Source organism: Bos grunniens, chromosome 3, assembly GCF_055505025.1.
Source record: "Bos grunniens cultivar Pamir isolate PY7600 chromosome 3, Bosgru_T2T1.0, whole genome shotgun sequence".
NCBI classification, from domain to species: Eukaryota; Metazoa; Chordata; class Mammalia; order Artiodactyla; family Bovidae; genus Bos; species Bos grunniens.
Window position 1 is genome coordinate 103,536,454 of NC_141167.1, and position 72,089 is coordinate 103,608,542.

The following is a 72,089-nucleotide window of genomic DNA, read 5'->3' on the forward strand; positions in this document are numbered from 1 at the left end:
GATTTTATCTTCATGAGAACCTGGTAAAGTAAGTATTTTCACTCCCATCTTCATATGTGGAAACTAAAGTTCAGAGTAATAAACAGCTAATAAAGTGCTAAGTACTTTACACCAATTATCTCACTTAATTCATACAATACTCCTATGAGTTTTCTAATTCTTCCTTTTCTTCTTTCTTCTTCCTCTTCCTCCTCCTCTTCCTCACTCTCCTCCTTCTTATTTTTCTTCTTTCCATTTTATAGATCTGAGGCTCATGCAGGTTAAGGAGCTTTAACCCCATTAGCAAATAGTAGAGTTAAGATTCAACCCTAAATCTATCTAATAACTTCTATCTTAAATGCTTACCAGTTTATAAACAAGTGAAATGACCCAGGGTTATTTCACTTTCCTTCAATTTTGCCAAAGAAACTTAAGAGGAAAAATAAAATAATAAAAGGAAACTTACACTTGGAGTGACACTGTGGCTATAAGGAATGATGGAGAACTGTAGAAAATAAAAGTACATGCCCTATTTTGCAGGGGGGAGGGGAGTTGTTAATCGGGTTGATGAAAGGTAGGCTCATCTGTGCTGGATCTTTTGACTTTAGAAGAAAAGCTGAATGTCTGCAATCTTAAGTAAAATCTATTTCTAAATGCTAATGATTACTAATTATCTAAGTGAAAACTATGGTTGCACAAAATGAAATGTTACCCCATCTTGACTGCATCTGGCTCACAGCATTATTCCTGTTCTGCACTGTGCTGTTTTCAAGGACCACTCCAAATAGCATTAGCTGCACACCTGCTGTGAAACCATCAGGTTGCCAACTCAAGACTGGGACACAGCAGGCAACTATCAGTCCAGATATGCCTGTTGCTTATGATCAGCATGTACTCTTAGTAGATGTTCAATGCTTTGAATATCATTCTTGTCTGGATGCTTCTGTATAAAATAACTGCCTCAATGCTCACCATCACTCAGGAAAATTGATTTAATTATCTGTATTTTGCAGATGAGTAAATTAATATTCAGGTTGGTTACAAAGGTCACAGTTGCACATAGCCAACCTGGGATATAAGACTTAGCTCTAACACAATATTCTCTTCATCCTGTAAAGTTTCCTCTATCTTTTAGGTGATTTTAATTATCTTTTAAAGAAAGGCATTGCCAAAGAATGTTCAAACTACCACACAATTGCACTCATCTCACATGCTAGCAAAGTAATGCTCAATATTCTCCAAGCCAGGCTTCAACAGTACATGAACTGTGAACTTCCAGATGTTCAAGCTGGATTTAGAAAAGGCAGAGGAACCAGAGATCAAATTGCCAACATCCGCTGGATCATTGAAAAAGCAAGAGAGTTCCAGAAAAACATCTATTTCTGCTTTATTGACTATGCCAAAGCCTTTGACTGTGTCAAATTCCACCACAAATTCTGGAAAATTCTTAAAGAGATGGGAATATCAGACCACCTGACCTGCCTCCTGAGAAATCTGTATGCAGGTCAAGAAGCCACAGTTAGAACTGGACATGGAGCAACAGACTGGTTCCAAATTGGGAGAGGAGTACGTCAAGGCTGTCTATTGTCACCCTGCTTATTTAACTTATATGCAGAGTACATCATGAGAAATGCTGGGCTGGATGAAGCACAAGCTGGAATCAAGATTGCTGGAAGAAATATCAATAACCTCAGATATGCAGATGACACCACCCTTATGGCAGAAAGTGAAGAAGAGCTAAAGAGCCTCTTGATGAAAGTGAAAGTGGAGAGTGAAAAAGTTGGCTTAAAGCTCAACATTCAGAAAACTAAGATCATGGCATCTGGTCCCATCACTTCATGGCAAATAGATGGGGAAACAGTGGAAACAGTGTCAGACTTTATTTTTTTGTGCTCCAAAATCACTGCAGATGGGGACTGCAGCCATGAAATTCAAAAACACTTGCTCCTTGGAAGAAAAGTTACGACCAACCTAGACAAAATATTAAAAAGCAGAGACATTACTTTTCCAACAAAGGTCCGTCTAGTCAAAGCTCTGGTTTCTCCAGTAGTCATGTATTGATGTGAGAGTTGGACCATAAAGAAAGCCGAGTGCCAAAGAATTGATGCTTTTGAACTGTGGTGTTGGAGAAGACTCTTGAGAGTCCCTCGGACTGCAAGGAGAGAAATCAGTCCTGAATATTCACTGGAAGGACTGATGCTGAAGCTGAAACTCCAAAACTTTGGCCACCTGACACAAAGAACTGACTCATTGGAAAAGACCCTGAAGCTGGGAAAGACTGAGGGCAGGAGGAAAAGCAGATGACAGAGGATGAGACGGTTGGATGGCATCACTGACTCAATGGACGTGAGTTTGAGTAAGCTCCAGGAATTGGTGATGGACAGGGAAGCCTGGTATGCTGCAGTCCACAGGGTCAAAAAGAGTTGGACACAACTGAATGACTGAACTGAAGTGAATTATCTGTTATTTAATTTAAAGAGGGATTTTTCCTGTTTTCTCTACCTGGTTAGAATCTGAGACAAGAAGGAATGCAGGGGCCTGGAATCATCTTTCAAGAGAAAAGATATCTTTGCCACACCTCATCATCCCCTTAACCAGGTCTTCTAGGGATGGAGAAAAAACTGACAGTGTGAAGAAGGAGTAAGAAAACAAGGAACTGCTCCTTCATAGTTCAGAGGCTTCAACACTAAGGTGAGACACTCCCACATTCTACAGGTGACTGCAAGGACAAGCCCACAGGGAGGTGACTGGCTGCTGGAATTGGGTGATGCCAGGCAGATGCCAACCAGTTGTCTCATGGTCTAAGCCAGGCCCAGAAGCCTTTATATACAGTCCTGTCTCCATATTCCTCACCCTGAATGACTGCTTGCCTGTGAGGACGGTGAGTTTAGGGGTTGGGTCTTGGGATTGGGGTCTGGATGATGCCCACAGGGTTCCCAGATTCACAGGGATGAGGCACAGTGAGGGCAGATCCTGGGACCAGAAAAAGAGAGGCACTCCTTCAGAGGGGAACAATCTGAAGGGCTTTTAGAGGATGGAGGAAGAATATCTACGGAGTTGGGGTGAAAAGCTGGGACAATGAAGTCAGTGTATTTGCCTTGGATAACCATGGACTTATCCATAGGTACCATTTTCTTGCATCAGGACCTCTTTCTCTGGAAAAGATGAATTATTAATTTACATCTTGTGAACAGACATGTGTGTAAGAGGGTTACCTTCCTCAAGGACATGTATACTTAGACAGGCTGTATGAATAGACAATGGAAGGCTTTGCTCTTCATTAGAAGTATTTCAGTATCTCAGGAGCTTATGGAGATGTGTTTTGATGGATGGACTAACTGTCAAAACAGTCTCCGTGCTGTGCTGGTCACTGGGCTGATGCCCGTGAACAGGCAGATTTGAGGAGGACAGAGGAGTGGGGATGGGGCCTCAGTTTCTCTCTGGCTAAGTGTGCTGTTGGGGAGCATCAGCACCCCACCCATCGTGTTTGTAACACTCTGCTATTTAGAGCTTTATGTGTGCCTGAATGTCAGTCTTGTGATTTAGGAAACTTGCACTTTCTGGGTTACCCCATTTTAGGTAACTGTGCCTTGCCTCTCAGAAGGGCTGGGGAGAAAATATTTCTGAAACTAGCAGACTGTCCCAGTTGAAGTGACTGACATCAGGAATCTGCCTAGGCAAGTTTCCAAGACGGTCCTGAGCCTTTCCAAGGTTGGTGTATTTGGTATGTGCGTGTTTTGCATACATCCATGAGGGCTTGTTTAAGTAAATTCACCTAAAAAGATTGAATAGAGAGAAACAAACATTTTATGTTGGGTTTGAGCTGTCTGGTGAGTGGCTGGATCCTTTAATCTACAGTGGATACTTTCTTTGCATGCAGATAGTGCCTGAGTGCATAGTCACACACTTGTGTCTCACTTTTTGCAACCCTATAGACTGTAGCCTGCCAGGCTTCTTTGTCCATGGGAGTTTCCAGGCAAGAAGAATACTGGAGTGGGTTCAAACCTGGGTCCCCTGCACTGAAGGCAGTTTCTTTACCGCTGAGCTACCTGGGAAGTCCTGAGGGCTTGCTCCCATATATGCCCTTTTGCATGTTTGCACATATGTGAAAGTTGCCAGTGTGAGTGCTTGAGGGCATCCAAGCTTCTGTGGGTGTGGAGTTCCCACTTTGGGCCTTGGAAGGAAGGTTTCTCTCTACTTCATATAAAGCTCCCTACTATCTCTTGGGACTTGATGAAGTGAGGGAATTCCCTTGTCATCAGCGCCCTCTTGTGCTGGACACTGGAATGCCCATTTGCTGTTCTTTGAAGCTCCCTCAGATTAGGTCTTTTGGCAGATTCAAGGCAGGTCTTGTGGGCAATGGTGACTAATCTTGGGTCCAGCTCACTCTGTAAGGACTCTTGGGTACAAGTTGAAGGTAGGGAGGAAAGTCCAGGAAAGAAGCAGGGTGTCTTCCCCTTGGTCCTGGTCACCATTCCCCAACAACTTTCACTCTCCTGATCTTGGTCTTTCTACCCTCAGGTTCTGCTTACCTGCCTGCATCAGAACCATGTGTGACCAGCAGCAGATTCAGTGTTACCAGCCACACCCCCAGTATTGTGTGACATGTTCCCCCTGCTACATCTCCCAAACCCCTTGTGCCAACAGCCAGGTGGTGGTCCAAGCCCCCTGTGAGATGCAAATTGTGGAGTGCCCTGCACCATGCCCAGTTCAAGTTTCCCAGGTAAAATGCCAGGCTCCATGTCAGTCTAAAACTACAGAGGTGAAGGGCCAAGCTCCACGCGAGTCTAAGACCATCCAGGTGAAGGGCAAAGCTCCATGCGAGTCTAAGACCACCCAGGTGAAGGGCAAAGCTTCATGCGAGTCTAAGACCACACAGGTGAAAGGTCAGGCTCCAAGCCAGCCTCAGTTTACATGTGTTCAATGCCAGGTTCCATGCCAGTCTGAGGTTTCCTATGTGCAGTGTGAAGGCCCATGCCCTGTGCAGACCTGCTATGTAGAATGTGCTCCAGTTTGTTATACAGAAACTTGTTATGTGGAATGCCCAGGCCAGAGCTATGTACCCTGCCCGGCACCTCAGCCTGTCCAGACCTATGTAACAGGTCCCCTGGTGTGCCAGCCTCAGGGAAGATTCTCCACCCAGTGCCAGTATCAGGGCTCCTACAGCGGCTGCGACCCCCAGCGCCAGTCCCGGGCTTCATTTAGCACCTGGGCGCCCCAGTGCCAGACCCGGGGCTCTTATGGGAGCTTTCCTGCACAGAGTCGCTCTCGGAGCACCAGCAGGTGCCTCCCTCCTCGCCAGCTGCAGCCTTCTTACCGCAGCTGCTCCCCACCACGACGTTCCGAGCCCTACTACAGCAGTAGCTGCCTGCCGTCAAGATGTTCTCTGGGCTCCTATAACTATTGTACCCCACCCCGCCGCTCTGAGCCCATCTATAACAGTGACTGTTCTCGGCGTCCCACTTTGGGCTGCTCTCAGAGATGTGGACCCAAGTGCCGAATAGAGATTTCCTCCCCTCGCTGCCCCAGGCAGGTTCCCCCGCAGAAGTGTCCTGTTCAGATTCCTCCCATCAGACGCTGCTCTGAGAGTTGTGCCCCACGACCCTCCTGGGGTACCTCCTGCCCGGATCTGAGATCACGTGCAGAGCCGTGTCCACTCCCAAGCTTCCATCCTCCACGGCGTTTGGACCAATGTCCAGAGCCATCACTGCGGCGAAGTCCACCTCCTGCTCCATGCCCACGTCCACTTCCGGCTCCACGTATGTGTTCACGTCCAGAGCGGTGCGTAAGTCCAGAGTTCCGTCCCTGCTCTCCACCACGGCGACTTTCGGAACCCTGTTTGTATCCAGAACCACGTCCAGTGCCATATCCAGCCCCGCGTCATCCTCGCCCAGTGCAGTGCGATCTTTCAGCACCGCGTCCATGTCCGCAGCCCTATGAGCGCCAAGAATCTTTTCCACTTCTGGAGCCAATTCCACTTCCGGAGCCAATTCCGCTTCCATCGCCCTGCCCAAGCCCAGAGCCATGTGTGGAGCCCCGACCAAATCCATGCACAGGAGACCTAGGCTGTCATGAGTCCAGTCCACACCGCCTGGACACTGAGGCCCCCATCTGTGGCCCAGCTGGTTACAACTGGTGGCAAGACAGTGAGCCTAGATGTAGACCTTGCGATGTAGGCCTTCCAGAATCACAGGGTCTTGGTGGTTGTGGAGACCAAGGAGGCGTCAGTGTTGGAGTGAAAGGTGGAACTCGTGGTGGAGTAAAGGGTGCCTACTTTTAAAGAAAGCACGGCTGAGATAGCCTTACCTTTTGCCCTGAAAATGTTGATCCTCCATTCCCAGCAGCCACAATTTCCAACATTTTCTGGTTTGTATCACTTTCAAGACTTTCAGAGGCTCCCTGCTGCAGAAATGATGTCCAAACTCCTTTGCATGCCATCTCAGGATCCAGACCTGGGTCAGAGACACCTCTTTAGCCTCACATCTAACGCTTCCCCAAACACATCCTCCCGTTCTAGCCAGACCAGTCTGGCCACCATGGCACATCTTGGGTGTTTCCCAAGACATCCCCTTGGGGTCCCTGCCCCCAAGCGTCTGCTCACTCTTTCCCTACTACCTGGACCACTTCTCTGCTACTCCCAGTATCTAAAAATCCAACCTGTATTTCAAGACCTATTCCTTGGAGCCTTTTGTATTTGTTCCTCTCTGCAGGACCCTGGACTGATTTCCTAGAACTCATTGAATCATCCACACCATCCATTTGGCAACTGCTTTGGAACATCTCTTGAATTGTTATTTCACTTTTCAGGTGTGTCTGTCTCTACCTGCCCAGCTAGGTTGTAAACTCCCATTGGAGTGGAGTCAAAGTATCCCCAAAGTCCTGTGCTTCTCCTGGGGCAGACAGCTCCTCAGCAAGGCTTCTGGGTTTGCAGCTTGAGCTATGGTCTGTCCTGATGTGCAACCACAGGACTGGAGACAAGAGGAAACCATGTAACAATAAAGACGATGATACCCTCACAGCCTAAGTCCTGCATAATGCCTGTGTTCTTACTCCTTCCTGACTCTCTGGGATGAGTTTTTTTTTTTTTCTTCTTCTTCTTCTTTCATTTATTTTACTTATGGTCTGAGCTTTCTTTAGCTTAGACTGAGTGGGCTGCCTTGTCAGTTTTCTGTCTACCATCAGTGTCCCTGGCCCCTGCTGGGAACGGGTGGATGAAGGGGATGAGGAATAAGGGAACAAGGAGGTTAACTCTTGCTCCTCTATTTAGAGGTAAAGGTCTCAGGCCAGGGTTGGGTAGGTCACTCAACTCTGGGGCCTTAGTCATAGCCATGTGACCTCTGTGGAGTCAGGGAGGGGAGGAGGGAGTCTGGGATAGGCTCTCTGGGGTCCTTTGCACAGGATACACTCTTGTTTGGTTCAGAATAAATGATTAGCTTTTTTTTTTTTGATACAATAGAAAAGGATACATCTGAGGCTGAGTTTGCACTCCTTGATTGCTCTCAAATCCCATTAGGCATGGGTGGTTTTGTGTATATGAAGGTAGGGCTTAGAGAGACAGAAAAAGGGGCGATGCTTCTGCCTCCCTGCAGATGAGATGGATACCACAGAGGATGCTGGGAAATGATGCTGGGATGGGCTTCCCTAGAGAAGAGAGTGCCCTGAGGCCCCTTGGTCTTAGAAGATGAAAAAGTCTCCTCTTAGGAGGACAGCAGGGGTGGCTTTGGCTTAGGCAATAGTGCCCTCCTCCACACAAGCCACAACACCAAAAGACCCCATAGCTCTAGCTCAATAGTCTGAAACCACAGATCCAGGGCCTGGCTCTTCAGATGTCTTCCCCTCACCCAAGGGATCCAGTCTCTCAGTGTCAATGATGAATACCCAAGAGACCATGTAGTGAAACCCTGTGTTGTACAAAAGAAAACCAAGGCTTTTATGTGAAATCCACTCATTCATTTTTTAATTGACAAATATTCATTGCTTATCTGCTAGGAAGGTACTCATAAAAGGGAGAGACATAATGCTTATTTGCTGTCACAGCTTAGCACACTGATTCTCAGGGTGGTACCCAGAACAGTAGCATCAGCCTCACCTAGGACCTTGTTAAAAATGCATATGTATCACTCCAGAGCTATTGAAGCAGAAAATCTGAGAGTGAGGCCAAGAAAACTGTTTTAACCAAGCCTCCAGGTATTTATTTTACTTTCTTTCCCAGATATTTCTGATACCCAATAATGTTTGGTCATTATTGATTTAGTGAAATGCCTCATGCAGGTAGAAAATGAATATGTTTATGAATGTGCATGTGTATGTGTATATATTCTCTAATTTCTACAACAGTCCATCACAAAGACATTATCAACTTGCTGTTTGACAGAGGTGGAAACCTAATCCCACAGGATTTATCTGACTTGCCTAGTTGGGCAGCCAGATGTCATTTACAATCTATACCCTTTCCTGTTACACATGGTCCCATCCATCTTGGTCACAACCTCTTCCATAGATCTTTCCTGTATCACCTAAGTCATTTTTCCAACAACATTTTGGAGTTGTCTCACAGGTTTTTCTCCACTTTCGCCTTGCTTCTTCTCTGAAAATCCAGGCTCCTTTAGAACTGCACTTGCTCTGTGGCCTAGGCCCCAGAGGTCTGGCTGGGCCTGAATGGCTCCCATAGGCATCTGAAGGTTTCCATCACCCAGGCCTTTGAGTTGGAGTGAAGAGAGCAGGACAGGGAGAGGCTGGGAAGCCTCAGATGGCAATTTTCATTGGATCTTGCCCCTGTTTTCACAAACACACTACTGACAGGAACCCCCTTGACTGGGGGGAGGTGGGGAATAGACCCCCACCCCACAACCCAGGTACAGAAGAAACTCAGACTGGCTAAGAGGGAAGGGCTTTCACTTCTAAGAAACGGCTCCCTCTGCAGGTGCAGGAGAAGGTCATGATGCAGGCTCTTGATTACAGTGTCCCACTACCTGTCCTATCCTCAGAGGACACACTCTGGTCCCCAGGATAACTGGGCCTGGATATGCAAAGGGACTGGAAGATGGTAGAATATAGGGGTCTCTGGGTGAGTCAGTCTGGGGTTGAGCCAGGGAACCCCTGACAGCCTGGTGCCCCCTGGCAGACCGAGGCTGTGATGCCATCTCCCAGTAGCCAGAGGGGCTCAAGGTCCAACACTCCTCTCCCCCAACACTGGTATGAACTGGCCTCAGTGGTCCTCCACTTCCTCTGACAGAATGCCCTGCCTTGAGCACCCAGGCAGGCCCATAGTGAAGAGTCACAGCCCATCTATAGCACTCAGAGAAAAGGGGTATTCAGGAGGATGTGTGTTTACATGTCCTTTTGGGGGCTTTACATGTTTCTCAGTATGTCCGTTTGACTGTTGTTTCTGTCTGTGTGCTTTAGAAGCTCAGGGCTTTTATTTTTATTTTTTAAAATATAAACTTATTTATTTTAATTGGAGACTAATTACTTTACAATATTTTATTGGTTTTGCCATACATCAGCGTGAATCCACCACGGGTGTACATGTGTTCCCCATCCTGAGCCCCCCTCCCACCTCCCTCCCCGTACCATCCCTCTGGGTAATCCCAGTGCACCAGCCCCAAGCATCCTGTATCCTTCATTGAACCTGGACTGGCAATTCATTTCATATATGATATTATACATGTTTCAATGCCATTCTCCCAAATCACCCCACCCTCTCCCTCTCCCACAGAGTCCAAAAGACTGTTCTATACATCTGTGTCTCTTTTGCTGTCTCACATACAGGGTTATTGTTACCATCTTTCTAAATTCCATATATATGCATTAGTATACTGTATTGGTGTTTTTCTTTCTGGCTTACTTCACTCTGTATAATAGGCTCCAGTTTCATCCACCTCATTAGAACTGATTCAAATGTATTCTTTTTAATGGCTGAGTAATACTCCAGTGTGTATATGTACCACAGCTTTCTTATCCATTCAGCTGCTGATAAAACTCCTAGAGAAGAACATAGGAAAAACACTCTCCAACATAAATCACAGCAGGATCCTCTATGACCCACCTCCCAGAATATTGGGAATAAAAGCAAAAATAAACAAATGGGACCTAATTAAACTTAAAAGCTTCTGCACAACAAAGGAAACTATAAGCAAGGTGAAAAGACAGCCTTCAGAATGGGAGAAAATAATAGCAAATGAAGCAACTGACAAAGAACTAATCTCAAAAATATACAAGCAACTCCTGCAGCTTAATTCCAGAAAAATAAACAACCCAATCAAAAAATGGGCCAAAGAAGCTCAGGGCTTTTAAAATGCATTTGGCAGTGGGGACTGGGAACTCAGAAGCAAGGTTTGGGATACCCTGCAGTCCTTCAACGCTGGCTTTGGATGGTCTTGCATGGTCATCTCCTCACTCCCCACTCTCCATTTCTTTGCTGACGACCTGCCTCCCAGATCTCACTCTCTTCTCCTTCTACATCAACCATTTGAACAAAACTTAAAGTGTCCCCTGGACCAGGGCTGAACATTCCAGAGGAAAAAGAAAATCATTCATAAAATGCTTTAAAGGGGTTCAAAGACCTGTGAAAGACTCCGCTTGAATTCCACACTAACCTGAGGCAACCCACTTGTTGGACAGTATCATTTCCATTTAGCAGTTTGATGGACTATTGCTAGAAATGCCACTGCTCTAGCCAAGTCACAAGCAATGTGAGGCAAGGGTCAGCCAAACATCTGTGCCTGTAATCCAGTCATGCTGCATCAGAATGAGGGCCCAGTTTCCAGAGATGAGGGCTAAGTAGTCCAGGGGAATGTAAGAAATTGGGTCTAAGGCTCAGGTCTCATTCCTTGGAATCCTGCTTCTATCTCTCTGCAGTTCTCCTTTCTTTCCCTTCTTCTAAGCCTCCTTTCTTATTGCAAAATTCAGACTTAAATTGAAGAAAGTAGGGAAAACTACTAGACCATTCAGGTATGACCTAAGTCAAATCCCTTATGATTATACAGTGGAAGCGGCAGACAGATTCAAGGGATTAGATATGATAGACAGAGTCCCTGAAGAGCTATGGACAGATGTTTGTGACATTGTAGAGGAGGCAGTGCTCAAGACCACCCCCAAGAAAAAGAAATGCAAAAAGGCAAAATGGTTGTCTGAGGAAGCCTTACAAATAGCTGAGAAAAGAAGAGAAGCTAAAGGTAAAGGAGAAAAGGAAAGATATACCCATTTGAATGCAGAGTTCCAAAGAATAGCAAGGAGAGATGAGAAAGCCTTCCTCAGTGATCAATGCAAAGAAATAGAGGAAACAATAGAATGGGAAAGACTAGAGATCTCTTCAAGAAAATAAAAGATACCATGGGAACATTTCATGCAAAGATGGGCACAATAAAGAACAGAAACTGTATGGACCTAACAGAAGCAAAAGATATCAAGAAGAGGTGGCAAGAATACACAGAACTGTACAAAAGAGATCTTCATGACCCAGATCACCACGATGGTGTGATCACTCACCTAAAGCCAGACATCCTGGAATACGAAGTCAAGTGGGCCTTAAGAAGCATCAAAATGGACAAAACCAGTGGAGGTGATGGAATTCCAGCTGAGCTGTTTCAAATCCTAATAGATGATGCTGTGAAAGTGGTGCACTCAATATGCCAGCAAATTTGGACAACAGTGGCCACAGGACTGGAAAAGGTCAGTTTTCATTCCAATCCCAAAGAAAGGCAATGCCAAAGAGTGCTCAAACTACCACACAATTGAACTCATCTTACATACTAGCAAAGTAATGCTCAAAACTCTGCAAGCCAGGCTTCAACAGTACATGAACCATGAAATTACAGGTGTTCAAGCTGGATTTAGAAAAGGCAGAGGAACCAGAGATCAAATTGCCACATCTGTTGGATCATGAAAAAAAACAAGAGTTCCAGAAAAACATCTGCTTCTGCCTTATTGACTACACCAAAGCCTTTGACTATGTGATTCACAACAAACTGGAAAATTCTGAAAGAGATGGGAATACCAGACCACCTGACCTGCCTCCTGAGAAATCTGTATGCAGGTCAAGAAGCCACAGTTAGAACTGGACATGGAACAATAGACTGGTTCCAAATTGGGAAAGGAGTACATCAAGGCTGTGCATTGTCAACCTGCTTATTTAACTTATATGCAGAGTACATCATGTGAGATGTGGGGCTGGATGAAGCACAAGCTGGAATCAAGATTGCTGGGAGAAATAACAAAAACCTCAGATATGCAGATGACACCACCCTTATGGCAGAAAGTGAAGAAGAACTAAAGAGCCCCTTGATGAAAGAAGAGAGTGAAAAAGCTGTCTTAAATCTCAACATTCAGAAAATTAAGATCATGGCATCTGGTCCCATTACTTCATGGCAAATAGATGGGGAAACAATGTAAACAGTGAGAGACGTTATTTTGGGGGGGCTCCAAAATCATTGCAGATGGTGACTGCAGCCATGAAATTAAAAGACGCTTGCTCCTTGGAAGAAAAGCTGTGACCAACCTAGAAAGCATATTAAAAAGCAGATACATTACTTTGCCAGCAAAGGTCCATCTAGTCAACGCTATGGTTTTTCCAGTAGTCATGTATGAATGTGAGAGTTGGACTATAAAGAAAGCTGAGTGCCAAAGAATTAATGCTTTTGAACTGTGGTGTTGATGAAGACTCTTGAGAGTCCCTTGGACTGCAAGGAGATCAAACCAGTCTATCCGAAAGAAAATCAGTCTTGAATATTCATTGGAAGGACTGAGGCTGAAGTTGAAACTTCAATACTTTGGCTACCGGATGCGAAGATCTGACTCATTGGAAAAGACCCTGATTGAAGGCAGGAGGAGAAGGGGACAATAGAGGATGAAGTGGTTGGATGGCATCACCGACTCGATGGACATGAGTTAGAGCAAGCTTTGGGAGTTGGTGATGGACAGGGAAGCCTGGCGGGCTGCAGTCCATGGATTCACAAATAGTCGGACATGACTGTGTGACTGAACCAAACTGAACTGAAGCCTCCCTCCTTGAGATTAGCATCCTCACTGTCGAATGAGGAAATCACACTAGATGTCCTTAAAGGCTGTCTTCGCACCAGGTAAATTTCCATAGTTCCTCTTTGTTACAGGCACAAGGCTAAGGTACAGTAAGCTGGGAACCCACTTAAAGACATGGAATCCCAGGATCCAACCCAGAACAACTTAATTTGAATTTCCAGCAATAAAATCTTGGACTGTAGTTGAAAATTACTCTGATCAGCTGGGTGGGGAGACCATTGTTACAATGAACACCCAGGGGCATGAGCTTACTCTATACCTACAAGGAACGTTAAAGCTTGTACATATCTGGTTACAACATGAGTAGAATGTGGACATGATGGCAATAGGGTGCTGACCATTAAGCTTTTTTTGGGGGGTGGGGGAGGTTTTAGGTAATTATCCTCTGTGTGGAGTCAGATTTATACTCAGTCTAGAAACACCTTAAGATAAAGTACTTCTTCCTTTCTCTCAGTTAAAACCCCATCCCCACTGCCACTAAAAATACTTAGAATGGAGCACTTGTAAGTGGCTGATGAGGGGGTTGGGTGGTGTCCAGTATATGTAAGATATTTTTGCTAGGATAGGAGAAGCCAAGTTTTGGCATATCTCTCCTTTACCCAGGAATTTCCCAAATAGTAAAAGGGAGAAATTCCACACTCCATAGTTTGTCCAACAGATTAGAATAGTCCAGGATGAATAAGCAAATGGAACTGTCATGCGTAAGGAAGTAGCTTGGCTGTTCATAATGGTTTAGCTAGGTGTATGGCAGTAATCAGAAGGCAGGCAGTGCGCAAGTAGACACCTCATTGACAAATGGGAGAATGGCCAGATGGTGAGCAAGATTTGGTCCTTGGCCACAGCATACTCCTGATTTCTGACGTGGTGGGACATCCCAGAGGATCCACATGCCTATGGCCTGAGACTAGGAAGGAAGAGAGGGTGATGGTGATGCATGATGACTCATGTTTTTCCCCATCACCAGGGACAATCAAAATTATTCCTCCAAGAGAAGAAGCTCCCTGACCTGGAAGGTTAAAGTAGAAGTACCTAGAAGCCTAGAAATAACTCAAGATGTGTCAAACCTGCCCACCACATTCCTCACTACATCTTATCATGGGAGCCCTGAGCTGGGTTAACACCTTCCCTCTGTTCTCCAGTACTAACAGCTATCAGGGGAAAAAACCCACGTATCAACTTGTATCAACACATCCATTCATTTGGCAAATCTTTATGGAGCCTCAGTGCTCTGCCAGGAACTGTGCTTATTCCAGGAGAGGCAATGGTGAGCCAGGCAGACCCTGTTTGTCTCACCAAGAGGTTAAGAGACAATAGAAGTCGTAAGAGTTTCAGTGTCGGGGCACAGGGTACTGAGGAAGCCCACTGGAAGGGCACTTGTAGGGGTTAAGTGCCTGGAGGAGGCAGCTATGATCAGCAACGTGAAGGACAAGTGGGAGTTATCTAATGAATGGAGGAAAGAGGAACTGTGTTCCAGACAGAGATGATAATAGGCGTGCTGTCAGAGCAAATGGTATAATGAGAGAAGCCCTTGGAGGGGTATTTCTTCCTTCATTGATCATCTGTCTTGGTTCCTAACACTTTTATGGTCCCCAGATTCAATTCTTATCCTGCTCTAATGAACTTCTTATCAGCCTCTTAGAGAAACACTTGAGAAGAAATTGACTGAAATTCCAAGTGTGGAATTCAAGGGATGGGGAAATTGAAGAGTAGGCAGTGATTCAACACAGGTTAGTATAATGGCCTTAATCTGAAAAGATAAAATATAGTTAAGGTAAATGTGAAGTTATGAATTTAATTTAAATGTAAACCACACTTAAGATAGAAGATGAGTTGGTATTTGTAAACCTGCATGTATGGAGAAAGCATGGTTGATTACAACTTAATACAGGCCAAGAGTGAGATTATCTGTGGCAAACGGTGATGAACTCTTGTTATTTTAGTTAGGCATGAGTGTGCTGCTCTGCTTGGCACACACAGTGCACACTGGGGTACCTAGTTTGTTCAGCTCAGATCAAATAGGAGTGAGGCTTGAAGATGATGACCTACTGTGTGCAAGCCACACCTGAAGAGGAAACCTACACTCTTACTCATATTCACTCCTTGAAAAGATGCTATGATTTGCTCCAATTTATAAGCAGTCTCCCTCTCTATTTCTCTCTCACACACATACAATCTAGCAAAGTTAACTAATTTATCTGGTCACACATCTAAGACCTGATAATGCTAGACTCCAAGTCCAGGCTTATCTTACTCCCAAACTTGGTCTGTCTCCCTGTGAAAGGCATAGTGATGTTATAAAAAGAGTAGCATGTTGCAGTCTTCCACGATTTGAAAGGCTTTTTTTTTTTCATAGAAAATATAACTCAAGAGCTTAAATCAAATGAATGGAAAGCATAAAGAGAAGATTTTGGCTAAAAATAAAGAAGATAGCAGAACTGTTTGGAAATGGAATATTTATCCACACATTCAACAAATATTTATTCAAATATTAATTGAGTTTTTACTATGTGTCAGATGTTTGGATGCTTGGGATATATCAGTTAACAAAACAGACAAAGATTATCATTCTCAAGGTGTTCAAGCCACGAGGGAAGCCCGTGTTGATATTCTAGCAAAGAAAAATATAAACAGTGGATGTGTTTTTAAATTATATAATAAAATACCCAAAGTAGTTTGGAGGCAAAAACAAATAAAGCAATGATGAAGATGATCTGTGCATGCATCCCAGACAGCATAGGAAGGGGAGAGGGATTGAAGGTGGTGGGTGGCAAAAAGGGGCTCAGAGGGGTGTGGAACTGTGAACCAGCACACAGGAATAGAAAAGACATAGGATGGGCATCATGGAAAGTGAGCTTGATGCTGGCCCCACCTCTTACTAACTGGGAGGTTTAGCTTAGCTTAGGTCTTAAGCTGGAGAAGGCAATGGCACCCCACTCCAGTACTCTTGCCTGGAGAATCCCATGGATGGAGGAGCCTGGTGGGCTGCAGTCCATGGGGTTGCAGAGAGTCAGACACGACTGAGCTACTTCACTTTGACTTTTCACTTTCATGCACTGGAGAAGGAAATGGCAAGCCACTCCAGTGTTCTTGCCTGGAGAAACCCAGGGACGGGGGAGCCTGGTGGGCTGCCATCTATGGGGTCACACAGAGTCAGACACGACTGAAGCGACTTAGCAGCAGCAGCAGCAGGTCTTAAGCTAAGACTTAGCTTAACTAAGTCTCTCTGAAACTTAGTTTTTTCATCTATAAAATTCAGCTAAAAAAATACATACACCTGTCTGGGTCACATTGAGAGTTAAATGAGATACATTATTTAAAACATTTTGTATGTTACAAAATACTACAAATACATTTGTTTTTGGCAGTAAGATGGTCAGCCTTAAGGAGAGTAGAGGAAAGATACAGCAATTGGCCCTGGGAACTGTCCACTTGATAAAGGAGGTAGACCACAAAAACAGGTAAGTCCGGGCCCAAGCAGAGGTCAAGTGAGTAGAAGAGAAGCACAACAGGAGTAAATGCGGTCAGCTTGATCTCCCGTGGCCTCGGCCTGCAGTGGCTTAAAGCCAGGTTTTGGTTCCCAGACAGAGATTGAGTTTGGGCTGTGATAGGGAGAGCATTGAATCCTAGCTGCTAGACCACGAGGGCCAGTGGCCAGTGACAGGCCCTGGACCATCAGCTATACAGAAATGAATTTCCACAAAGAGATGGAAAGTAGTGAAACCATCAAAGTGTTTATTAGGAGGAAGAAAAGTACAGTGTGTGTGGATAGACTCATGGAGTCATGCCCCCTTGAATCACTTTTTGGGGGCATTTTTTTCCAGGTTTCCTTTGGCCAATTATCTTGCTTTGACTAGTTTTGAGTCAGAATTTGTTATAACACAGGGTCCTCCTATGTGTGCACATGCATCTTTTAGCCGAGATGGATTCTAACAAAGAGGCCGATGGGTAGTTGACATCACTTACTATGAGGTGACATCTTCTCTATTTTGACCTCCAAGGAGCCTTTCTGCATATGTGTAGTTGGGGAGGTCTCCTGACTTTGAGAATGAGAAATATGTGGTCTCTTATTTTCTATCTGGGGGTTCCCAAATGGCACAGTGATTAAAAAACCTGCCTGCCAATGCAGGAGACTCAAGAGACGTGGGTTTAATCCCTGGGTTGAGAAGATCCTCTGGAGTAGGAAATGGCAACCCACTCCAGTTTTCTTGCCTGAGAAATTCCATAGACGGTGGAACCTGGTAGGCAGGCTATAATCCCTGGGGTCACAAAGAGTTAGACACAACTGAGCACTGACGCACATGCATGCACGCACACACACACACACACACACACACGTCCTCTATCTGTGCAGAGCCCAGCCTCCTCTCTCAATTGTCCTGCTATTTTTATTTGGTTCACCAGAAACTAACTCCGACTCCCCAGGGGCCCATCTATCTCCTGCCTCAAGCTAGGTCAAGTAGGGGGGCTTGGAAGAAAAGCAATTGAAGAAGTAAAGGGACATGGAATGGCAGACAGAAGAAGGATAAAGCGATGATGCTGGAAAATGGCTGAGGCAAAATGCTGAATCTAGAAAGAGTAGAAGTTTTGAGATCACAAAGTTCAAGTACCAGGGTGGATGTTGGGTTTAAGGATACTGAGATGAGCAGCTATCACAAATGACCAGTAGCTTATTGATGCTGTGCAGCCAGTTTACCACTGGTGTGTCTCCTTGGACCAGCCAGAGGGACAGGTGGTACCAGGGAGAAGAGGCTCTCCATCAATCAGAGGTACCTTTTAGGCTTGAATGGAGATTGGGCCCTTAGTCACTCAAAGGCCTCCTGACTTGACCTTGCCTGGATAAAAAGGCTGGGCTGAGCAAGCATTTATTCATCATTTATTTCCTAAGCGTCTCATTTGCATTCTTCAGAGGTTTGTTTTATTCAGTCAGAAATCCGGGAGCTTTTTCCAATGAGTATAGTCTTAATCCTCCAATAGCAAACTATATTGGCATTTGTTGCTGCTTAGTCGCTAAGTTGTGTCCAGCTCTTTGCAACCCCGTGGCCTATAGTCCACCAGGCTCCTCTGTCCATGGAATTTCCCAGACAAGAATACCAGAGTGGGTTGCCAGGATACAAATACCACAGACCTATTCCTTATCTGAATCCCTTGGCACCAAATAAAATTTAGGACATTTTAAAAAAGGAGGATAGTCAATAAATATAATTTATTTTTGATAGTAATGCTGCAGGAATACTTCAGAGTTGGCCATGTACAACCCCAACACCATGGATTTTGTTGACCTAAAACAGACTGCCAGCTATTTCTCCAGCAAAGATGAGTTTATTTGGGATCCTTGGTGAATTGCAACGTGGTGTCTGCAACCATGGGGAGTCACATACAAGTCCCTACATGGTGAGGAAAGGAGAACACTTTTATGAAGGGGAAAAGGAAGTTGGGAGGGCTGTAGTTAACAAGAGTCCATGGTTTTTCATTGGCTGAGTCCTGGTCAGGAGAGAAGTCTTTTTCTTCTTGTTGGGCTCTGTTATCCTTGCAGGGCATGAGAGCTTCCCCTGGTGGTGCTAGCCTCTATTTAATTGAGATAGTCACATAATTTTTTACAAACTCAAACCAAAGAGTCCACCACATCTTGGGGAGGCAGGGCGTAAAGTCCAGATCCTCCACACCCCATGGCTTCAGGGTTCCCTCAGAGAGGTCATTTGTATTTCTGCAACAGAACATAGGAACATTCACAGTAAGGTGAAGAAACCTCACTGTCAGCTCAGTTCAGTTTTTTTTGCCACCTAATGACTATCATAAACAATCAGACAAGAAACTCAGTTTTCGAAGGTCTTTGGATTTGGAATTCATGAGAAAGCAATTATCAATCTTGACAACATCTAGGGGATTATCAGCAGTGGCATTTTCTCAGCTCTCCCCCTACTGCTGTTGTCCTCTGTCCCAAAGTCTCCTGCGTGAATCCCCAGCATGAATGTGACTATCCTTACCCTGCTAAAATGTCAAACATACAAGTAACAATAATAAAATGGAACCAAGACCTTCAGTGGATTTTTGGTGAACATTGCATAAAACCTGGGGGACTGACCCTGGCTGTAGTCTCCCCAAAATCTGGACCTAGTCTTCTTTTCTGCCTTATTCTGTGCCTCACTCTCCCTCCCTACTCCATCACATATGCCCTACATTCCAATCATGCTGGACCACTCTGCTCCCAAAAGACCACCTATATCCTCCTGCACCATACATACTCTCACACTGCTCTTCTCCACTGAACGTCTTCCTGGTTCCACCCCAGGGATCAAGTCTTCACCACCCTTTAAAGCCTATATTCGTACCAGACCTCTTTGACAAATCTTTCTGGTTACCTTCTTCAGAATTCCTTTCTCTTTTACCTATTTTCCAAGAATAATTTGTATCTTGCCCCTAGACACACTTTACTACTTACTGGATTTTTTTTTGTTTGTCTATAACATTTTGGATTTATTAGTTAACAATTTTTATGAAATTTGGAAAATTTTTGACTATTGTTTTAAAATGTATTTCCTCCTCCATTCTATTTATTTTATCTTCTGGACTCTAACATGTATGTAGCTGTTTGCTATTTTTCAACAGATTATCAATCATGTGTTCATTTTTCCCCAATATTTTTTCCTGTCTTCCATTCAGTTTGAATAATTTTTTTCAAATTCAGGTTCACCAATCTGTTCTTCTGTGCTTTACAATCTGCTAAGACCATCCAGTGACTTTTCTGACATTATATTTAATTTTGAACTAATTTTTTTCAGATAATCTGTTCCTAATTTTTAAAATTTCCATTTGGTTATTTTTAACCTTGGGGAACATAGGAAATCTATATTGCAGTAATGAAAAATTTTTAATGAATATTGAATATGTCTGTTCTTAAGTATACCAGTCACACCACTTGAAGTCAGACTTTAAGACCTCTTCTTTTGTCACTTTCTTTTTTCACTTATCCCATTTTTACTTTACTTCATTCCTGCAGATCTGCCCCAGGAAACTGTGAATTCTTTTCAGGGTATAATTTAGGGAAACATGCCCCTCTTCAGTCCTTGTCTCCAATTTTAATTCTAGAGGTCTCGTCATAATGTCAGGTTTGTTGAGGTATATTGGGAAAAATGGCATTTAGTTTTAATAAGACCCACCTATTTTTAAAAGATAGCTGTGGCTTAATAAAAGCCCACTGTCTGTTAAAAATTCATGTCTGAATCTACTTTTCTTTATACCTATCAACCTGAACATCAATTAGTGCTGAATGCAATCTGGTCTACTTTCTCTTTGCCATCTTAATTTGTAAATCCTGAAGAAGACATTTCTATCATAATCTCAATTTAAAATATTAGAAAACTAAGGTTATGATAGAATATTCCATTCTGATATGGTTCTAGTAATCAGAATATTCTATTCTGATACGAAATATCGCCTGCCACATCAATAAACAAAGGATGCCACAGTCATCAGAGACTGCAGCCACCACCAATGGTGAGCTGGTGAGCCCCAAGGAAAAGAATACCTGCTATCTAGCAGTCATCAGATGCAGCCACTCCCTGTGGTGAGCCCTCAGGAAATTTGGGATGTGTAAACAGAGGATACTGGTCCCAGATAGCTGAGGCACATATCCAAGGAATGATTTCAGTGAGCCCAGACTCTTGCATCTTCCCAAACACAGAAAAGTGCTAAGTTCCTTAATTTAAGATATCTGGTTTTCTTTTACTGATGGTAATCTTTTGCACCTACTATTTGCCCTTTGTTGCAAAACTCCTAAATACCCTAGTTTCCCCCTCACCTCATCTCAGTTTTCTCAGGGTTACTTGAGATGCTATTTCCAGGGCTTGAAGTCCTAAAAATTTTCACCAAATAAAACAAAACTCTAAACTCTTAGACTGTGAATAGATTTTTTAGTTGACAGCCATACACACATACACACACCCCTGCAATTTAGACATGTAGATTTTCACTCCAAGCTATCTAGATCCAGAGGTCCAGATGAAAAATTAATATCTGGGGTGGAAGGAAAGGCATCATGTGACCAGGTCCCTCAGTGTGAAGAGAAGGCTGTGAAGAGAGCCATCTTCCACGGAAAGGAAGGCAACAGAGGAGTCCACAAATGCTGGTGTCTGTTTCCACCCACTATAGCCCTCATTTTAGGCAGGTGCTTTCCTAGCCAGGAACAGCTGCCCTGAGCCACATGGAGGGAGGCAGGGAAGAAGTGCCATTCATCACCTGTCACAGGAACCATGTAGGTGGCAGGAGGCGGTCCTCTCATGTCCAGATGCCCAGGCCCTGGCTCACACCTGAGGGCAGAGCCCAAGGCCAGGATAAAAGGGCCTTGGGACACAGCACCTCCATCCACTCCTCTGCTGAGGTGCTGACGACTCTCTGCTGCGTGTGTGCTGGTGAGTGTCCACTGGGAATGGGAGCAGGGCCTTCCAAAGAGGATGCTTAGACCAGAGGAGAGGGCAGGGCAGAAACTTGGGGGTGGAGTTGTGGCTGGCAAGGACAAAAGCTCAGGAAATCTGAAGGAGGGAAGGATAAGATGAGGGAGAGACCAAGAGCTACTGGAAAGATTCTTGTGGCTAGTGCTGGAGCTGTAGAGAAACCAAATGGTTTTCAGTTGCTGGGTGTGTTTTTCTGCTTTTAGGGAATAAAAATACTGACCTCTAGATGATGCTGGAGTGGGGTATATAATGGAAACATCATTTTGGAAACACATCCCTACCCAGTTGTAGAAATAATGAACTGAGGATGTTAGTACTTAGTGGAGAGAGTCAGAAACACTTGTGGATCTGTTTGGATTCCAACAAGAAGATCCATAGTAGAGGCTGAGAAGCCCGGCAACAAGCCAGGGGAGAAGGATATAAGACAGTCATTGGGTTGGGAGTCAGGGAACCTGGGGATGAAACTGTGATGTATTTGTGAATAGCACCAGGCCAGTGAATTTGCCTTTGTTTCAGTTTCTTCTGAAATGAGCTGATTGGGACACATTGACTCCAAGGCCCTTTGTCATTGCAATTTTCTATGTTCTGCAAAACCAAAACATAGCAGAAATTCTTCATGAAGAGGAAGATTTTTCATTTTCCTTAATGAGGCTTTCAGCTCTAAAATGGTCCCTACATTGGACATTTTCAAGGATCTTGGTGATGTGGTAGAGAGAATGCTGACCTGGAGCCAATTTATTTCCTGGTCCTTCTTCTGACACTTAGGAAATGTTAATGAGCACAAAAGAGATGGTTTTCTTATGTCTGATCTGAAAGCTTTAGAGATAAATGGTCTAGAAAGATGCTGAAAGTTCAGGAAGGGGCAGGGAAGTCTCTGTGTGCTGGTCTGACCTGCTGTCTGTCTCTCCCTCAGATCCTGAACCCGCCCACCAAGATGTCCTGCCAGCAGAACCAACAGCAGTGCCAGCCCCCTCCTAAGTGTGCCCCCAAGTGCCCCACCCCAAAATGCCCCCCAAAGTGTCCCCCAGTCTCCTCCTGCTGTGATGTCAGCTCCGAGGGCTGCTGCGGCTCCAGCTCCGGGGACTGCTGCAGCTCTGGGTGTGGGGGCTGCTGCCTGAGCCACCACAGACGCCACAGGTCCCACCACCGCAGACACCACAGGTCTGACTGCTGCAGCCAGCCCTCGGGGGGCTCCGGGTGCTGTGGAGGCGGGAGTGGTCAGTCCTTTGGAGGCGGCTGCTGCTGAAGTGGACCTGAGCCAAGAAGAGCTGAATTAGAGGCATGAAAAAGACAAGACCATCTTCCTTTGGCCTGTCTGCTGAGACGTTATCAGTGAAGATTTCAAATTTTGTCCTAGAAGTTTCTTCTGACTTGGAATCCAGAAATCCGTGTTCTTTCCTAAAAACTCATCTGCCAATCCCTGATCCCATCTCTTCAAGCTGCCTTGGGAACCCCAGAGAATAATTCTTATGCCACTGGCAGTTCCCTACCTGAAATGAAACAATAAAACAAATCATCCGTTCACCACCTTGTCCTAGACTGTCTTCCTCTTACTTGTCGACGTACCGGGAAATACAAGCATGTCTGCCCTCTGCCCTTTCTCCACTTGTCATCTGAACCCTAGAACAGTATCAGTTGCTTTCTAGACTCATTGAGTCCTTAAGATTAAATTCCTTCAACTCCTGTCCTCATTAAAGCTGAAACTAGTCACTCTCTTAGAAGAGGTCAGGGAACAGAAATTAAGATGTTTGCCTTACCAGACAGAACTTTCTGTAAGGAACTGCTGACTTATTGAAGACCTGAAAGGCAAATAAATGTTGATAAGTGGCAAGTTCAACTACCACTGCCTCTAGGCACAGGGAGAAATGCTGATATGGGTCCTGATAGATGCTTCAAGGCCTGAAGCTCCTTACAAACAAGGAGACAAACTCTCTTGGACCTTCCCTTCTCTTTACCTTTTGATCTCTGGTGAGTCCAGAAGTCAGTGTCCAGCAGTGGAGGTTGGACTTAATTTCTTCTCTGCCTCCTATGTGTGGGAGCCCTCCTGCCCACACATAGGAAATTTCTCCACAATTTCCATTGAGTTTGAGGTCAGGATGTCCACACAGTCCAGGCAACACGTTAGGACCCAGGATGCTCTCTGACCACCCTCTTCCCCATCTTAGACGGTCAAACCAGTGGGAGGAGAGCTTCACGGTCTTTCACCGTCATGGACCAGAGCAAGGAGGACAGGCACTCCAGCAGACTTGTTGACCCTCATCTGTGCACTCTCTGAAAAACACCTGCTCCTCTGTTACTGCTCTGAGTCCTGAGGACAGGGTAATATAAGAACTGTCAATGATGGAGCAATTCCATTTGTCAGGCTGGTGGTCTAGTGGCTAGGATTAGGTCCTTTCACCACTATGAACTGGGTTCAATTCCCAGTCAGGGAAAATGTGTTTTGGGGGGATTAACTGGTGGTGCTAGTAGTAAAGAACCTGCCTGCCAATGTAGGAGACGTAAGAAACGTGGGTTCAATCCCTGGGTTGGGAGAATCCCCTGGAGGAGGAACTGGCAACCCACTCTGGTACTCATGCCTGGAGAATCCCATGGACACAGGAGGCTGGCAGGGTTAGGATTACTGTATTCCTACTATTGGTAATTTGCTACAAGGAGCATCCTTATGCATATATTTTTTTTCTTACCATTCCCTTATTTCTTTAGGCTAAGTTCCTATATATTCAAACACTGTAAAAAAAGTATGCTCATTTTACATTTTAATTCATTCACACATCATAAAGGCTGATTAAATGAATGAATCATCATACTGTCATGCATGATAATTATACCAATTTATTTTCAAGCCAATGAAGTTTGAGTGCCCAATTCCATGCATCTCCTCCAACAATGAGAGTCTGTCAGGCACTCAGTCTTTGCCAGTGAATGAATACACTGGATTGACACTGTTCCATAAGACATTTCCTTTTAATTTGTCGATCTTTTTTGATTGGCAACATTGAATATATTTTCACTTATTCTTTGGCCATTTGTATTTATTTTCTGGTATGTGTGTCAACTGAAAAATACAGTCACAACCTGAAAGTAGAGAGTTGTTTTATTTGGTGGGAACTCTTGGGACTTCAAGCTCAGGAGGTAGTATCTCAAGTAGTCCTGAGAAACTGCTTTGAGGATGCAGGAGGAGTCAGGTTACACAGAAGTTTGCAACAAAAGGGGCAGGCAGCAGGCAGTCTGAACAGCAAAATATTACTGTCAATTAAGGAAAACCAGATACCTCAAGTTAAGGAATTTAACGTTCCTTTTTGTATGGGAAGATGCAAGCATCTGGGCTCACTGAAATCATTCCTTTCATATGTATCTCAGCTATCTGGGGCCTGCGTCTTGCTTCCTGAGTTTTAGTGGTGGCATCCAACAGCTGCTGGATCGCAGGCATCAGGCATTGTTCTCCCTTTCAGACACCCTCTGGGCTCAGAAATTTACATTCAGAGGTGCGGAAATCACTGATGGCTGTGACAGCCTTGTTTACTAATATGGCAGGAAATACTCCGTAAAAAACTCCAAATACAACGTGTGTTGCCTGTTCTTGTTCTTTGCTCATCTGTTTGTTGGTGTGCTTGCATATTTGGATGGCATCACCAAGTCAATGGACATGAGTTTGAGCAGGCTCCGGGAGTTGGTGATGGACAGGGAAACCTGGCATGCTGTAGTCTACGGGGTGCAAAGAGTCAGAGAAAACTGAGCGACTGAACTGAACTTGCATATTTTTTGTTGACTTGTGAGAGCTGTCTTCTATGTTCCTCATAAATGTGTTGCAATCTCCCCACTTACTGATTTTCTTTCTGTCTTATTTGTGAGTGCTATTTGTTATATAGATTTTTAACTTGGTATACCCATTTATCAATTTTTCTTTTATAATTCTTTTTCCTTCAAAATAAGTTTATTTCTCAATGAATTAGAAATAATAAATATTTTCCCTTAATACTTTTAAAATGTCCTTTTAAAAATATTTTGTATCTTAAAGGTTTTGAGGGCTTCCTTGGTGGCTCAGAAGGTAAAGGATCTGTCTGCAATGTAGGAGATCCAGATTTGATCCCTGGATTGGGAAAACCCCCTGGAGAAGGGCATGGCAACCCACTCCAGTTTTCTTGCCTGGAGAATCCCATGGACAGAGGGGCCTGGCAGCCTACCATTCATGGGGTTGCAAAGAGTTGAACATGACTAAGCAACTAACACTTTCACTTTCAAATATTTTGAGGGGGAAGAGAAGGGAAGGGAAGGGAAGTAAAAATTGATGATGTACAAGGTCCTGTCTCTGGAAGGGGCTGTAGGGTGCAGGGAATGAGAAAAATTCACCCAGTTTTAATAGCTTCCTGTGAATCTCAGCAGTGTTTCCTCCCATCCTGTGAAATTATCCAAGAACATGGGAGACAGATACCTTTGTGATAGGGCCTACATGGGGACTCATTGTTAACATAACTTATGCTGACCTCTCAAACAAAGGATAAAGTCACAGTGACCCTTGAGACCGACCAAATTGCCCAAACGACATTCTGCTTTCCTGATGGCACCTACCTTCTAAAGATCTTAGGAGACCACCAGATTCCAGACCTCTGGCTATGTGACCTCAGGACTCAGCTACAGGCTAAAATTTAACCATCCCTTCAGAGAATTTTTCACTGGAGGTGTATAAGAAAGATCCCGTCAGAGCGGGAGGACACTGGTTCTTCTCAAGGGCCAGTCACCCTCTCGTTTTCCCTCTAGTATATTTCTTTTCCTTGCCTGACCGCCTAGCTCACTCTCTTTTTCTCTGCACTCGCCTTACACTTTGATGAGTAAATAATCTCAGAAAACCAATCCCTTGTAAGTAAACACTTTTGTTTTCTTTTGAAATGTTACTGCATCAATTGAACTCTAAAAGCCAAGGCTTAGAAAGAAGTCCTCAAGATATTGCAACCACACTGCTGATTAATCACCTATACCCGGAGTCAGACTCATAAAAGGTTGGGTGTTGCCATGCTTAGAGGCAGAGGCATGACCCAGTGGGACATCAGCTCCATTAACCTAGGAATCCATGAGCTGGGCTTTGGAGTAGTTACTGACTGTGTGAGCCAGGGAATCAATATCCCAATCTCTCCTTCCATAGCTACGCCCTTTAGAACATATTGAGAACAAATATTTCACTTGAGTAATGTACAAGGAGATCTCTGTAGGATGATATGACCAGCACATATAACAGTACACGTCTTAATATCAAACTGTTACCTGATTGACTTAAATCCCATGGAAAAGCTATGTACAAACTCTTGGGTGCTAAGAAACCCTGGTGAAATGGCTATCTGCATCTCTCTGCTCTAGGAGCAGAGGGGGATATAAACGTTTTATATCCAGACCCTGTTCTCAATAAATGCTTGATCAGAAATATGTCACATAAGCAAAACAAAAATAAGGCATGAAGTAACCTGGTGGCACTAGTGGTAAAACCTACCTGCCAATGCAGGAGACGTAAGAGGTGGGGGTTCGATCCGCTGGAGAAGAAATGGCAACCCACTCCAGTAGTCTCGCCTGGAGTCCATAGCGTCACAAACAGTCGGACACGACTGAAGGGCTTAGCACGCATGCATGCAGCCTATTCAAAGTAGAGCTAATGAGCCATTTCAGTTTAAGAGGATTTCTTCTCTTAAGGGAACAAAGGAAAAACTTTTAGAAACAGAAAAGGGTCATACTGTATAGATATTTGAATCAAGGCCAAGTTGTTTAGGTTTTATCCTGATCAGTGAAGCCTCTTAAGAAGACATCATTGGATGGTAGTGTGACTATATCGTCATTATCTGAACTGGAACAGGGTTGAATTTGAAAAGAAGGTTTATGAACATTTATGCTGGGATAAGAGACATAATCTAAAACTGTCTCTGGCAAACTTGATGTATGGCTTTGGTCACCTTATTTAATGGTCATGGGTAATTATTTCTAGAAGAGTTCTAATGAAGAAGATAGAGGGAAAAACCAGGAAGGTGGGACACACAAAAAAAGCCAATAAAATACCTCTATATACACAACACACACAATACCACTATAAAAACATAGGTGTGTATGTTTATATAAACACACATATTTAGTCTCTATATAATTTGTCCACCCAAATGTATATATTACTTATTAATATCTTGTAACTATATGTTAACTGACTTTATTCTTCCCCTTGTGATTTGTTAAGTCATTATAATGTTCCAGACTTGGAAACTTTTGATTCTCCCCAAATTTTTCTGCCACTGACAGGAAGGAGAGGGTTTTTCTTCACATGCTGCTTCTGACCTCAGTGTGCCTTTTTCTAATTAATTAATTAGTTTCCTTTCAGAAAATCTCACCGCGGTGCTATACACCAACTTGAACCAAATGTGAATTCTTGTCCTTGCCTTTCAACTACTCAACTTGCTGGGGTAGAAAAACTTTACTAGCAGAGAAATCTACAGTAAAAACCTAGGGTCACAAGTTGCAAGGGACTTAAAAAGGGCCTCTGGAGGTCGCTCTACCACCTCACCTCCAGTTTCCCTGGCCCTGGTGCCTGGGTGCCCCACTCTGCACTTCTCTGCTTCTCTGCACATCATCTTTGACCGGCTGTTCTATGTGGAGCAATGCAGAGCTCATCTCCTCCTCACCACAAACTCCTTTCCTGGCCATATTTCATAGTCAAAAACATCAAGGTAGGGACTTCCTTGGCGGTTCAGTGATTAGGACTCCACAGTTCCACTGCAGGGACATGGGTTCCATCCCTGGTCAGGGAAATAAGGTCCCACAAGCTGAAGGACATAGCCAAAAAAAAAAAAAAAAGTCAAGATATTTAAGCAGAACAAGTAATTTGAAAAAGAAAAGGATGAAAAAAAAAAAAATCCAGATTTACCCTTTGAAAAAAAAAATCCAGATTTACCCTTCTTTGAAGGAAGTTATGGTTTAGAATTATATAATTTATCTTTATTTACAAATACATAGGCATCTTATAACTTGAGGATCCACCACATTACCAGTCTTCCACCAGTCCTTTTCTTTATACTGTCTTATTGACTGAAACAATATCCTTGTGAAATATTTTTATCATTACCTGTACTTTATAACTGAGGAACAAACAACCAATCAAAACTAAAAATGACTCAAGCAACTTTTGCATGGACACACAGCTAACAAGTGGCAGAATCAGGATTGCTTTCTAGATCTGTCTGATCTCCGGCTCATAAAAGCAATGAGATACATCAGCAAACTTTGGTAAAGGCTAAAGAGTAAATACTTTGGGCTTTGGGAACCCTAGGGTCTCTCTCCCAACTACTTAATCCTGCCACTACAGTATGAAAATAGCCCTGGAGAATAAAGAAATGAGCAGGCCTGGTTCGAAGTAAAACTTTATGAACACTGAAATTTGAATTTATTATAACTTTCATGTTTCATGAAAGAGTCTCCTTTCGATTTCTCTTCACAAACATTTAATATGTAAAACTATTCTTAGTTTGCAGGCTATGGTGAAACAGGCCATGGGGCATATTTGGGGGAGAGATCAAATTTTGCTGACCTTTGATAGCCTGGCAGGGTTACCTAAGTGGAGAAATGTGAAAACATCTCCAAATTACAGTCTGAAACAGACTGCCATGAGTAATGAATTTATATCAGAAGGAAGAAGAAAAGAAAGTGATTGGGCCCCAAGCAACTAAAACAGGAGCTAAGAGGCCTTCCATGCTCATATTTCTCAAGGAGAACGAAACAGAAGATCCAAAGTAAAGTGTCTCCCAACTTCTCCACTCCTTGTTTCTAAGTAGCTCTATTCCAAGCTACTTGGAGAGGCTTCCCTGAGTTCATAGAGTGAGACAGGGAGAAGCTACCAGTCATCACTTGTCATAGGAGCCACGTGGATGGCAGGAGGCGGTCCTCTCATGCCCAGATGCCCAGGCCCTGTCTCACTCCTGAGGGCAGAGCCCAAGACCGGGATAAAAGGACCTTGGGGCCAGAGCACCTCCATCCACTCCTCTCCTGTGGTGCTGACAAACCTGTGCTGTGTGTGTGCCGGTAAGCATCCTCTGAGAACTGGAGTGGGGCCTTCCACAGAGCATGCTCAGATATGAACGAGAAGGCAGGACCTTAAGAGTAAGGTCATTGTGTCAGAGGAGGAGGGCACAGGAAGACTGAGGCAGGGATGCAAGGAGGGATCTGGTACCAACTGGGAACATAGGGAGAAGAGTCAGGCGGCTGTGCTCTAAAGGAAACAAGCTGACCTTGTGGAGAGGGCCTCTCAGGACAAGGACACTGATGACCTGACAGACACCATGCTCCACTCTGACAGGTGTCAGGAGGGAGCTCACATGTGAAAATATAGCCCTGCCCCCATCTGCAGTGAAGGAGCAGCCCAAGACAGAGACCTCAGGCTCCTCTGGGATTTTTAACCTTGCTTATTATTAAACTTCTCCATGCTTATTCATGGGTCTGGAAGTGCATTTATAAACTTCCATGTTGATTAAGAAACAGTAAGCCTGAGGATCACCATCGCAACCCATCAGCTTAAGGAGATGGGACCTCTCTGGACTGAGGTCAGGGGGCACAAGTTCAAGTCCCAGGGCTGTAGTGATTGAGAGGATTATTAATCTCTTCTTTAATAAAGGGCTTCCCTGGTGGCTCAGTGGTAAAAACAATCCCCCTGCCAATGCAGGAGATGAGGGTTTGACCCCTGGGTCAGGAAGATGCCCTGGAGAAGGAAATGGCAGCCCACTCCAGTATCCTTACCTGGGAAGTTCCACAGACAGAGGAGCCTGGTGGGCCAGTCCTTGGGGTCACAAAAGAGTCAGACATGATGAGCGACTAAACAACAATGATCTTTAATATAAGTGAGCTTAATGAGAGCTGTAATCTGTAAGGTTTTTTGCAATGCTGACCTTACAGAATAAATCAAATTACGATCAGGGGACTGGTTGCTGTATTTTTTCTTTAAGAAAGAATTTGTCCTTAAATGGCCTATAAACTGGACAATTTCAGATTTGGAAGACACAGATAGAATCAGTTCCAACTCCACTTATAAGATTTTAGACTCTTGGAGATGTTTTGTTATATTGTTTGGTCTTAGTTACTACTTTGTACAAATAGATGAAAGTTCTTGTCTGACAAGGCTGTGCTGAATTTTCAAATATAAAATTCAAGAGTATGGGAAAGCTACTAAGAGTAGTAAAACTACTGGATATTTTAAGATTATAAGTGATGCTAAGAGGGCAAAAGCGGGCAGGGAGGTCTCTGTGTGCTGGTCTGACCTGCTGTCTGTCTCTCCCTCAGCTCCTGAACCTGCCCACCAAGATGTCCTGCCAGCAGAACCAGCAGCAGTGCCAGCCCCCTCCCAAGTGCATCCCCAAGTGCCCCACCCCTAAATGCCCCCCTAAATGCCCCCCCAAATTCCCCCCAGTCTCCTCCTGCTGTGGTGTCAGCTCCGAGGGCTGCTGCGGCTCCAGCTCCGGGGGCTGCTGCAGCTCTGGGTGTGGGGGCTGCTGCCTGAGCCACCACAGGCACCGCAGGTCCCACCACTGCAGACGCCAGAGGTCTAACTGCTGCACCCAGCCCTCGGGGGGCTCCGGGTGCTGTGGAGAGGGGAGTGGTCAGTCCTCTGGAGGTGGCTGCTGCTGAAGTGGACCCTGTGCCAAGAAGAGCTGACCTGGGGACAGCCAGTGGACAAACACTTCCTCCTCCTCCTTCATCTCCTGCTGGGCCTACCCCTCTTGCTGGGGAATCTGGGTGAGGCCTTTGAGCTCTGGTCCTAAGGATCCCTGTGCTCTAGGGTCCAGGAGCCCCAGACCTCTCCCTGAAACCCATTTATTCACCTCCTTTGCCATACGTGTGATGGCCCTGGGAATCCCAAAGCATAGACCCCATGTCCCTCTGCAACTTCTGGCATCCTGCTGCCCGAGTTAAAATAATAAATACAGAGTCTGCTCACTGACTTGATGTAGACAGATTTCATTCATGTTTTGGTCACCATTGTTCTATTCTTGTACCTTCTCTGCTGGTGGCTGCAGAGGCCTCAGTAGACAGATGACAGGGTCATGGGTCAGAAGGGAAAAATTTGTATTTTTTATAGGTTTGCATTTTCTCCTAATTCTTTGTTTTCCCTTTTAACCAATATCCCGAAGCAGCATTAGTTGTGAACATAGCTTCTTCAACTTCTGGCTCCCTTCCTCCCTTCATGTATCTAACTGTGCCCTTCAGACATGACCAGGAGACAGACAGCTTCCTCTTCCTCTCTTTCCACTGTCATTCTTCACTCCTATGCTCCGCATCCCTCACCCTTCTCCTAACAATCTCTACTTGACTCCTCCATCAGTTTAAATATACAAAAATATATACATACAAAAATATAGATGGAATAAATCTTTATTTTAAATTAAAAACTCACTTTTATTTCTGTATAATTTACATGCAATAAGATTTGCTAATTTTAACATACAATTCAATGTGTTGTCAAATATATGTAGTCATGTAACTACAAATACAATCAACACCTTTAAAATGTAGTTGGTAGTTAATTATTTGGAGAAAACTTTAAGAATAACATAAGATCCATAATATATAAAGGAAAATATAGATACATGTAATCGACATGGTTAAATATGGAAAAATTAAATTCTAAATGGTAGAAAATACCATTAAAAAGGTGGAGGAATACAAAATTGATGAGAAACTCAAAGTTTTCCCTCTGAGATCAGGTACAAGGCAAGAATGACCCCTCTCACTACTCCTTTTCCACACGGTGGTACTGGATGTTCTAGCTAATGCAGTTAGGCAAGAAAAATAAGTTAAAGATATACTGATTGGGAAGGAAGAAATAAACTGTTTGTTCACAACATTACTATCTTTGTAGAAAATTTAAAAGATAGCAATGAAGAGTTATATCAAGGTTAAGGTACAAAGTTAAGCAAGTGTCAACTGCATTTCTATATACCAGAAATGAGCAAATGAAATTTTAAATTTTAAAATGCAACACCATTTATAATAGCACCCCCAAGATTAAGTATTCAGGTATAAATCTAATAAAATATGTATAAAATCTATTTTATACATAATAAAATTGTTTGGTTTTGGCAAAACAATACGTAATAGATCAGTGAAACAGAATAGAGAGCCCAGACATAGACCCCCCAAACCTATAGTCAACTGGTACTTGGGGGAAAAAAAGAAGCAATATAATGGAACAAAGATAGTCTTTTCATGTAATGGGGCTCGACATCAACATGCAAAGAAATGAATTTAGACACAGAACTTATATTCTTAACAAAAAAACTGAAAATGGATCACAGACTTAACTGTAAAATGAGAATTATAGCATTCCTAGAAGAACAGAGGCAAATCTAGTTGATCTTGGGTATGGCAGTGACTTTTTAGATACAAAGCCAAAGTCATGATACATGAAATAAATAATTGATGAGCTAGGTTGTATTGAATTAAAAACTTCTGCTTTGCAAAAGACAATGTTAAGACTGATAAAATAAGCCACAGACTGGAGACAATATTTTCTACTATAAAGGAGTACTATCCAAAACATTCAAAGAGCTCTGAAAACTCAACAAAAAGAAAAAGAAAAAGAAAAAAAAAACCCAATCAAAAAATAGACAAAGGGCCTGATACCTCACTAGTGAAGACATACAGATGGCAAATAAGCATATGAAAAGATGCTTCATGTCATATGCCATGGGGAATGCAAATTACAGCAATGAGATACCACTACACACCTGTCATAATGGCTAAAATCTTGAATTCTGACAACACCAAACACTGGTGAGGATGTGGAACAATAGAAATGTTAACTCATTGCTAATGGAAATGCAAAATTTTCCAACCACTTTGGAAGACAATTTCTTACAAAACCAAATGTTCTCTTACCATGTGATCTAGTAATCACATTTCTTGGTATTCACCCAAAATTGTTGAAAACTTACATCCATACAAAAATCTATAGACAGATGTTCAGAGCAGCTTTTTCATAAATGTCAAATCTTGGAAACAATCAAGATATCCTTTAGGAGGTGAATAAATAAACTGTGGTAGATCCAGACACGGGGATATTATTAAACACTACAAAGAAATGATCTATCATGCCATGAAAAGACAGAGAGGAAGCTTAAATACATATTATTAAGTGAAAGAAGCCAATATAAAAAGGCTACATATTGTATGGTTCCAACTATACGACATCATGGAAAAGGCAAAATGGTGGCAAAAATAAAAAGATCAGTGACTGGGGCTTCCCCAGCGGTCCAGTGGTTAAGACTCCATCTTCCAATGCAGGGGCTGTAAGTTTGATCTCTGGTCAGGGGACTATTAATAAGATCCCACAAGCTCCAGGGTATTGCCAAAAGTTAAAATAAATAAAAAGATAAGACTTGTTAAACAAAAGATCAGTGATTGCCAAGAGTTGTTGGGGTGGGAGAGTCCCTTGCAAGGACATCAAACCAGTCAATCCTAAAAGAAATCACCCCTGAATATTCATTGAAAGGACTGATGGTGAAGCTGAAGCTCTGACACTTTGGCCATCTGATGTGAAGAGCCGACTCATTGGAAAAGACCCTAATGCTGGGAATGACTGAAGGCAGGAGGAGAAGGGGACAACAAAGGATGAAATGGTTGGATGACATCACCGATTCAATGGACATGAATTTCAGCAAGCTCTAGGAGTTGGTGATGGACAGGGAAGCCTGGCATGCTGCAGTCCATGGGGTTGCAAAGAGTTGGAGAAGACTTAGCAACTAAACAACATACAGCAAAGCACTGATTCTGCAGTTTATAAACAGCTCTTCCCTGTGACTTCTAGGAGACCTCACTCTGATATAGGCACCATGAGCTGTGATGACCACGTCATCCTGCAGAGTTCTGCCCCTGTCTCACCTGGTTATGACACTTGCCCAGGTTGTTCCAATGATCTTAGTTATGGGGAGTGGCCAGGATATCCATGCCTTGGCTCACACAGGACAGCCTGGCTCCTGATTCCTAGAATGATAGGGTTAAGAGGTCATATTGTCCACATTTCTGCCTCAAGGCAGGGCAGCCTGAAACATTAATCTGTTTGGACTTAAGTGATGAATCAGAGTTATGATTACAACCATATCACTTGGACTGACTCTTTGGTTTGGATATTAGCTGTCAGTGGCTCTGGTACCATATTCACGACCAAAGGCTTTCTGAGGTCACCGATTCATCCAAGGATTCTATCTCTACATCATTCCCTCACGTTAACAAGAAATTGGAGATCTAATGGGAAGTAAATCAGGCTGAGTTAATTTTCCTCTGTACCCTCCCACTGTCATTCAATCTGAACTACAAAGGAAAACATTAACACATGTTCCCTTCATGTAAATCTTCTTTTAAGTTATAAACAATGAAACAGCACTCCAAAGAAATAGAAAATATAAATGATTGTGGCTTAATTAATAAGGAGGAGAAGATATTTTAAAAGTGGCACAAACCTATAATTTATAAAGGAAAAAATTAATGAACTAAATTTTAAAATACCATTAACATTTATTTTATTTGTGATTGTTTCTGCCATACATCAACATGAATCAACCATAGGTATACATCCATCCTTCTTTAACCTCCCTCTCATCTCCCACCCCAAACCACTGCTCTATGTTGGCACAGAGCACCAGTTCTGGTTCCCTGTGTCACACAGCAAATCCCCACTGGCTATCTATTTTACACATGCTAATGTATATGTTTCAATGCTACTCTCTCAAATCATTCTACTTCTCTCTCCCCCACTGTGTCCAAAAGTCTTTTCTCTGTGTCTGCAATCTCCACTGCTGCCCTGTAGATAGGTTCATCAGTACCATCATTCTAAACTCCATATGTATGCGTTAATATACAATATTTGTCTTTCTCTTTCTGACTTACTTCACTCAGTATAATAAGCTCTAAGTTTGTCCACCTCACTAAAACCAACTTTTCATGTGCTTATTATCCATCTGTATGTCTTCTTTGGAGAAGTGTCTGTTTAAGTCTTCTGCCCACTTTTTCATTGGGTTGTCTGTTTTTCTGCTTTTGAGTTTCATGAACTCATGCTTGTATATTTGGAGATTAGTCTTTTGTCAGTTGTTTCATTTGCTATTATTTTCTCCCATTCTGAAGGTTGTGTTTTCACCTTGTTTATAGTTTACTTCACTGTGTAAATGTTTTTAAGTTTAATTAGGTCCTGTGTGCAGAAAACTATAAGATGCTGTTGAAAGAAATTAAAGGTGACACAAATTGATGGAGAGATATACCATGTTCTTGGATTGGAAAAATCAATATTGTGAAAATGACTATACTACCCATAGCAATCTATAGATTCAATGCAATCCCTATCAAATTTTCACAATTTCTTTTGGTGAGGAGTACAGAATCAGCTTGGCTGCGTGGCTCTGTGCATGCATGCTCAGTCATGTCTGATTCTTTGTGACTCCATGAGCTGTAGCCTGCCAGGCTCCTCTGTCCATGGAATTTTCCAGGTAAGAATACTGAAGTGGGTCACTATTTCCTCCAGCAGGGGATCTCCCTGACCCAGGGATCAAACTCACGTCTCCTGAGTCTGCTGTATTGGTAGGCAGATTCTTTACCACTGAGCCACCTGGGATGCCCTATCAAATTACCAATGGTATTTTTCACAGAACGAGAACAAATAATTTCACAATTTGTATGGAAACACAAAAGATCCCGAAGAGCCAAAGTAACCTTGGGAAAGAAGAATGGAGCTGGAGGAATCAACTGCCCTAACTTCAGAATATACTACAAAACTACAGTCATCAACATGGTATGGCACTGGCACAAAAGCAGAAATATAGACCAATGGAATAAAACAGAGAGCCCAGAAATAAATCTATGCACCTATGAGCACCTCAATTTTGACAAAGAAAGCAACAATATACAGTAGAGAAAAGACAGTCTCTTCCATAAGTGGTGCTAGGAAAACTGGGCAGCAATGTGTAAAAGAATGAAATGAGAACACTTCCTAACACCATACACAAAAATAAACTCAAAATTGATTAAAAACCTAAATGTAAGACCAGAAACTATAAAACTCTTAGAGGAAAACATAGGTAGAACACTCTTTGACATAAATCACAGCAAGATCCTTTATGACCCACCTTCTAGAATAATGGAAAAAATACAAAAATATAATTTTATAGCATAAAATGCCAATGAGATAAAAAGATGAATAATCAACAAAAGAAAAATACAATAAATACCTGATAAAGAATTACTTCATCTAACATATATCTTATAAATCCCCAAATTAATAAACATATAAAAATGTAATGGACAAAAAACACAGAGAGCCCTTATTACTCATACAAACACTTATTCATACACATATTAATACATATTGTATTAGTCAGAATTCTTCAGAGAAACAGAATGAACAGGACATGTGCATGTATCTAATGAAATTTATTTTAAGGAATTGGCTCCCATAGTTGTAGGGGCAGGTAGAGTAGGTTGGCAGGTTGAAGATTCATGGAAGAGCTGATGTTACAGCCTTCAGTCTGTAGGCAGAATTCCTTCTTCTTTTAGAGTGCTCAGTCTTTTAAGGCTTTCAGTTGATTGCATGAGGTCCACCCACACTATGGAGGATGATTTGTTTACTCAAAGTCTACTGATTCAAATGCTAATAACATGTAAAAAAAATCTGAACAGCTACATCTAGACTGGTGTTTAACTTACAATTTGGGTACCATGGTCTCACCAACTTAACACATAACGTTAACCATCACAGTTCACTACTGGTCAGCTTGGCACTTGTACATATCTCCTTACATGCATGTGCACCCAGTCGCTTCAATTTGTCTTTGTGACCCCATGGACGGTAGCCTGCCAGGCTCCTCTGTCCGCAGAAATCTCCAGGCAAGAATATTGGAGTGGGTTGCCATGCTTTCCTCCAGGGGAATCTTCCTGACCCTGGGATCAAATCTAGGTCTTCTGCATTGCAGGCAGATTCTTTACCACTGAGCCACCAGTGAAACCCTACACATCTCCTTACATGATATTTATTCCCTAAATAAAGACAATGACAAGGCCACATTTCCAGCTAACATAATACAACCATGCTGTGTACATCAAAAAATGCACTAACCATTTCCCCAGAAGAAGATGCAGCATCCTTGAGTAATGTTTACTCCTCCTTGATAGCCTTAAATATTGTGATACACAGTTGAACCATACTTAAATACAGTAGTCAATATTCCTTATGTGATAAGGAGATTAGAAATAAAATAAAAAAGACTCTGTATTCACACATACACACAAGCATATTCATAGCAAAATATGGAAGAAATACTATAATAATAATTAAACTCTTACTTGTGGTTCTTCTTTACCTGGTAGAGTGACCCAACATTAATTCCTGGAGAGTCTGGACCATTAGTAGTCCTGTTTGAATTAGACTGTTGTAGTTTTTCCATTGCCTTTAATGAAAGAGTATGGTAGTACTAAGGTATGCCCTAAGTGATCTTTGGTATTCAAATATGTCCTTCTCTACCTCCATTCTGAAGTAATAGTCCAAATTCCTAGTGGTAATTGGACTTGATGACTCAACAAGCACAGTAACTCCCTTCTTTGCCTGTTGATTCAGAGACGTAAGGAGGCCAAAGTGGCTGAGTGACAGTCTTAACTTCCAGTCCAGTGGAGTCATTGTATGTCCTGGTGGAAGCATTCCTCACTTAGGAACCTCTTGAACCTGAGGAACCTCTTGAACAGCCTAAGGTCATAGGGACAGGAAGCAAAATTTTTGCTAGGAGATCTTTAAAAGTAAAAGTGAGAGGTGCCACTCTATTTCTACCTTTTAACTCCTGGACCTATATCATCTGACTGTAAAAGAAACAGAACCATAATACTGATTGCTGATTTTGAGCCTGTAGCATGTAGCCTCCTAAAGAGCCTTGCTCCAGTTCTGCAAGGTATTCCCACTATGCTGGTTCAGTAACTAGGTCTTTAAAAGGCCATTCCACAGTCTGATCAAGCCAGCTGCTTGAGGATGATAGGGAACATGGTAAGAACAGAGAATTCTATAATCAGACCCGTTGCTATGCTTTATTTGCTGTATCTGTCAGCATTCTCCAGATAAACAAAAGTATGATTATATATATGTATGCATGAAGAGATTTATTTTCAAAATTGGGAAAATAGGAAAAGGAGTACGTCAAGGTTGTATATTGTCACCCTGCTTATTTAACCTATATGCAGAGTACATCATGAGAAATGCTGGGCTGGAAGAAGCACAAGCTGGAATCAAGATTGCCAGGAGAAATATCAATAACCTCAGATATGCAGATGACACCACCCTTATGGTAGAAAGTGAAGAGGAATTAAAAATCCTCTTGATGAAGGTGAAAGAGGAGAGTGAAAAAGTTGGCTTAAAGCTCAACATTCAGAAAACGAAGATCATGGTGTCTGGTCCCACCACTTCATGGGAAATAGATGGGGAAACAGTGGAAACAGTGTCAGACTTTATTTTTCTGGGCTCCAAAATCACTGCAGATGGTGACTGCAGCCATGAAATTAGAAGATGCTTACTCCTTGGAAGAAAAGTTATGACCAACCTAGACAGCATATTCAAAAGCAGAGACATTGTCAACAAAGGTCCATCTAGTCAAGGCTATGGTTTTTCCTGTGGTCATGTATGGATGTGAGAGTTGGACTGTGAAGAAAGCTGAGTGCCGAAGAATTGATGCTTTTGAACTGTGGTGCTGGAGAAGACTCTTGAGAGTTCCTTGGACTGCAAGGAGATCCAACCAGTCCATTCTGAAGGAGATCAGCCCTGGGATTTCTTTGGAAGGAATGATGCTAAAGCTGAAACTCCAGTGTTTTGGCCACCTCATGCGAAGAGCTGACTCATTGGAAAAAACTCTGATGCTGGGTGGGATTGGAGGCAGGAGGAGAAGGGGACAACAGAGGATGAGATGGCTGGATGGCATCACTGACTTGATGGACGTGAGTCTCAGTGAACTCTGGGAGTTGGTGATGGACAGGGAGGCCTGGCATGCTGCAATTCATGGGATCGCAAAGAGTCAGACACGACTGAGTGATTGAACTGAACTGAACTTAACTGAATACAATAAAGGATGCTGTAAAGTCCCACAGAAAGCTGGTGGTGTACTTCAGTCCAAGTCTAGATGTCTGAGAATCAGGGAATCTAATGGTGTAGATGCCAGTCTGGGCCAGAAAGCCAAGAACCAGCAGAGCCAAGAGCAGGAGAAGGTCAGTGTCCCAACTAACGAAATTAGGCAAAAATTTTAAAAGGGCAAAATCTTCTGTCCTCTGCTACTTGTTCTATTGAGGCTCTCAAAAAATTGTATTATGCCCAACCCACACTGGGAATAGTAATCTACTGAATCAATGATTCAAATACTAATCTCATCCAGAAACACCCTCACAGATGTATCCAGAAATATTGTTTAGCTTGGGCACCCCATGGCCACTCGGGCCAAAAAATAAAATTAACTGTCATAGAAACAGTGCTACATGGAATACCATGATGATGGATAAGGCATTCTTATCCATCTTATCCATTCTTATTAAGGCTCATTCGGATGAATGCTTTGGCAGAAAAACTGCATGCAAAGAAGGCAAATCTGTATCCAGAGGAAGTCCTTATTCCAGTAAGAGCAAAGCACTGCCCTTTGATGTGAGTGTCCTGATGCAGTCAACCTGCTACCAGGCAGTTGGCTGATCAACCCAATAGTGTCTTATTTTGAATTCAGTGTTGGTCTTTATAGACACACATCAGCCCTTATGAGTAAAAATCCTGCTGAACCCATAAATAGCCATAATCAACCTCGTAAAAGGTCCTAGGTCCCTTTGAGGAAGGTTGGGGGAAAGATCGACAGTATAACTTTCAGGCAGAGTACTGGGATCCTTCTTTAAGGGGACCTGGCCTCTCCTTAATTCAAAACGTTCTGGGTCTGTAAATTAGCTCAAGACTAGAAGCTGATTGGGGAGCATGTTCTTTCTTGTCAGAGTTTTGTTCACACGACTTAGAACTCTTCCCCTTATATGGATCAACTGAGAATTTAGTAGACTTTCCATCTACCTCCCTTCTAAGCACAGCATGATGAACTACCAGAGACATAGCTCTATGGGAGTCAGAACATCCTGACTGCTACTTTGATGTTGAGGTCCATTACAGTCCCCACACCCACTTTGCCATTGGTGACTAAGTGCTGCCACTAGGCCCTACCATCCTGGATGCAATTATCGCTATTGCATTTAGGTTTCCCAGTTTAGTGACATCAGATTCCACTGTAGTTTTTGACTTAGAGAGATGAGCAATCGCAGAGTTAGTCAAGGATGCCAGGGCTCTCCTTACAAATTGATTTCTCCTGGTTGTGGTAAAAGGCGAGTCCTCTGGACCTTTCTGAGATGGACGAGCAGATATAAATGATAACTTCACTCTAACATTCCAATCAACCCAAGCCTCTAGATCCTTTCCTTTGCAGTATACCAAGGAAGTTCTTGCATTTTACCTTCATTTAGTGGAGACTGCCTTTTTCTTCATGGTAATCAATCAGTCAAACTGTTAAAGCCCTGTCTAACCCACAATGTTAGAACATTAAGTCTAGGAACATCTGCTTGCCTGATCATATCAATAAATTTGGTCTGAACCAACTTTAAGTTCCTTCCACAATTATCCCATGCTCCTAATATACATTCTACACATACCCCTCGGTTTGTATCTGTATAAATCAGGGAAAAAATCATGTTGTTCTTTTAGACTATAATCCAACTGTTTGTTGGTCACAATTCATGCCTCACCTTTTCAGGCCTACTTGAACTTGAGTTCACTTATACATCTAAGGGCAAAGGGAGATGGTGAGGGTGGGTCCAGGTAAGAACCCCCAGTCTCCTGCAAGGCAACTACTTCAGGCAAAGTTGTTATAATTAGCTGGAACAATATAGGATTAATCTACTCAGGTGGGGTGGAAAGGCTGCTTTTACTGCCAAAAAAAAAAAAAAAAAAAAGCAACGGAAGAGAATTCAGAAATTTAATGTCTCACTTTTTTCAGAATCTTCCCAAATACTTGCATTGCAGTTTTCAGGATCCCAGAAATGAGTCAATTACACATCATGTGAGGCATAACTTCTGACTCTATGAAGGACATAGCATCACTCCTGTGGGAACTATTACAAATATGCATAATCACATCTAGTCAAGAAGAAACCTCAGACAAACCCCACTGAGTGCTTGTCCACAAAACCAACAGTTCATTCAAAAATGTCCAGGTCATGAAAGACAAAAAGCCTGAAGGACTGTCACAAACAGGAGGGAATTGAAGAAACATGCTACTAAATGCAATGTTGGATCCTGAATTAGATTCTGAATCAACAAAATTTTGTTTTGCTATAAAAGACATTAGTAGCACAAGAGGCGAATCTGAACAGGCCTATAGATACACATTAAGGGAACTAGGAGTTGAGTACAGAGTACGAGAAAAATGAGGTAGGAATAGAAAATCAATCCGACAAGAAATATGGATTTCTAGTTTTATTGTTTCACATCAACCTGATTTATGCAAAAAGAGAAGCTGCAGAGGGACACACGGTCTGTGTTTTGGGGTTTCCAAGGCTGCCACACATATGGGAAAGGAGGTGAATAAATGTGTATTGGGGGGAGGTTTGGGGCTCCTGGACCTCAAGGCACAGGGATCCCCTGGACCAGAGCTCAAAGGCCTCACCCAAACCCCCAGCGACAGGGGCAGGCCCAGCAGGAGGGGCAGGAGGAGGAGGAAGTGTTTGTCCATCTGTTGTCCCCAGGTTGGCTCTTCTTGGCTCAGCGTCCACTTCAGCAGCAGCCGCCTCCAAAGGACTGACCACTCCCGCCTCCACAGCACCCGGAGCCCCCCGAGGGCTGGCTGCAGCAGTCAGACCTGTGAGGTCTGCAGCGGTGGGACCTGCGGCGCCTGTGGTGGCTCAGGCAGCAGCCCCCACACCCAGAGCTGCAGCAGCCCCCGGAGCTGGAGCCGCAGCAGCCCTCAGAGCTGACATCACAGCAGGAGGAGACTGGGGGGCACTTTGGGGGGCATTTAGGGGTGGGGCACTTGGGGGTGCACTTGGGAGGGGGCTGGCACTGCTGTTGGTTCTGCTGGCAGGACATCTTGGTGGGCGGGTTCAGGAGCTGAGGGAGAGACAGACAGCAGGTCAGAACAGCACACAGAGACCTCCCTGCCCCTTCCTAAACTTTTAGAATCATTTCTAATACATGCATTTAAATAACCTGACACTTTTATAATTTTAATGTCTTATCAACTACTCTTACAACATCTCCTTTGAACTTCAGCTTATCATTTTAAAGTAAAAAGAGGTCATCAATTGCTTCATCAATTTGAAGGTTGAGACCAAATGATATCAACTAAAACATAATTTTTTCACTTATGTCATCCAAATATTACCAAAATATTTTCTTTATTGAAAAAATATTTTGTTAACGTTGCAAATAATTGAATATTTTAGACATTTACAACATTACATTAGAAGGAGTCTTAGTAATTTCCTGGCTGGTTCACCTTGTTAGAAAGATAAGAGATCCCTTGACTCAGAGCCTGGCCTCTGATGGTCTCAGAGACACCTCTTACACTATCCTTGACCTAGAGAGCATTAAAGTTCTTGTGCTTTTTCCCCTCTAGAGCTTGTACAATGCATTCCCAGGCTCTACCCTGACCCACGTATGCAACAATCTCCCAGAGTGCCTCTGATCCTCGCCTAACTCTGAGAATTGCTGTCCCCAGATGGTATTTTGCAGGAAATACAGTATCTCTCGAAGGTAAACTCCCTGAGACCTGTTCCAGAATGTCAGAGCAGCCAATGGCTTCCTTTCATCCTGAGAATCCCACACAGCATCTTTGGTTCCCTCATAGTGTCCTTCGTCATCACTAAACTCCTATGGTTTTCTCACTCTTCCTGCCAGTTCCTGGCTCCTTCTGTCCTTCCAGGCCTTGTCTCTCTCTAATAATATGGGCCACAGCCCCCAAGGCCCTATCCCCTTCCCAGTGGACACTCACCAGAGTACAAGCAGCACAGGGTCTGTCAGCACCTCAGGAGAGGAGTGGATGGAGGTGCTCTGGCCCCGAGGTCCTTTTATCCCAGCCTTGGGCTCTGCACTCAGGTGTGAGCCAGGGCCTGGGCATGAGAGGACCGCCTCCTGCCCCCCACGTGGCTCCTGTGACAGGTGATGACTGGCAGCTCCTCCCTGCCTCCCTCCACGGGGCTCAGGGCATCCCCAGCACCAGTGCCACCTCATTCTCCTTACATGTGTCTGTCCCTCACACCTTCGTCTTAGAGTTAGGCCTCCTAAGCACTCCTGTCCTAATTCCTTGATGCTCTGCTTTGAACTGAGATTCATGAAGTGTCCAAGTGTCTCTGCTGTGTCCCAGCCCCCCAGGCCCATCATGTGTGTGTGCCCGTGTGTGTTTGCACCAGTCCAGTTAAAAGCCTGGATTGGGTGTGAGACACACCAGGGACAGAATCCCGGTCCTGAAACTCAGCTGTGTGATCTTGTGAAAATCACCCAACTTTTCTCATTCTTAGTTTCCTCAGCTTTAAATTAGTTGCTAATTTAAAGAGATGGTATCCTGAAGGTCGACAGAATCATGGAAGAGAGATGTTTTTCTTCCTACAAAAGGCCCTGTAACACAATAGACCCTCACATATGAGCTATCTACTCCCTGATAATTAAAAATGAGTAGTTTTTTTTAGTTTTTTTTTTTTTTAAGGTAAGTTATTTTCTAAGATAAGTACATCTAACTTTTTAAATGAACATTTTTTTTCAACTGAGCTCTTTTGTACATTTTTATAAAATGATATCCATGCAGAGGAGCTAGAGAGTAAATCTGCATTGCCTTCTATGGTGGAATGAGAATTTGCCTTCCAAGGACCTTACACGAGGAAACAGGCTGAGCCTGTGGACTAGAAAGTGGCAAGGAGAGCCAATAACAGAGTTCAATCCTGAGGCGTTTGTAGAGGAGGATACTGTGGAAATGACCCTCAAGGTGGAAGAGGCAGGAGGGCCTGACAGAACAGGAAGACTTCCACCAAAGTGTTCCTTCAAGGACTTTGTTTTTAATCTTCAAACATTTTATGAAGATTAATATATTGGCTGATGTTAATTTTTAATGTATCTTCCCATGCCTACAGAGCAGCAGTACTTTTAAAAATCATCAAATTAATTAGATGAAGGCAAATTAGATCTAGGAGTTAGCTATGAAAAGAAAGTGCTCCCTCCATAAGTGTCCAAAATAATTTTCTAGAGTTTGAGAGGAGGTAGACATAACTCAGTCTTCCCAGGTGGTACAGTGGTAAGGAATCCGCCTGCCAATGCAGTAGATGCAAGAGACATGAGTTTGATCCCTGACCTTCCCTGGGTCAGGAAGATTCCCTGGAGGAGGAAATGACAACTCACTCCAGTATTCTTGCCTGGAAAATTCCATGGACAGAAAAGTCTGGCAGGCTATATTCCATGGAGTCACAAAGAGTCAGACATGACTTATCACACACACAAAGACGTAGCTCAGTAGTATCTATGCCTAAGTCTGTGGGGCAAGGAGAACCAATATCTGGTGAGCTGTATGTGTGGACATAATTGTATTCTAAATTGTTTAACAATATATATAATACAGACATAGATATGGATACAGAATCCACCTTGTCTATGTTCTCAGCACAAGATATCTCGAGATGTGCGGCCTCCTTTGTTTCATTGCTTCCATGAGTTAGCATTTCTCCCTGATGCCAGTCTTCACTGGGATACAAACGTGTTCTCTTTTCACCATCCCACACTCTCGGAATCATTACCCCCACACTTTAAGGAAGTCTCATCCAGGGCTCCAGAGCATGTTCAGGATCAAGGGTAGCACTTTGACATCCAAGGCTCTCTGCAATATGACTTAGCACAACTAATCCAATTTCTGATTTGTTTCCCTAAAAGAACTGACATACTGGCAGTACTGAAAACATGTCTCTCCCTATCCTCATTGTTCAGTTGCTCAGTCGTGTCTGACTCTTTGTGACTGCATGGACTGCAGCACGCCAGCCTTCCCTGTCCTTCACCATCTCCCTATCCTAGTCCTGTGCTTTATTCCATGATGTTTTCCTTTCTGAGTCAGGGAGTTCAAGTCCTGCTTACTCCATATCTTTTATGTGATATTTCTCACAAATGAAATTTTAATAGATCCTCTGACAATACAGTTTGGGTCTTATATTTCTGATTCCCTTCAGCAACTGCACAGGGTTACACACACACGGGTGGTTCAGAGATTCTTAAAAATCCTTTCACTAGCATTAGCACTGATATTGCAGTTTACAAGTAGCTCTTCTCCATGACAGGTTATGCTCCTAGGAGACCACACACTGAGATAGGCACAGTGAGTTGTGATGGCCACATCACCCTGCAGCGATCTGCTCATCTCACCTGGTTATGACATTGGCCCAGGTTGTTCCAATTAGCTTAGTTATGGGGGAGTGGACAGGATATCTGTGTACTGGCTCACACAGGATCCCAGCTCCTGATTCCTAGAATGATGGGGTAAAGAGGTCATCTGGTCCACACCTCTTCCTTGAGGTAGGGCAGAGCCCAAATATCAATCTAGATATTTGGACTTAGGTGATGAGTCAGAGACATGATTATAACCGTATCACTTGGACTGATCCTTTAGCCTTGGATATTAGCTGTCAATGGCTTTGGCCTCATTCAATAAACAGTTTGGTTACCAAAGGCTTTCTGAGGTCACATATTAATGCAAGGGTTCTTTTTCTTACATTTTCATTCTTTCATCTTCCCAGTGAGCTGGAGGAGGCACTGCTGAGATTTAATGTGAAATAATTCAGACTGTATTTTTTTCTCTGTGCCTTTTCATTCTCCTCCCTTTTAAGCTACAAACTAGTACATTAACAAATTTTAGCTTTTTCTCCGTTCTTGAAAAACTTTCTTTTAAATTTTAAATGATGAGACAATACTATAAAGGAAATAGAATATATAGGTGATTGTTACTTCGTTATTAAGTGGCCAGAAAATACTTTAAGAATGGCACAAATCTCATAATATGTAAGGAAAAGGTGGATAAACAACATACAAATTTAATGGCATGTTGCAAAGGCAAAAGGACAAGTAATCAACCGCACAAAAAAACAACACATGTGCCAGGTAAGGATTTAATATTCCTAATAGAAAAACATGTCTTAAAAAGGAAAAAGAAAATACAAAAAATCTAATAGACAAAGGAAAGAGGCAGCCCATTCTTATTCACACACACACACACATGCATGAGTGCATTTTCTCAAGCACAAAGGCACAAAATTTGAAAAGATGTTTGTCTGAGGACAAAGGGAATGAAAAGTGACCACCGAACTAAGAAGATATCTTGAGACCAAAACCAAAACAGACAACTCCTTAAAATAGAAACATGAAGTTTATTGTGGTTAACATTCAAATGAGTAGAATTGGGCAATGATGATCCAAAAGCATGAGCTGCTGCACTCTGAACCACCAAGTGGCCAGGAGGTCAGTTTTATAGTTAATCTAGGGAATAGGGTGCGTGCTTGAAGACTGGGAGTGCATTCCTAAGTCAAGACCTTGTCTTATTTACTAGTCTCATGGGTACTAGGAATATAGCAGCAAAGGTCTTTTTCATTGTCTGAGACTAACAGAGCAGAAAGGCTACCTGAATCTAATAAGCATTAGACAATATCTATTAACTACACAGCCCTTGACTATAGAGAAAACAGTTACTAGACAGTACAGTCCTGGTAGGGTCAATGGAATTACAGGAATAGCTGGGTATGCTCAAGATGCCATCTGTTATACTAAAAGTCATACCATGTTCAACATTACTAATATTTGAAACATTACAAAAAAAGGAACAAATATCTTATCTTTGGGGATGTGGTTTATCAGATTAATTTATTTGTTTCAAAATAACAATAATTGTAATGGCTAATAAAATATTGGATGTGAGAATTTGTGGTAATATACATTCAAATTTGATGGTGGCAATATAAATTGGCATAATTATTCTGAATGACAATTTAGTACCTACTACTGTGTCCTGGTAGGCTGCAGTCCATGGGGTCGCTAAGAGTCAGACACGACTGAGCGACTTCACTTTCACTTTTCACTTTCATGCATTGGAGAAGGAAATGGCAACCCACTCCAGTGTTCTTGCCTGGAGAATCCCAGGGACGGGGGAGCCTGGTGGGCTGCCGTATATGGGGTTGCATAGAGTTGGACACGACTAAGCAACTTAGCAGCAGCAGCAGCAGTTAAATAGCAAATTCTTATTGGCTATCTGTTTTACATATGATAATATATGTTTCCATGTTAAAAAAAAAATCATAAACAGGCAATGAAGAACCCTGGTAGATATCACCTAAACCAGGCAGTCAAAGTTGTATCACCAGGAATAGGACAAGTAATTATATACACTATGAAACTGAATATCAAATTCTAAGAAGGATATAGTACCACATTCCCTCGTGGCTCAGATGGTAAAAAAAAATCTGCCTCCAATGCTGAAGATCCAGATTCGATCTCTGGGTAAGGAAAATCCCCTGGAGAAGGGAATGGTTACCCACTCCAATATTCTTGCCTGGAGAATTCCATGGACAGAGAAGCCTGGCGAGCTACAGTCCATGGGGTCACAAAGAATTGGACATGACTGAGTGACTAACACTTTCACTTCATTTTCTATGGGATCCTTACAAAAATGCTAAATCACATCTAGTCAAGAAGAAACATTAGAAAAATCTGAATTGAGGGACATTGTACAAAAACCAATGGCTCTTAAACAACCTCGGTCATGAAAGACAAAGAAACCTGAAAAACTGTCATAGATAAGAGACAAAAAAAACATGGCAACTAAATGCGGTGTTGCATTCTGAATTAGATACTAAATCAATAGAATTTTGTTTTGCTATAAAGGACATTAGCAGCACAAGAGATAAATCTGGACAAGACCTGTAGATACTGACGCATTAAGGGAACCGGGAGATGAGGACATAGTATGAGAAAATGATGTAGGAATAAAAAATCAGTCAGTGCAAGAAGGAATACAGATTTCTAGCTTTATTGTTTCACATCAGCCTGGTTTATGCAAAAGGAGACACTGCAGAGGGACACAGGGTCTGTGCTTTTGGATTCCCAGGACTGTCACATTTATTGGAAAGGAGGTCAATAAATTGGTTTGGAGAACAGGTTTCGGTTCCTGGATCCCAGGGCACAGGGATCCTCAGGACCAGAGCTCAAAGGCCCTGCCCAGACCCCCAGCAAGAAGGGGAGGCCCAGCTGGAAGAGCAAGAGGAGGAGGAAGTGTTGCTGTCCCCAGGTCAGCTCTTCTTGGCTCAGCGTCCACTTCAGTGGCAGCTGCCTCCAGAGGACTGACTGCTCCCCCCTCTGCAGCACCTGGAGCCCCCCAAGGGCTGGCTGCAACAGTCAGAGATCTGGGGTCTGCGGCAGTGGGACCTGTGGTGCCTGTGGTGGCTCAAGCAGCAGCCCCCACACCCAGAGCTGCAGCAGCCCCCCGGAGCTGGGGCCACAGCAGCCCCCAGAGCTGACACTGCAGCAGGAGGAGACTGAGGGGCACTTCAGGGGACACTTTGGGGGACATTTCAGGGTGGGGCACTTGGGAGGGGGCTGGCATTGCTGTTGGCTCTGCTGACAGGACATCCTGGTGGGCGTGTTCAGGAGCTGAGAGAGAGTCAGAGAACAGGTCAGACCAGCACACAGAGACCTCCTTTATGGACTTTTGCCATCTTGTATTTCTCTGATATTCTAAAAGCCTGGCAAAGTCAGTCATGGAGAAATTATATCTAGAATATAGTTTTTCAAATGCTTTCCCACTATCTCATTTGAAATTTGAGAGCTTTTTGTAAAACAGACATAGGTTGTCTTCTCTCAACAAAGCAAGACATAGAGGATAACCAAATTGACACGCCCAAAGTCAGGATATTTTCACTAGAGAAGGCAGAATTAGCATTCACAAAATCTGACTCGTGTTCACTCTACACCACTCAGAATTCTGAAAATGTCCACTTTAGGAGCCAGTTGGCATCACCAACTCGATGGACCTGAGTTTGAGCAAAGTCCGAGAGTTGGTGATGGACAGGGAAGACTGGCATGCAGCAGTCCATGGGGTCGCAAAGAGTCAGACACGACTGAGCGACTGATCTGACTGACTGAGAAACCAGTTTGGAGCAGCAGTGTTCTCTGCTAAGGAAGAACTAAGAATTCCCTTCTGGAGGCATTTCCCAGATAGCTTTCCAGAGACACATATTGTTATTGAAAGGTTGTTGTTGAATTACACAAAGACACCGGGATTCTTGGCCCCCGGAGGAGAAGAATTCAATCTGGGGCCAGAGACAAGGCTTGATCACTCAGAGCTTTTGTGTAATAAAGTTTTATTAAAGTATAAAGGAGATAGAGAAAGCTTCTGACATAGGCATCAGAAGGGGGCAGAAAGAGTACCCCCCTGCTAGTCTTCAGCTGGATGTTATATAGTCACTAGCAGTGACTATAAGTGAAAGTGACTATAAGTGAAAGAAAGGAATGTCTTAAAACTCAGAATGGCACCAGGTCCCTCACCCATAAGATGCATTTTGGGATAATCTTGGCACCAAGTGGTTCATCCTGGGCCATAAAATGATTAACTTGAATCTTGAAGAAGGGCATATCACCATACAAATAGTTTCATTTACATAGATTAGAGGACCAATATCTGAGTATAATATACTGGTTTGTCAAGTAGGTTCTGAGCCAAGAGGCGGAACCGACTTGAAGACAGAGTTTGGGGATAAATGCATAGTACATTAGCATAGCTTAAGACAAACTTTTCCTTAAGAAAAAGGCATTGGTTATCTCTGGGTTTGAGAATAGTTAACTTCAGGTGAAACCAGGTGTCATTATGGCAACACAGTATTTTAAGAGAGATCTTTCAAATTTGTATAGAGAAGGAAAAAATATCGCTAGTTTGTTTCCTCCTGCTGCTTAAGAGAGACAAAAATGTCTGACACTTGCAGGCTATTTCCTCTGTTTGGAGACCCCTGGCCTTCCTGCCTGTTACCCTCTCATTATCGTATGTATCATATATAATTTCATAATTATACATATTATTTGGTTAACCAGCCCATATGTTGACCCTTTGCAATTCTGTTTATATATTATCTATCTGTATCTGTATTTATCTATGTTCATGCTTGTATATATCTATACCTATGTGTACAGGTATACATCTATTTCTATGTGTATATAAAATAGAGTTACCAAATCATTTTAGAAATAGAGAAGAGAGTCCCAAATCAATCAAGGCAAGCTGAATGTGAACCTAGGTTTTCTGGTCTAGTGAATCTAGTCTTGGTTATACACTCTTTATAACACATAACCATTTTTTCACACTTGAGCAGGTGAATTTCAACGTGTTACACATTTACCTTATGAGTTTCTGATACAGATGACCAGGCACCACTCCTGACCAACTAAATGACACTTTATGAGGGTGAGGCCCATGGCTATCTGTGTTTTTCAAACCCCAAATATGTTGCCTCTGGTCTCCACTGTTTGAAAATCACTATGACCCTAGTAGAGGCTTTGTAGAAGAAACACAGCTGATTTCTCCAGGGTAAGATTTTCATTCTGAAAGTTCTGTCTCATCTAAGTCTGAGAAACTCAAAAAGATATAGAACTAACTTAGAGCACAGAGCGTAGACACACAAATGCCTCCTCCTGCTTCACAGCTCATCCTTCATCAGATTTCTAGATTTTCTCTCTAGCTCCCCTCATTCTTGCCATCCCCAAGGCCCTGCCCCCCACCCTCCCTTCTGCTCTGAGCATCCTCTGTGGAAGGTCCTGCTCCCACACCCAGGGGACACTCACTAGGGTACATACAGCACAGGGTTGTCAGCACCTCAGGGGAGGAGTGGATGGAGGTGCTCTGCGCCCAAGGGCCTTTTATCTTGGTCTTGGGCTCTGCCCTCAGGTGTGAGACGTGACCTAGGCATGAGAAGACCGCCTCCTGCCACCTATGTGGCTCCTGTGACCAGTGACAGGTGATGACTGGCAGCTCCTCTCTGGCTCCCTCCATGGAGCTCTGGGCAGCTGCTCCCAACCAGGAATAGGACTGCTTAGAAAAGGTGACAGGGAAGAAAATCCCTACCTATAATTTCTCCCCACTCTCTCTCCCTGGAAGATACCCACCTTGATTAATTTTAGACCTTGAATTCCCAACTTTTTTTTCTTATCTCCCAAATCTTAATTCAAGGGTTCTGAGCAATCTGGTTTAAACCAAGTTTCACAGAATCTTCCAACTCTATTTTGTGTGAGAGAGAGAGAGTACCCTCAGGGGCATGAGTTTGGGTTTGTTTGCATATGTATATGTATCACAACTAAGAACCTCATTTAAAGAGTCATACAGACTGAGAGAATCATTCTGCCACCTATTGGCTGCATGACTCTGAAAAATATCACATCCTTCTTGCTCTCAGTTTTGTCAGTCTACAAAGGAGATAATATCAAAATAACTGTCCAGAAATTTGTGAGAGTCAGTGAAATAAAGCAACATTACATTTCTGGTAGAGAGTTTAAGTGTGTGCTGTGTGCGTGCTAAGTCACTTCAGTCATGTTCGACTCTGTGCAACCCTATGGACTGTAGCCTGCCAGGCTTCTCTGTATATATTGTTGCAAATGCCAACATATTCATATTTTATAAATTACAGCTGCTTTCTAAAGAGAGTTGATATGGTTAGAAAATAAAAGACCCTTTCGTTATGTTGAGGTTTTTGCTAGGTTTTAACAAGAAAATATGAGCCAGGAATGAAGTTTTCTGGAGGAGGAAGAGAGAAATGACTTAATTTGCTAATTAGAATGAGAATTCAGATTTCCCATGGTTGTATGGGAGGCTTGAATGAAGTCTACAGCCAAGAAGGAGGAAAAGTAGTGAAGAGATGGTGAAACTGTGTAATGTTGGGCATGGCCTGATGTAAATCAGTCAAGAAACAGACATTCGTAGTGAAGTGGAGGCCAGAGAATATTTGAATGAGTGAAAATCACTCAGTCATGTCTGACTCTTTACGACATCACGAACTATATGGTCCATGGAATTCTCCAGGCCAAAATACTGGAGTGGGTAGCTGTTTCCTTCTCCAGGGGATCTTCCCAACCCAGGGATCAAACCCAGATCTCCTTCATTGCGGGCGGATTCTTTACCAACTGAGCCACCAAGGAAAACTAAGACAGGAATATCTAATACTTCACAGAATTTTTTTTTTTGTATTTTTCTGTTTTATGAGTGTCTTTCAACTTCTACTCTTTTAGGACTTCAATTCAGTTATCTATATAAACACAGGCTTTTCTTCATAGGAATATTGGTATTTTCACATTTGTAGGAGAATAAGGGAAAGGGCCAGAGCTTGCATTTGGGTTGATAGTAAGATAGATAACAAGAGCCCTATCTATGATATTACAAGATTATTAAACAACTAGACTAATTTATCAGATGAAGAAGAACTGGAGTTAAAGATAATTATATAAAGAAAGTCTACTTTCCTCAGACTTGGGGAAGAACTCTGGAATTTCCTAGAACCAGAATAGTTATTGATTTGATAATGTCTAGGTCACTTTGTGCAGTGTTGAGATATATGCTCTGTACGTACTTGAATACATTGCTACTTAGAAATATTACAGAGATTATGAGAGAGACTAAATATGTGAAGATATGTATGCATGTGGATATATACACACCTACACCCACACACACATGTATATATCTCAACATGCTTCTCTCTGCATCTGGAATTGCCTGGTGCTCAGCCTTCTCTAAACTGTCCTGCCTCTTAAATGCCTTATCTCTCCTTTGCCCCATCTCTCATTGGGTTTCAATTCTCCCACTGAATTCTATTCTTCATTGGGTTCCATCCCTCACCTTCAGAAGTAAGCTTCCTGGACCACTAAGGAGGTTTCACCTTGGGGTCTACAACGAGCCAGTCTCTACTGATGGATTGTTGAGGGCTTTGTAGACCTTGGCTACATCTCCAGTATAGGCTTTGCTACTTCCATTTAGAAATGTTCTTCTTAAGCTGAAATGGCTCACTTTTTTCTACTGCAATTTGTTTCTGCTTGTCAAACTCCTATGCTTTATTCCATGTTTTATGTTCAACTGAAACTGTTTTGTTCAAATATAACTTGCTGTGATATTCTTTTTGTGTCTTTTCTCTGAAATATATTTAAAACAAACTCTCCTTGAATCCTCAGGTTGGGTCTTATATTTCTATCTCCCTCGTCAGCTCCTAATATAGGACTGTGCATTCGATGGGTAATGAGTTTTAAAATTTATTCATTTATATTAGTGTTACTTTTACTTTGATGATGACTTAACCCATCATCAACAGAATTCTTACTCTGAGATGTTCACATTACAGTGTACAAACCCTATCATCTTGCATAAATCTTTTCCTTGAATACCTGGGTATGGCTCATGCTGTTTCAAAGAGTATATTTAATTAGTATGTTTAATTAGTAATTTTGATTACTTTGTTCTTGCAGGTAGCTTTGATTCAGGAATCCAGTCTATTCATTCTAAAGATGATGGGATGTGGAAATTATTCTGTTCATGCCTCTGCCATCACAAAGGGCAGGGCCCTAAAATACCAGTTAACTTGACTTGGGTTTAGCAACATGATGTAACATCTTTACAACTGGGTTTAGATCTCAATGGCTTGGGTACCATTTTAACATAAATGATGTGCACTAGTAAAGGACTGATTTTCTGAGAGATCATGTTTCTTTGGTGGTCAAGCCTTCATAATCTCAGGAGATAGGAGAGAAGAATGCTGACCTCAGTGTTCTTGCCTGGAGAATCCCAGGGATGGGGGAGCCTGGTGGGCTGCCCTCTATGGGGTGGCACAGAGTCGGACGCAACTGAAGCAACTTAGCAGCAGCAGCAGCAGCAGCAGTAAGAATTAATGCAGACGGTGAATTTTGCTCTGTTTTCCAGAGCCCACACTATACATATGCGTGATTTTTATTCATTTCCTTTTACTCCAAACATCTACTTATAGCAACAACAATAAATCAATACTCCAAAATTACTAGAATATGTACCTAGTGATTTTTTATGAGTAAAATATTTTAAGCATGGCAAAAAATATCACCACATTAATTGACAGAGACACATGTATCCCAATGTTGATTGCAGCACTGTTTACAATAGCTAGGACATGGAAGCAACCTAGATGTCCATTGGCAGATGAATGGATAAGGAAGTAGTGGTACATATTGACACAATGTACCGGGGTCCAGCCCCGATTGGATCCAGGGATTCCCTCAGGAGGACGGCGTTGGCGATTAAAGGATAGCAAAGGCTGAGAGATTTTATTAGAGGCTCAATAATAACCGGTTTATGCGGGAAATCAATAAAGTTTGTGACACCAAACTTGCTCTGACCATGGAGGCCGCAGGCGCCCTCTCGAATAGCGGAAGGTGCCCACCTTGGGCGCCTTCTCAAGTGGGTCTTAGAAGCCCAGGCAAATACGTAGTCACAGAGGACCCCCATGCTCCAATTATTTTGGCATGAAGGAAGAACAGAAGAGAAAAGGAGGAAAAGGAAACAAGAAAGAACGACACGGGGAGACCAAGCTTCGGTGAGCAAGGCCCGTAGCTTTATTTTCAAAGGGAGCTTATATACCCTAAGTTGCACATAGAGGATAATAGGGGGTGTGAAATCATGCAAAGTCAGCAGTCTTTGATCCTTATTGAGACCAGGCTTTCTTTTCTGCAAATTTATCGTATACAAATGGTTTAGGTGATTTACATCATCTTCTGGCCAGAGGGCCTGTTAACATTTTATGACTCTGATAAAGGTTTGTCAACCATAAGACTTATTTTCTGTAAGAGTAATTATTTTAAAGTTTGGCACCATCCTCCGAAGGTGTTAGATAAAGTTGCATTCCTATAGGGCAAAGGTGCAGTGGGTTTACAACAAAGGAAAGAATTTATTGCCTTAAGGGTCTAAAGTTGTTAACACCAAGGCCACTACTTATTTTTTCTATGTACCAACTATATTAATTAATACACTTCCAAGGATACAATACAGGGCATGTGGAAACTTGGCAGCAAGCATTGGCTCAACAATGACATCTTCTACTAGTTTTATTTTAACAATTTCTAACTCTCCAAGAGGCTCTATACTATTTGAATATCTTAGGCTTCCCGTGCCTCTCGCGGTTGGGAGACTGTAAACAATCATATGCGTAGCTATAGGAGTCCGGGTAAACCTGTCAGGCAAGTTAGAGAGCCATCTGAGGGGTTTGGATTGAAACACTCCTATTATGCCCAAGAGGCTAATTAGCTAGAGCTCTAAGTTGATTTTCTTCAGAGAAAAGGTGGTCGGGGATAGCTCCCCCGTGACTGTCAGAGGAGTTGGTGAAAGTCATGAAGCAGTAAAACAGATAGACTCTGGTTTTGGGGTAGACACTCAGGCAGACCCAGAGGGGCACCCCTTGAGTTCTGGCTCGCCTTGCCCACCAGAATTCTTCCACATGACCTTGACATGGGTGGGGATTCCCGTGCTGGCTCCCAGCAACAATGGAATATTATTCTGCTATAGAAAGGAACACATATGAGTCAGTTCTAATGAGGTGGATGAAACGGGAGCTTATTCTACAGAGTGAAGTAAGTCAGAAAGAGAAACACAAATACTGTATATTAATGCATATATATGGAATTAATATATATGCATTGATATATATTATATTATTAATAATATATATTAATATATAATATATATTATATACAATATATTATATTATTATATTATATATTATATATAATATATATTGTATATAATATAATTATATAATTAATATATAATATAATATATTAATCTATATTAATATATACAGGCAACAACGATCCTGTATGCAAGGCAGCAAAAGAGACACAGATGTAAAGAACAGACTTTTGGGATCTGTGGAAGAAGGCGAGGGTGGGGTGATTTGAGAGAATAGCATTGAAACATGAGTATTACCATATGTAAAATAGCTGACCAGGGGAAGCTTGATGCGTAAAGCAGGGCACTGAAAGCTGGTGCTCTGGGACAACCTAGAGAGTCGGGGGGGGGGGGGCGGGGGAGGGAAGCGGGAGGGGGGTCAGGTCTGGGGGACACATGTGCACCCATGGCTGATTCATGTCAATGTATGGCAAAAACTGCCACAATATTGTAAAGCAATTCTCCTCCAATTAAAATAAAGTAATTAATTAAGGAAATATCACCACATTAAAAACCTATATGGGGCAATGCATCATTTTAAAAACAAAATGTACAAATCAGTAATAGGTCAAAATTCAAAATAAACAGTTATTTATTATAATTTTATAGAAAATAAATAAACCTACCTACAAACTAATGGACAAAATGCAAGAACAAATAGCTTAGGAAGAAATTCACATGAGTAATACATTTTGAAATTTATTGTTTCATGTTTGTACGTACAAGTAAACACAAATTACAAATAAATAAGAATGACTTCTCAGGAATGAGGCCTATCAGATTTATTCCTTTATATGGAACTGGAACAAATATAAAAGGGGTAACAAAACTCAGTGTTGCTGAAGGTGATCAGAAGTGGATCTTAAGTTGTTAGATATATAAATTGGCCTAGCCATCTGAATGGAAGTTTGGTGATTCATTATTCAACACATAATTACTCTTTGTATACAAATTAGCTTTAAGATGAACATACTCTTTAAAACAGGCATTGAACTTCTAAGAATGTAACCCAAGGAAAAAAGATTTTATAAAAATTGTATGTGTAAGAATAATTGCTACAGGAAATTAAAATACTAACAAAAGTTAGAAAACTTGCAAGATATATCAGAATATATAATAAATTATGTTTTTACTGACCAGGAAAAAGTAATTCAAAGATATAATTTTAGAATTTGCTACAGTATAAAAAATATATGAAGTCTAAAATATGATCCTTGTGTAAAATTTTTTGGTAAAAGAGAAGACTTTATTGAAATACATTATAAAATACCAAAATAAGTAGAGTTATACTATATGGATGAATAAAATAAGTTATACTGTTATGAATAAAAAGAAAATTATCATAACATTTCTATGATATTCATAGAAATTTCTTTCTATGAATAAAAAGAAAAATTATCATAAAATTTGTCACTCCACAAATTAATGAAAATATCTTGTGAAATTTTCATCACAATTCTGAAGATGTTTTTGTCTTTCTTCATTTTCACTTGTGGGACATGACAAGTGGACTCTAAAACTTATAAAAAAGAGCAGAGATCTAGTAATTGTCAAAACAATCTTAGGGAGCAGAACAAAATCATGGAACCTGTATGATTAGATAGTACAACTGATTTTACACCTACAGTAATGAAGGCAGCAGGATATTCTCTCAGGGACAGATTAACAATGAAAATAATCATCAGTCCAACTACAGAAGTACACATATGTGGAAATTCAGTTATGACTGAGTAGGTATTTTAGATTAGTGGTGAAAGTGAAATATTTGATTATGATAAGGAGACAACTGTTATCCACTTGGAAAAAATGTTAAATATGAAATTGTACAAAAATTCTTTCTAGGTTGAATAAAGGCCTTAACTTTTTAAAAACTTCTTTATATTGGTGTATAGCCAATTAACAATGTGATCTTTTCAGGCACACAGCAAAGCCATTAGGCCATGCGTATATATGTATCCATTCTGCCCCAAACTCCCTTAACTTCTGAAGGAAAGCAAAATTTTACAACTTTCTTTTTTTTTTTTTTTACAACTTTCTAAAGAAAACTGAAAAGAACAGATTTCTGAATTTATAAATGGTTGAGAAGTCTTAAAATCATGAAAAGTGCAAATAATACAATGTTGGAAAAATGAAGTTATATTAAAAATAAAACACTTTCTAATTAAATGACTTATTAAAAGGCAAATAGGAAAATAATCTATTCAGGAAAGATACAACTCATTTAATAATAGTGCATTAGTAACCAGAATATGTGAAGAACACTTACAGATCTTAACAAAAAGAAATTAAAAATAGAAAAATAGTTTTAAAATAAAAACAAAATTCATAGAAGAGAAAATCCAAATAACCAACATAAAAAGATGCTCATGATCATTACTAAACAAGAAAGACACATTAAAACTGCAATAGTGTACCAATTCATATGCATCAAATGGCAAGTATTTTAAGTCCAGTAACAACATGTAGAAAGGGTGATTCTTATATTAATATATCATAAGTAGAACTAGAAATTGATAAGAGGAGATTAGAGTGATGCACATGATCTAAAACACAACAGCTCCACTTGTAGGGGCTTAACTTAGAGAATCTCCCTGACATATATGAAAGCAAACTCCATAGCTGCAGTATTTATACAGCAAAGAGAGCAAACAATCTAAGTGCTCATCTAAAAACAGAGGAGGGATAAAATCAAGCTCTCACACTGTACTCATAGATGGATACTATACATTGTAGAAAGAAACTATAGCTACACAAATCAGCTTGAATAACTCACAAAGTCATGTTTAAAGAAGAAAGAAAGTTGCAGATGAGTCACTCAAGTATGATGCCATTATTATAAAGTTGAAACCACACAACTATTTCATATATACATATATATATATATATATATATAGTGTCAGGGTTATGAAGATGGAATAAAACATGAAGGAATATCTTAAAAACTTGCTTTAAACCAGGTTGTATGTAGTCATTAATAACATTTGGGAAGGAAAAGGTAGTATTGGGCACAGCAAGGGTTATGGATGGAGGCAGGATGGTTCCAAGAAGGAAAGGCAGGAGTCCTCAAGAAAGGCACCCTTCAGAAAGAACAAGTGGGGAAGGACAAGAAGATTTTCCCTCCCTGCCTTCATTTCTGAGCAGCCATATTCCTTGGTGGTCATAGATGTCCTGAGCCACATGAAGGAAACTGCCAGTCATCACCTGTCACAGGAACCACGTGGGTGGAAGGAAGTCTTCTCATGCCCAGGTACTGTCTCACATCTGAGGGCAGAGCACAAGACTGGGATAAAAGGGCACTGGGGCCAGAGCACCTCCATCCACTCCTCTCCTGGGCTGCTGACAACGCTGTGCTGCGTATACACTGGTGAGTGTCCACTGGGAATGGGAGCAGGGCTTTCTACAGAAGATGCTCTGACCAGAAGGGAGGACATGTGGAGGCTTTGCAATTGTGTCCACATGCCTATGTGTGTGTATGTTGAGATGGGGAGGGTGAGAAGAGGATGAGACTGGTCTTTTTTAGCAAAATAACAGGTGTCGGGAAGGCTGAGGGAAGGGACAATGAAGAGGCTGGGAACCTGGGTAGGAGGAGTTGTGGAGTTGTGACTGAGTGCTCTAGAGAAACCCAATTGATGTGTTTTTTGGTCAGTGATCTGAAGGATTTGCAACATTGATCATCATGCTAACCTACAGCTGTGTTCAAAAAGGGACTCTTATCTCTGAAAACATAACTGTCCTCCTGGAAAAGCAGAGATGGTGACAGTAGTGCTCAGCCAGGAGAGAGGAAATCAGAACTGACTGACCTTTTTTAAACTGTCAGATTAGGGGGTCTGCAGAAGTGAAGAGGCAAACCCCAAAGCTTGGTGCTGAGGTATTAGTTTGTGGTGAGTGTCTGTGGAGAATGCAGAGCACTGGACTAGCTCAAGGTCCTGCATGAAAGTCCCAATTATATTAATTAAAAAGCTACTTCTCCGGGGCAATCTCCAACATCCTTTGAGATTGTGAACATCTATGTCCCTATAGGACAAGAATATCTAGGAAATTTTCCAAGAGGGAATGACTATTTTCCCTAAAGATATGATTTTATTTCTAAACTGCTTCTTGGATTTTTTTCATGGTTCTTACAGTATAATTATAGTAGATCTCCTACCTACTGGATGTTTGGGTTTGAGAACATTCTTACTATTTGGTCTCAGTTTTTCTAATTATAAAGCAGGAGAACATTTGACATTAAAAAAAAGAAGTTGTGAGAGCACTTGAGCAACTATTTATCTAGGACTGCATTAAATAGTTTGTCAAACTAAAGGGGATAGAAAGACAGTGAAAGGTCAGGAAGGGGCAGGGAGGTCTCTGTGTGCTGGTCTGACCTGCTGTCTGTCTCTCCCTCAGATCCTGAGCCTGCCCACCAAGATGTCCTGCCAGCAGAACCAGCAGCAGTGCCAGCCCCCTCCCAAGTGTGCCCCCAAGTGCCCCACCCCTAAATGCCCCCCAAAGTGTCCCCCGAAGTGCCCCCCAGTCTCCTCCTGCTGTGATGTCAGCTCCGGGGGCTGCTGTGGCTCCAGCTCTGGGGGCTGCTGCAGCTCTGGGTGTGGGGGCTGCTGTCTGAGCCACCACAGGCGCCGCAGGTCCCACCGCTGCAGACCCCACAGGTCTGACTGCTGCAGCCAGCCCTCGGGGGGCTCCGGGTGCTGTGGAGGCGGGAGTGGTCAGTCCTATGGAGGCGGCTGCTGCTGAAGTGGACACTGAGCCAAGAAGAGCCGACCTGGGGACAATACATGGACAAACACTTCCTCCTCCTCCTGCCCCTCCTGCTGGGCCTGCCCCTGTCGCTGGGGGTCTGGGTGAGGCCTTTGAGCTCTGGTCCAGGGAGTACCTATTCCTTGGGTCCAGGAGCCCCAAACTCCCTCCCAAATCTATTTATTCACCTCCTTTTCATATGTGTGGAATCTCTGAGAACCCCAAAGCACAGACCCCGTGTCCCTCTGCAGCTTCTCTTTTTGCATAAACTAGCCTGATGTGAAAGAATAAAGCTAGAAATCTATATTCCTTCTTGTCTGAAATGATATTTTTATCTCTACATCATCTTTCTCATACTCTGTACTCAATTTCTGGTTCCCCTAATGCCTCAGTATGTACAGACCTGGTTCAAATTTGCCACTAGTGCCACTAATGCCCTTTGTAGCAAAACAAAAATTTATTGATTCAGAGTCTAATCCAGGATCCAACACTGCATTTAGTTGCCATGAGTCTTTAATCTCCTCCTACCTGTGACAGCCCTTAGATTTTTTGTCCTTCATGTCCTGGGCATATTTAAGGAGCTCTTGGTTTAGTGGACAAAACTTCAGTTGGGGTTTGTCTGGGGTCTTCTTAACTAGATGTGATTATGCAATTATGTAAGGGATCCCACAGAAGTGATGCTATGTCTGAAGCATGTGAGAGCCTGATATCTTGCCTCGCATGATGTGTAACTGACTCATTCCCAGGATTCTGAAAATTGGAATCCAAATATTTGGAAAGATTCTGAAAAGGCAAAACATTGAATTTCTAGGTTCAGATCTATTATTATCATTGTTGTTGTTGTTATTTGTAGTAGAAGCAGACTTTTCTACCCCACCTGAGTAAATTAAATCTGTATTGTCCCAGGAAATGGTAATGACCTCACCATAAGAAGTAGCCTTGTGAGAGACTACTGGTTCTCACCTGTACCACCCCATTATCTCCTTTTACTCCTAGATAAGTGGACTGAAGTCCCAGTAGACCTCAAAAGGTGAAACATAAAGTGTGACCCACAGCAAGTGTACTGCTGCTGCTGCTACTGCTAAGTCTATTCAGTCGTGTCCAACTCTGTGCGACCCCAGAGACGGCAGCCCACCAGGCTCCCCCGTCCCTGGGATTCTCCAGGCAAGAACACTGGAGTGGGTTGCCATTTCCTTCTCCAATGCATGAAAGTGAAAAGTGAAAGTGAAGTCCCTTAGTCATGTCCGACTCTTGGTGACCCCATGGACTGCAGCCTACTAGGCTCCTCTGCCCATGGGATTTTCCAGGCAAGAGTATTGGAGTGGGGTGCCACTGAAAAACTACATGATATTTTCTGATTTATATACATACAAACCCAGGGCATGTGTGTGGAATGGATATTAGGGGCAGGATAATTGTGGAAAGGACTTAAAGTTGTATCAGGCCAAATTTATGGATTTAGATCAACCAAGTAGATACTCTAGATTTAGCATTGTAACTTTGGGGGTTAGAAAGGGCTCTAACAAATGGTTGATTGGCTATAACATGAAGTAAAGGCAGTCTCCACTAAATGAAGGTGAAACACCAGAACTGCCTTAGTTTACTGCAGAGGAAGGGATCTGGAGGCTTGGTGCTATTGGAATCTAGGGCGAAGTTGTCATTTAAGATCTGCTTGTCTACCCCAGAAGGGTTCAGAGGACTCACTTTTACAATGACCAGGAGAAATCAATTGTAAGGGGAGCCCTGGCATCCTTGAAGAGTTCTGTGATGGTTCTTCTCTATAAACCAAAATCTACAATGGAATCTAATGTCACCAAAATGAGAAACCTAAACACAATAGGGATAGTTGGATTCCAGGGCAGCAGGAGCAAGTGTCAGCACTTAGTCACCAATAGCAAAGTGGGTGTGGTTACTGTAATGGATGACAGGGTCAGTGCAGCAGTCAGAGTGTTCTGACCACCAGAGAGCTCTGTCTCTGATAGTTAATCTCTGTGGACTTAGAAGTGAAGCAAATGTCAAGTCTACTAAATTTTCACTTGATATATGTAAATTTAAGAGTTCTAAGTCAAATGAACAGAACTGAACAATAGAAAGAGAGAATCATGTTCCCCCAATCAATTTCTAGTCTTGAGCTAGGTTATAAAACCCAGAACTCTTTGAATGAAGGAGAGGCCAGTTCCCTTTGAAGAAAAACCCCAGTACCCTGATCAAGAGTTAAATACTGTCAGTCTTTCCCCCAGTCTTCCTCAAAGGGACCTACAATCTTCAACCAGGGTAACTGTGGATATACATGGGTTCAGCAGCGTGAATTTTCACTCACCATGACTGACATGTATATAAAGACCAACACTGAGTTCAAGTAAGACACTATTACTGGGGTTGATGAGCCAGCTACCTGGAAGCAGGTTGACTATATCAGGACATATGAAATGAAAGTGTTTTGTTCTTACTGGTTCAAAGACTTTCTCTGAATCAAGGCAAATTGGAAGTTGTCAAACAGATGACAAGAGTGAACATCGACATTCTAGGAATCAGTGAACTAAGATGGACTGGAATGGGTGAATTTAACTCAGATGACCATTATATCTACTACTGTGGGCAGGGAATCCCTCAGAAGAAATGGAGTAGCCATCATAGTCAACAAAAGAGTCTTAAATGCAATACTTTGATGCAATCTCAAAAACGACAGAATGATCTCTGTTCGTTTCCAAGGCAAACCATTCAATATCATGGTAATCCAAGTCTATGCCCCGACCAGTAACGCTGAATAAGCGAAGTTGAACAGTTCTATGAAGACCTACAAGACCTTCTAGAACTAACACCCAAAAAAGATGTCCTTTTCATTATAGGGGACTGGAATACAAAAGTAGGAAGTCAAGAAACACCTGGAGTAACAGGCAAATTTGGCCTTGGAGTACAGAATGAAGCAGGACAAAGGCTAATAGAGTTCCGCCAAGAGAACGCACTGGTCATAGCAAACATTCTCTTCCAACAACACAAGAGAAGACTCTACACATGGACATCACCAGATGGTCGACAGCGAAACCAGATTGATTATATTCTTTGCATCCAAAGATGGAGAAGCTCTATACAGTCAGCAAAAACAAGACCGCGAGCTGACTGTGGCTCCGATCATGAACTCCTTATTGCCAAATTCAGACTGAAATTGAAGAAAGTGGAGAAAACCACTAGACCATTCAGATATGACCTAAATCATAGAGGATGAGGTGGTTGGATGGCATCACTGACTCAATGGACATGAGTTTGGGTGGACTCCGGGAGTTGGTGATGGACAGGGAGGCCTAGCATGCTGCGGTTCGTGGGGTCGCAAAGAGTGGGACATGACTGAGCCACTGAACTGAACTGGATATGGATTTGTCTTCCTTGCATGCAATTCTTCTGTCAAAATTGTCATCTGAGGACTTATAGAATGTCTTCTTTATCATCATGGTGCTTCACAAGACACTGTTTCTCTGACACTTAATTTTATGTGTTGGTCTGAATGGCCATGGGATGCCCAGGCTAAGTGATATTTCTAGATATGTCTGTGATGGTGTTTCGGGATAAGGCTAGTATTTGAATCAGTGGATTCATTAAAATAGACTACTCTTCCCATTGTAGGTTTGGAATTATGCAGTCTATTGAGAACCTGAAAAGAACAAAAGGCAGAGGATGGAAAAATTGGCCCTTTTAAAATTCTTGGCTGATTTCTTGAGGTGAAGCACTGAACTTTTCCTTGGTTTTTCTGATTCTCAGGCTTTCAGACTGAGACTGGAATCTACACCATTGGCTCCCCTGATTCTTGGGCCTTCAGACGTGGACTGAATTATACCACCAGCTTTCCTGGGTTTTCAACTTGCAGATAGCAGATCATGGATTTCTTAGCATCCTTAATTACATGAACCCATTTAAAAATATATATATATATATATATCTTCATATATATATTATATAATATACATATACATGTATATACTTATATACACACATATTTATATATATATTATATATATAATATATATACACACATATATATGTATATACATTATATATATATTATATATATATATAATATATATACACACACACAGTGCTAGTGTTAAGTCACTCAGTCCTGTCTGACTCCTTGTGATCCCATGAATTGTAGCCTGGCAGACTTCTGTGTCCATGGGATTTTCCAGACAAGAATACTGGAGCAGGTTGCCATTTCCTCCTCCAGGGGATCTTCTCAACCTAGGGACTGAACCTGAGTCTCTTGCATCTCCTGTATTGGAAGGCAGATTCTTTACCAGTGCATCAATATGCATATATATGTATATATACATATGTATGTATATATATGTGTGTATAAAATCATATTTTTTCTGTTTCTCTGGAGAACACTGACAAATACAGCAAGTGAAACAAAGCAACGGGTCTGCTTATGGAATTCACTCTTCTTACCATGCTTCACATCATCCTCAAGCAGCTGGCTTGATCAAACTGTGGAATGGCCTTTTGAAGACCTACTTACAGAACCAGGATAGGTGCAATACCTTTCAGGGTTGGGGCAAGGCTCTTTAGGAGGCTGCATATGCTCAAAGTCAGCAATCAATATTATGATTCTGTTTCTTCTATAATCAGACTATATAGGTCCAGGAATCAAAGTTGGAAATAGAGTGATACCACACACACTATTACCCTTAGAGATGTACTAGCAAAATTTTTGCTTCCTGTCCCTGTGATCTTATGCTGGTCAAGAGGTCTTAGTTCCTGAGAGAGGAATGCTTCCACCAGGACTCACAGTAATTCCATTGAACTGGAAGTTAAGACTGCCACCTAGCCACTTTGGCATCCTTATGCCTCTGAATCAAATGACAAAGAAGGGTGTTAATGCGCTTGATGGAGTGATTAAGACTGATTACCATTAGGAAGTTGGAATATTACTTCAGAATGGATGTAGTGAAGAATATATATGGAATATGTAGATGACTTAGGGCATATCTTATTACTACCGTACCCTTTGATGACAGATAATGGAAAACCATAACAGTCTACTTCAGACAGGAGAACTAATGGTCCAGACTCTTCAGGAATTAATGTTGGGTCACCCCATTAGGTAAAAAAGAACCACAATCAGGACTTTAATTATTACTAGTATATCTTCCATATTTTCTTATGAATATGTTTGTATGTATGTGTATCTAGAATGTCTTTGTTTTATTCCCTTTCTAATCTTGCTCACATAACATAAGATGTATTGAGTAATGCATTGAAGCATTATCCAACTTTATATCACAATATTAATGTTAAGGCTATCAGGGAGAAGAGTAAACATCACTCAAAGAACTTGTATCCTCTTTTGGGGAAAGGGTTAGTGCATTTTCTGTTGTGCACAGCATAGCTGTGCATAGTGTTATCTGAAAATGTGACTTTGTCATTGTCTTTATTTGGAGAATAAATATGGTGTAAGGAGATGTGTAGGTGCCAAGCTGACAAGGGGTGAACTGGGATGGTTACCTTTATGTGTTAACTTGGTGAGGCCATGGTACCCAGACTATAAGTCAAAAACCAGTCTAGATGTTGCTGTGAAGGTGTTTCTTTGCATGTGATTAACATGTAAATCATAAAAGGTTCATATAGTCAAAGCTATGGTTTTTCTAGTAGTCATGTATGGATGTGAGAATTGGACCATAATGAAGTCTGAGCCCCAAAGAATTGATGCCTTTGAACTGTGGTATTGGAGAAGACTCTTGAGAGTCCCCTGGACTTCAAGAAGATGAAACCAGTCAATCCTAAAGGAAATCAACCCTGAATATTCATTGGAAGCTCCAATCCTTTGGCCACCTGATGCAAAGAACTGACTCACTGTAAAAGACCCTGATGCTGGGAAAGATTGAAGGCAGGAGGAGAAGGGGACAACAGAGGATGAGATGGTTGGATGACATCATCGACTCAGGGGGCATGAATTTGAGCAAGCTCCGGGAGATGGTGAAGCACAGGGAAGCTTGGCGTGCTGCAGTCCATGGGGTGCAAAGAGTTGGATATGACTGAGTGACTGAGCAACAACGTGTAAACCAGTAGATTTTGAGTAAATAGATAACTCTCTAGAGTGTGAGTGACTTCATCCTATCAATTGAAAGCTTTAAAAGAAAAGACTAGCACTCTAAAAGAAGAGGGAATTCTGTCTACAGATAGGCCTCAGAATGCAGACTCTAACATCAGCTCTTTCATGAATCTTCAACCTGTGCTTACTCTACGGATACCAAACTTACAGGCCCCCACAACTGTGGGAGCCAGTACCTTGGAATAAATCTCATTACGTGCATGCTCATGCCCTATGGGTTCTCTTTCTCCGAAGATCCCTGACTAACACAATATGTGTGAATATGTATGTATATGAGAAATGAGGGCGCTCTGTGTTCTTTGTCCACTGTGGTTTTATATATTTTTAGATTTATGAGATAAATTTATATATTAAATAAAGCGATTCCTTATCAGGTATGTATTGTAATTTTTTTGGAGTGGGAAGTCAAGTGGGCCTTAAGAAGCATTACTACAAACAAAGCTAGTGGAGTTGATGGAATTCCAGCTGAGCTATTTAAAATCCTAAAAGATGATGCTATTAAAGTGCTGCACTCAATATGCCAGCTAATTTGGAAAACTCAGCAATGGACATAGGCCTTGAAAAGAATTTCATCCCAATCCTAAAGAAGGGCAATGCCAAAGAATGTTCAAACTACTGTACAGTTGTGCTCATTTCACATGCTAGCAAGGTCCTGCTCAAAATTCTTCAAGCTAGGCTTTAGCAGTATATCAACCAAGAGCTTTCAGATGTTCAGGCTAGATTTAGAAAAGGCAGAGGAACCAGAGATCAAACTAACAACATCCACTGGATCATAGAAAAAGCAAGACAGTTCCAGAAAAACATCTACTTCTGCTTCATTGACTATGCTAAGGCCTGACTGTGTGGGTCACAACAAGCAATGGAAAATTCTTAAAGATATAGGAATACCAGACCACCTTGCCTGTATCATGAGAAACTTGTATGCAGATCAAGAAGCAATGGAACTGGACTGGAACCCTTGTCATGGAACAGTGGACTGGTTCAAAATTGGGAAGGAGTACATCAAGGCTGTGTATTATCACCCTGCTGATTTAACTTACATGCAGAGAACATCATGCAAACTGCCAGGCTGGTTGAATCACAAGCTGGCATCAAGATTGCAGATAGAAATAGCAACAACCTCAGATATGCAAATGATACAATCCTAATGGCAGAAAGTGAGGCAGAACTAAATAGTCTTTTGATGAATGTGAAAAAGGAAAGAAAAAAGCTGACTGTAAAAATTAAGATCATGGCATCTGGTCCTATCATTTCATGGCAAATAGAGAGGGAAAAAATGGAAACTGAGACAGACTTACTTTATTTTCTTGGGCTTCAGAATCACTGTGGATGGTGACTGCAGCCATAAAATTAAAAGACGTTTCCTTCTCGGAAGAAAAGCTATAACAAACATAGATAGCATATTAAAAAGCAGAGACGTCACTTTGCCCACAAATTCTGTATAGTCAAAGGTATGGTTTTTCCAGTAGTCATGTACAGATATGAAAGCTGGAACATAAAGAAGGCAGGGAGCTAAAGAATTGACACTTTCAAATTGTGGTGCTGGAGAAGACACTCGAGAGTCCCTTGGACATTAAGGAGATCAAACCTGACAATCCTAAAGGAAATCAACCCTGAGTGTTCATTGGAAGGACTGATGCTGAAGCTGAAACTCCAATATTTTGGCCACCTGATGTAAAAAGCCAACTTATTGGAAAAGACCCTGATGCTGGGAAAGATTGAAGGCAGGAGGAAAAGGGGATGACAGAGGAAGAGATGGTTGGATGGCATAACTGGCTCAATGGACATGAGTTTGAGCAGACTCTGGGAGATGGCTAAGGACAGGGAAGCCTGGGCATGCTGCAGCCCATGGGGTTACAGAGTCGGACATAACTTAGTGACTGAACAACAACAAATTTTACCTGTGGTACTTTATGCTATATAAAAATTATTTTATGTAATTTATCAATTATTTCCTTTATATATTATGGATTTTGTGCCACTCTTAAAATACCTTCACTCCCTTAATAATTAAGCAATAATCATTTAGAAATTCTATTTCTTTAGATTATTGATTACCATTTATAACTTCAAAAAAAGATTTGCATGAAGGGAAAATATGTTAATGTTCTGCTTTGTAGCTCACATAGAGGAGAGTGGGAGGGCAGAGAGGAAAGTTAACTCAGCTTGAATTACTTCCCATTAGATCTCCTGCTCCTTGAGAAGATGCAAGAATGATTGTAAGAGTTATAGAACCCTTGGATGAATAGGTGACCTCAGAAAGCCTTTGGTAGTCAAAATGCTTATTGAATGAGGCCAAAGCCATTGACAGCTAATATCCAGGGCCAAAAAAGTCAGTCCAAGTAATACAATTGCAATCATGACTCTGACTCATCACCCAAGTCCAAGCAGATTGATATTTCAGCTGCTGCCCTGCCTTGAGGCAGAGGTGTGGACCATATGACATCTTCACCCCATCATTCTAGGTACCAGGAGCTGGATTCACAACCCATATCTGTGAGCCAATGCACAGATATTCCTGTCCACTCCCCCATAACTATGCTCACTGGAACAACCTGGGCCAATGCCATAGCCAGGTGAGACAGGGGCAAATCTCTGCAGGGTGACGTGGCCATCACAGCTCACTGTGCCTATCTCGGTGTGTGGTCTTCTAGGAGGAGGACCTGTCATAGGGAAGAGCTACTTGTAAACTACACAGTGCTAATACTAATGAAAGAATTCTTAAAAATCTATTAGCTACATATGTGTGCATAACCTTGTCCTGGTTGCTGAAGGAGAAGCAGAAATATAAGGCACAGGTTGTCAGATGGTCTGTTAAAATCTCACTTGTAAGATATGTCACATAAAGCATATGGAGTAAGTGAGGCTTGAGCTCATCATCTCAGAAAGGAAAACATCATAGAACAAAGCAGACAAGCAGAGTAAGGAAAGATATGCTTACCGTACAGCCAATACAGTAAATCTTGGGAAGAAAAACAGAAATTGGAGTAGTTGCACAAAGTCATATTACAGAGAGCCTTGCATATCAGTCAAAAATGATAACTTCAATCATGAACACAGTGTGGAGCCCTGAATGAGGCTTCCTTAAAGGGCAGATGTAATGATTCCTAGAGTGTGGGATGGTGGAGGGAGAACATACTTGTATCCCAGTGAAGACTGGAGTCAAGGAGAAATCCTAGCAGATGGGAGGCAGTGATTCATCAGTGGAGGCCATCCACCTTTTCATATCTGGTGCTGAGAATGATAAGGAGGGTAGATTCTGCACCTATATCTGTATCTGAGGCTGTATCTGCATCTCTATCTCAGTCTATAAGGTTTTATACCACAATTTTAAAAATATAGTCAATCTAAGTCAATCTAAACCCCCTATGCCTGTGCACATGTACACATTTCACCAGATATTGGTTATCCTTATCCATTATGACCTTGATATAGATATTATTGACTCAATTCACATCTTATTCTACTCCAAAAAATTATTTTGGACACTTCCAGAAAGAATGTTTTCTTTCCATAATTAATCCTAGCTCTGATTTCCTTTCATCTGATTAATTTGTTTAGTTTTTTTGTGATGTTGCCTTCTACACATGGAAGGCTCACCTCCTACCTACCAAACTGACATTAGCCCTTATCTTAATCTTGTAAAAATGTGCATATACAAACACCCTTGAAGGAACCCTTGGGTTCTTGCAGCAACAGAGGTAACGCTGGAGATTCCTACTGAACCCCAAGACCTCCTGCTTCCTCCACCTGGGCACACGTTTCAATGGGTCCCAGCCCCTCTGCCTGTGCCCCAGGGCTGAGCCCTCTCATTGTCTCTTCTTGTTGCTTTCTGGTCCACCAGCTCACAGCTTTCGCTGTGTAAGATTCTTGAAAAACAAATTCTCATTCTACTACGTAAGGCAATGCAGATTTACTCCCTAGTCACTCAACAGGGATATTGTTTTATGAAAATGCACAAAAAAGCTCAGGTGAAAAAACTGGTCATTTAAAAAGTCAGATGTATGTATCCTAGGAAAGAGCTGTCTTTTAAAATAAACTTTCTCTTTTAATTATCAATGGATAATTTGATATTTGCTCATTTGTGAGGATCCAATGTGTGCAGGAGCCACAGGAGTCACAGGTTTGATCCCTGGATCAGGAAGATCTGCTGGAGGAGAAAATGGCAACCTACTGCAGTATTCTTGCTGAGATAATCCCATGGATAAAGGAGTCTAGTGGCCTACAGTCCATGGGATTGCAAAGAGTCGGACAGGACTGAGCACGCACACACGATGTGCTATCGGACCTTTTGCAGACATTTTACTTCTATGATTCTGTTAACTCTCATGACTCCATCGAGAATAGTTTTTCTCAACCATTTTAAAGTTGAGGAAACAGAATGAGAAAGGTTAGGTGATTTTCATAAGATCACATAGCTGAGTGTCAGGACCAGGAGTTCTGTCCCAGATGGGTCTCACTCCCAATCCAGGCTTTTAACAGGAACAGCACAGACACGAACATCCACACACACAGGATGGGCCTAGGGGGCTGGGACGTAAGCAGAGACCCTTGGAGGCTCCATGAGTCTTAGTTCAAGGCAGACCATCAGAGAACTAGGACAGGAGGGCTTGGGAGGCCAATTCCCAGAGGAAGGTATGAGGGACAGGAAGCCGTAAGGAGAAGGAGGGAGCACTGGTGCTGGGGATGCCCTGAGCCCCATGGAAGGAGGCAGGGAGGAGCTGCCAGTCATCACCTGTCACAGGAGCCACGTGGGTGGCAGGAGGCGGTCCTCTCACGCTCAGGCCCTGTTTCACATCTGAGGGCAGAGCCCAAGGCCGGGATAAAAGGGCCCTGGGACAGAGCACCTCCATCCACTCCTCTCCTGAGGTGCTGACGACTCTGTGCTGTGTGTGCACCGGTGAGTGTCCACTGGGAGTGGGACCAGGGCCTTCCACAGAGGATGCTCAGACCAGAGGGGAGGACAGGGAGCAGGACCTTGGGGGATGTGGCCCATATTATTAG

At 42.4% G+C, this 72,089-nt stretch overlaps 3 protein-coding genes across 7 annotated transcripts; 2 read left to right on the plus strand and 1 right to left on the minus strand.

Annotated features, from left to right (window-relative positions):
- Positions 1–2,830: 2,830 nt before the first annotated feature.
- Positions 2,831–7,003, plus strand: KPRP (keratinocyte proline rich protein). Of its 5 annotated transcripts, none has more exons than XR_015161666.1 (3): positions 2,831–2,860; positions 3,559–3,703; positions 4,501–7,003. XR_015161666.1 is itself a non-coding variant. In XM_086394498.1 (2 exons), the coding sequence occupies exon 2, from the start codon at positions 4,529–4,531 to the stop codon at positions 6,257–6,259; it is 1,731 nt and encodes a 576-aa protein (XP_086250624.1). In that variant the 5' UTR covers positions 2,831–2,860; positions 4,501–4,528; the 3' UTR covers positions 6,260–6,408. The 5 variants fall into 5 exon arrangements, 3 of the variants coding, with proteins under 3 accessions (XP_086250624.1, XP_086250622.1, XP_086250623.1); XR_015161665.1 differs by having other exon boundaries at positions 3,559–3,690; XM_086394498.1 differs by lacking the exon at positions 3,559–3,703 and having other exon boundaries at positions 4,501–6,408.
- A 14,383-nt stretch (positions 7,004–21,386) lies between these two features.
- LOC147376499 (uncharacterized) lies at positions 21,387–31,249 on the plus strand. Its single transcript, XM_086394069.1, has 3 exons — positions 21,387–21,425; positions 22,381–22,699; positions 30,718–31,249. Exons 2-3 carry the CDS (start codon positions 22,402–22,404, stop codon positions 31,107–31,109), a joined length of 690 nt encoding a protein of 229 aa, XP_086250195.1. The 5' UTR covers positions 21,387–21,425; positions 22,381–22,401; the 3' UTR covers positions 31,110–31,249.
- A 10,904-nt stretch (positions 31,250–42,153) lies between these two features.
- Positions 42,154–43,546, minus strand: LOC147376500 (late cornified envelope protein 1E-like). Its single transcript, XM_086394507.1, has 2 exons — positions 43,502–43,546; positions 42,154–42,618 (listed from the first exon to the last, which is right to left on the minus strand). Exon 2 carries the CDS (start codon positions 42,595–42,597, stop codon positions 42,286–42,288), a length of 312 nt encoding a protein of 103 aa, XP_086250633.1. The 5' UTR covers positions 42,598–42,618; positions 43,502–43,546; the 3' UTR covers positions 42,154–42,285.
- Positions 43,547–72,089: the final 28,543 nt, after the last annotated feature.

Bases quoted from the DNA above. Each gene is read 5' to 3' on its own strand.
- LOC147376499 (XM_086394069.1), top strand. From the start codon at position 22,402: ATGTCCTGCCAGCAGAACCAACAGCAGTGCCAGCCCCCTCCTAAGTGT. The intron at 22,700-30,717 runs GCGGCTGCTGCT...AAAAGCGGGCAG, and splicing joins GAGTGGTCAGTCCTTTGGAG to GGAGGTCTCTGTGTGCTGGT.
- LOC147376500 (XM_086394507.1), bottom strand. From the start codon at position 42,597: ATGTCCTGCCAGCAGAACCAACAGCAGTGCCAGCCCCCTCCCAAGTGC.
- KPRP (XM_086394498.1), top strand. From the start codon at position 4,529: ATGTGTGACCAGCAGCAGATTCAGTGTTACCAGCCACACCCCCAGTAT.